This window comes from Pristiophorus japonicus, chromosome 26 (assembly GCF_044704955.1).
Source record: "Pristiophorus japonicus isolate sPriJap1 chromosome 26, sPriJap1.hap1, whole genome shotgun sequence".
In the NCBI taxonomy this organism is placed as follows: Eukaryota; Metazoa; Chordata; class Chondrichthyes; family Pristiophoridae; genus Pristiophorus; species Pristiophorus japonicus.
In genome coordinates, this window is record NC_092002.1 from 12,699,167 (window position 1) to 12,770,680 (window position 71,514).

Consider the following 71,514-nt stretch of genomic DNA (forward strand, 5'->3'; position numbering starts at 1 on the left):
TCCCTCAACTAACATAACAAAAACAGATTATCAGGTTATTATCACATTGCTGTTTGTGGGAGCTTGCTTTGCACGGCAGTGACGACACAGCAAATAGTAATGTACTTCATTGGCTGTGAAGCGCTTTGGGTCATCCAGAGGTTGTGAAAGGCGCTACATAAATGCAACTCTTTCATCCTTTTTAATAACTGGCTGCACACTTGGCCAATCTGCGACAGATTTCTTTTGCTCTGACGGCACTTACGCATTTTGCTTCCGGAGGTTCCAGTTTCGAAATGCCATGCTCCAGTTAAACAGGTTTTCAACGTCATAAAAGCGTTCATAAAGTTTCAGTAGGCCGCGCTGTGCCCAGTGAACCGGCGCTGGCTTCGAGGACGTACTGTACGCCTGGCAGCATCGAGGTAACAGGCGCTGCCACTCTCTCACCTGTAATTTAACACGACGGGGTCACTCTGCAGCATCACAACTGCCCATACCCCCCCAAACCTGCCCAGTGACACACCGACTGACCCCTGACCCCCACCGACACTGCCCAGTGACACACCGACTGACCCCTGACCCCCCGACACTGCCCAGTGACACACCGACTGACCCCCGACCCCCCCAAACCTGCCCAGTGACACACCGACTGACCCGACCCCCCAACACTGCCCAGTGACACACCGACTGACCCCTGACCCCCCAAACCTGCCCAGTGACACACCGACTGACCCCCGACCCCCCAAACCTGCCCAGTGACACACCGACTGACCCCCGACCCCCCAAACCTGCCCAGTGACACACCGACTGACCCCCGACCCCCCAACACTGCCCAGTGACACACCGACTGACCCCCGACCCCCCAAACCTGCCCAGTGACACACCGACTGACCCCTGACCCCCCGACACTGCCCAGTGACACACCGACTGACCCCTGACCCCCCCAAACCTGCCCAGTGACACACCGACTGACCCCTGACCCCCCAACACTGCCCAGTGACACACCGACTGACCCCCGACCCCCCCAAACCTGCCCAGTGACACACCGACTGACCCCTGACCCCCCAACACTGCCCAGTGACACACCGACTGACCCCCGACCCCCCAAACCTGCCCAGTGACACACCGACTGACCCCTGACCCCCCCAAACCTGCCCAGTGACACACCGACTGACCCCCGACCCCCCCAAACCTGCCCGGTGACACACCGACTGACCCCTGACCCCCCCCGACACTGCCCGGTGACACACCGACTGACCCCTGACCCCCCCCACACTGCCCAGTGACATAGGCGGGGCGAGGGGCGGGGCTATGTGGAGGGGGCGGGGCTAGGGTTGCAGCGTCAGTCCGCCGTGCGCCCCGCGCGGAAAGGCCGGGCCGGGAATTGGGTTCTCGGACAGCTCGGGGCCTGAGCTCTTCCCTTCCCCCGGGACCCGGCTCCCTCCCCTCGCCCCCCGCCCCCGGGACCGACCGGTCTTCCCGCCGCCGCCATCTCCCGCCGCGCCAAGGAGCCTGCTCCGCGCCGAGAGCGGCCCCACTCACCCTCCGGGGCAGCGCTGGGAGGAGCAGCGCCACCCGCAGGCGGGAGGAGTGAGGTGCAGCGCTCCCAATGAGGCTGAGAATGAACCCCAAGTCTCTGCTTAGAGCAGTCAGGGTCATTGGTGTCCTCCAGTAATTCTCCCGGACCCACCATCATCGGCAGTGCCTCGGAATCGAGGAAGACTTGCTTCCACTCTTAAAATGAGTCCTTAGGTGGCCGAACAGCCCAATCCAAGAGCCACAGTCTCTGTCACAGGTGGGACAGACAGTGGTTGAGGGAAAGGGAGGGTGGGACTGGTTTGCCGCACGCTCCTTCCGCTGCCTGCGCTTGGTTTCTGCATGCTCTCGGCGACAAGACTCGAGGTGCTCAGCGCCCTCCCGGATGCACTTCCTCCACTTAGGGCGGTCTTTGGCCAGGGACTCCAGTGGGGATGTTGCACTTTATCAAGGAGGCTTTGAGGATGGTCCTTGTCACGTTTCCTCTGCCCACCTGGGGCTCGCTTGCCGTGAAGGAGTTCCGAGTAGAGCGCTTGCTTGGGAAGTCTTGTGTCGGGCATGCGGACAATGTGGCCCTGCCCAGCGGAGCTGATCGAGTGTGGTCAGTGCTTCAATGCTGGGGATGTTGGCCTGGTCGAGGACGCTAATGTTGGTGCGTCTACCCTCCCAGGGGATTTGCAGGATCTTGCGGAGACATCGTTGGTGGTATTTCTCCAGCGATTTGAGGTGGTATTTCTCCAGCGATTTAAGGTGTATACCTATCAGTTGACAAATTAAATACATTTTCCGAGTGGAAGGAGGTTATCACTATGATTTGCATCGAAATAACACCTTTTACAATCTCAGGACTGTCCCAAACGCTTTACAGCCAATGAGGAACTATTTGGAGTGTAGCCACTGTTGTATTGTAGGAAACACAGAAGCAAATTTGCACACAGCAAGCTCCCTCAAACAGCACTGTGATAATGACAAGATAGTCTGATAAATAATGCCATGGGATCTTTTCCGTCTACCTGAAAAGGCAGTTGGATAAAGTAGCGTCTGATTGATTCTGACAGCTGTCAGTCCTGCTCTCCCAATTATCCCGAGTGTTGCTGCCTTTCGGATGAGACGTTAAACCGAGGCCCCGTCTGCTCTCCCAGGTGGATGTAAAAGATCCCAGGGCATTATCTCGAAGAGCAGCAGCGTTATCTCCGGTGTCCTGATCAATATTTATCCCTCAGTCAACGTAAAAACAGATGATCTGGTCATTATTACATTGCTGTTTGTGGGAGCTTGCTGTGCGCAAATTGGTCTGCCGTGTTCTCTACATTGCAACAGTGAACACACTTCAAAAGTTGTAAAGGGCTTTGGGACATTCTGCGGTTGTGAAAGGCGCTATATAAATGCAAGACTTTCTTTTCCTGGGTTGGGGTAGGAGTGAATCCGCCATCCGTCACGACACCTCTTCTCAGAAGGGGGTGAGCACAGATGCTGTTGAGGTACTTTCCCCGGGTGCCACAATCTCGGCTTGCACGGGAAGGTTGTCAACATCAGTGAGGTACCAGAGCACAATTAAAGAGCCCCCTCTCCAACCCCCCTGCAGAGGTCAGCGTCAGAAGAGAGAAAAAATTGTTATAGGCAAAATCCTGGTGACTGTTTTACAAGTAAATTCTGATGGAGCTGAAATGATGTTGCTACAGGTTTTAATTCTGGGTTGAGAGGTGGGGTTCTGAGCCAATCGAAAGCATCGAATTTGCCCAGCACTCTGACCTGAATGTCGTGGGGGGGGGGGGTGTCCTAACTCGCACCAAGTCCCGCTCACCCATCACCCCCTGTGCTCGCTGACCTATATTGGCTCCCGGTTAAGCAACGCCTCAATTTCAAAATTCTCATCCTTGTTTACAAATCCCTCCATGGCCCTCGCCCCTCCCTATCTCTGTAATCTCCACCAGCCCCACAACCCCCGAGATGTCTGCACTCCTCTAATTCTGCCCTCTTGAGCATCCCTGATTATATTCGCTCAACCATTGGTGGCCGTTACTTCAGCTGCCTGGGCCCCAAGCTCTGGAATGCCCTGCCTAAACCTCTCCGCCTCTCTTTCCTCCTTTAAGATGCGTCTTAAAACCTACCTCTTTGACCGAGCTTTTGGTCACCCAGTGTAATTTCTACTTATGCGGCTTGGTGTAAAATTTTTATCTCACAATACTCCTGTGAAGCGCCTTGGGATGTTTCACTACATTAAAGGCGCTATATAAATACAGGTGGTGTCAAGCTGCACTCCAGAAACTTGAGCCCATACGCCCAGTTAAACCGAGGCCCTGTCTTCCCTCTCAGGTGGGCGTAAAAGATCCCACGGCACTATTTCGAAGAAGAGCAGGGGAGTTCTCCCTGGGGTCAATATTTATCCCTCAATCAACATCACTAAAAACAGATGATCTGGGTCATTATGTCATTGCTGTTTGTGGGAGTTTGCTGTGCACAAATTGGCTGCTGCTTTTCCTACGTTACAACAGTGACTACACTCCAAAAGTACTTCATTGGCTGTGAAGCGCTTTGGGACGTCGTGAGGTCGTGTAAAGGCGCTATATAAATGCAAGCCTTCATCTCTAGAGAAGGATCAATGGTTACGTGATCGGGGTGTGCAATGCTTTGTGAAGTTGTGATTTTTGTATATTCGGTAAATCACAATGTTGAAAGTGGATTCTTTTCTTTCAATCTGTTTCAGCGAATACAGTGAGGCGAACACCAAAGAAGCTTATAACAAAGCAGTCTTGATTCTTTTATAACGGCCGGGACTTATCAGACAGAAGGAATGCTCTCTCGATAGAGCGCACCCACTTCCTACGGACAAGTGAAATTACATTGTAAAAGCACAACGGTTATACATTTCCGGTACAAGATAACAAGATACAATTAGAGTGACATCCTAGTTCAGCCTATCCCCTTTGATCCCTCCTTCCCTTTGTCCACTCATTAGCCGATACCTGGCCTTCTTTGCCCAATTAAACACAGGCAAGTGGTTACAGCAACTGTTTTTCACAAAGAACTTTCTCACACATTGCTTCTAAATGTTACAATTTTACTGGCGTGACTAGTAACTAAGACTGTGAGAAAGTCTGTTAATGGTGCTGATGTTGTAATATTTGCAGTCTGACATTCTTTTAGTTATTTTCCATTATCCCTTTGTTCACTTCACTGTCTCTATTGCTTATACATTTTCCCACATTCTCAACTTCAATGTCTCTATACATTTTCAAACATTCACATTCCCCCCTTTTATCATTCCATGATAACCCTGGTGACTATTCCAGGAGTATCGCATTCAGCCGTTCGCACACTCTTTCCTGATCCTCCTTGCCGAGTAGGACTTTAGGTTGCTGGATCATAACCCGGGAGCCCCTGGCCGCAAGAGGGTTTGCTAACCTTGCCATCATGACTTTACAACAAAGGTTAAAGCAACCAATAATCAAGCAACAGGTAATTATTACTACGATGAGAATAATCACTCCATGCATTAGATACGATCCCCAAGATCCACCTAACAGCCAATCAAACCAGCCTACTCCTCCTGCAGTGGTGGATAACTTCTTTACCTCCCTTCTTATGTGATCAGCGAGATTGGTTATGTTTTCTGAATTATCGGGGATGTAAGTGCAACATTCAGATCCTATCAGGGCACACGTTCCCCCTTTCTCAGCTAACAGATAATCGAGGGCCATTCGGTTTTGTAATGCCATGGCTATCATTTCGGCCGTGATGTCCTCCAGAGCTTCAGCAGTATGGTTAGCTATCTGTTCCAATACCCTCTCTAGGTTCTGTACTTTATCCATGATGCGTCCTATCCCGAATGGGAACATCATGACCCCAAAGAACCTTTCGGCGGGGGTGAGGGCTCGCCTGTGTCGGCTGGACGCTTGTACTTCCGCCAGGGTACGTGTTTGCCGCACAAATGGCACCACATATCCCAGATAGCAGGACCCTGTCCATCGCCTAGGCAACCAGGGATATGCCCTATGCCCGCACACAAAATACGTGCCGTTATACGCTGCCTTCTGATATATTGTGTCGGGGTCCCAAGACTGGGCCCACAGACCTCCACCTGTTTTATTCGGAAGGTGAGAGGATAGTGACTCGTGCACCTGTGGTGATGTTGAGACTGTGTGGGCAATCGCTGTACCCTATGATATGTCCCTTGCTACTGGTGTCATTTCGGGTTAAACATATGTTCCCAGTTGGCCTCCCGATCCCCGAGGTATTGGTCAGGGCTAAGAATGGGAGTTCCTTTTCACGGTCGTAGGGTGGTTGGTACCATCCCTGGAACGTCTGACTAATGGGGTCTCCAGCACTCTCCCACTTAGTGACGTCCCCGTGGTTGTCCACACGGTAACGGTATGATGCTCCTCCTGCCCTCCGTGATCCCTCTGACGATACCTGTTAGATTGCAATCTTTGAAAGCAAGAGGGATACGTGAGAAGCAAGTATCGTTATTATCTCTTTCACAGTTGGGGGAAAGCTCCGAAGGGCAGGCCGCCACGCAGCTGAAAGTCTGGTTGCTCCCAGACCAACATCTTGACCCGCCTTTCATCTTTCGTATTTGCATTGCCCCCCCCTCCTCTCAGGCTAGTCTGGCTCAGAAGCCACTTGACAGTCTCAGTTAGGGTCAGTGGAACGGGGCACAAAGGAATTCCCCCTTTGGAATGTATAGGGATATGTGAGCACACCCAGCAACTAGAAAAGTTCCCATTTCGCGCATAAACATAAGACATGTACAAAAAGGTGTTTACATGGAGCTCTCGCTTCAGTCTCCCCTCCCATGTGCCGCACTTGTCATACACCAACCCTATTATACAGACTGTGGCACACAGACACAGTTTCATGTTTCTTGTAGCGTCTCTATGGACAAGGATAAATAGTCTGAATATTTTGCTGATTAAAAGAGTTTGGTTTTCTCGTCTCTCTTCTCAGGTCACCGTCGGTGTAGCTGGTTGTCTATCACTACGGGTAGAAGTTCAAACTGGTCTCCTCGGGATCCACTCTTTTAATCAGGATGCCGCTAGAGAGGACCTTGTTCAGCTATGGAGAAGAGGAAGTCTGGAACAGAAACAGGAGTTAGAATAACCAGTAAAATAGGTTCGTTAGGGGGTGGTGAGCTTGCAGTGGTGCAGGTGAACCCAGGCACTTCTCCCCTCAACCTTAGCTGCGGTGGGGGTAGTAAGTAACACCTGAAAAGGCCCCTCCCATCGTGGCTCTAATCCCTTCCGAATCCATTTCATAATCAGGACATACTTCCCAAGTACCACGAGGGACGATTCGGGTAAAACTGGGAGGTCGAGGTGAGCCTCTCGAACCTGCTTGTGGGCTAGTCGCAGAGCCTGAGTCAGAGAAAGAACATAGGTGGTCATCAGTCGAGCTGGGATACCATATCTAGGAACAATTTCCCTCATTAACACCTTAACAACAGTTTGAGCCTTATTGTCCAGGGTAGGGTAGGCTTCGATCCATTTGCTAAACACATCTACTATTACTAACACATATTTGTAACACTGAACTCTTTGCAACTCAATGTAGTCCAACTGCAAGATCTCAAAGGGACCTTCGGGTAGGGACGTCTTACCCCAATCACAGGGTACTCCCTTCCCTGGATTATGCTGCTGGCAAACCAGGCAACGACTGCTGATGTTCTGGGCGAGCGCCTGGAGTCTAGGGTGCCACCAAGTAGCCAAAAGTGTGTCACTCGTGGTCCTTGCTCCACAATGAGTAGCAAAATGCATACATTCAATAACCCATAGAGCCAACTCGTCAGACATGCAAGTCTGTTCCGCGGGAGTGGTCCAGAGTTTAGAAACATTGTCATAAGTACATGCATAATATTTCCACAACAGTTTATCTTTTTCAGGAGCGTCCTCCTGTGTTTTTATAACATCTTGGATGGTTGGCATTGGTTTTTCCAAGGCTAACTTATCCTTCGCAGGATTTTTAGTCTGACGCATCATTCTGGGCACTACCATTTGTTTAGCCTCTTTGTCAGCACAGTGGTTCCCTATATCAACCGGGGATTTTCCGGTGGTGTGGGCGGTACATTTAACAATGGCAATGCGCTTGGGGAGCATGAGGGCTTGCAACAAGTCAGATACTAGTTGCCTATGGGATATCTCATTCCCCTGTGAGGTTAGGAATCCCCTATTTTTCCGAAATCATGGGCTACCCCAAAGGCATACCTAGAGTCGGTATAGATATTGACCTTGAGGTCTTTGGCCAAGATACAGGCTCGGGTGAGGGCGAATAGTTCAGCTTGTTGGGCAGAATAGGCGGTTTCAAAGGCGGCAGATTCCAAGACCTGATTCTCCTGGTTTACTTTGGCGTATCCTGAGATTTGTGTACCTTCTGGATCAATAGAAGAACTTCCATCTACATACATAATACAGTCTGGATCCTCCATCGGTACATCAACTAAATCTTCCCTGACCGAGGTGGCCTCTTGAATTAAAGATAAACAGTCATGACTGGGTTCTTCCTCATATTGAGGTGGCTCATTAAGAAAACAGGCCGGATTAATGGCAGTACAGTGCCGAAAGGTCAGCTTAGGATTATTTAGTAGGTAGATCTCATATCTGCTTTGCCTGGCCATATTTGAGTACATACAGGGTGCCGCAAGGCAACGGGGTCTATTTTGGAAGAGTAGTAGGCAACAGGCCTATACTTATCCCCGTGTTTCTGAGTTAAGACAGCGGTAGCACAGTCTTTCAGGATCGTACAATACAGTTGAAAGGGCCGGTCATAGAGGGGCCGGCCCAAAGCCAGAGCTTGCAGCAGGGCTGTCTTTAGTTCCTTAAAGGCTTGGACGTCTGCGGTTTCTATTTCAAAGCTGCCTTACTTATTTGTATACGGGGTGAGGTGCTTAGTCATCAGGGCAACATTAGGGATCCAGGATCTGCAGTAATTGATCATCCCCAAACACTGTCGCATTTGTTTAGCCGTGCTAGGGACTGGAAACTGGCAAATCGGTTCGTCATCCGGGGAGGTTCCCTGTACAATCAAGCTACGTAGTCAATACGAATAATCGGGGGACGGTTGGCCAAAGGGGTTGTCCTGGGAGAAGTTAGTGTAAGATCCCCATCCTCTCCCCCCTTGCCCCCCTCCTCTTCCTCTTTCGTGCCGACGGGAGGGACACTCTCTACTCCAATGTCCTTCTTGCCCACAATTAAAGCATCCATCTCATCTTCCCCAGCCCTGACCTCTTCCCATCTGCCCAATTCATATTATTTGTCCGGATAGCGTGAGCAACCGAATAGGGCAGGCACTGAAGTAGGATAGCGCAGAATTGAGGTGAATCCTCTCCTGCCCTGAAGGCATTATCTCCTGCTTGACCTCCGTATATTTCAATGAATCTTTCCATGAATTCGTCGGCAGTTTTGTCTTGTTTGGGTTTAGTTTCTAATGCTGCTGCCATACTGATGGGCTTCTGAAGGGTCGTGCCGAGGGCATTAAAGATAGCGTTTAGGCGGTCCTGGGCATTGTTAGGGTGAGCAGCCACCAATGCATCATGGGTTGCACGTCCTAGGTGAGTTAGAAATCGGACACGCTCAGTTGGGCTCAGGGGTTTGCTGTACCAGGGCCCACAGGTCCCTTGATTCTGCATTATAAACTGCAATCTTGGAAGGCGTTTCTGGGTCAGAGGGTGGTTCGGAGCTGTCTGACTGCGCAGCACCTCCACATCCCGATCAGCGGGAGGGTTTGTTTTGCCTTTCACGACTGGTAGTCTGACTCATCTTTTATCCACGCATGTCGAGGTCACTCCATGAAATCGGAGGTCAGGGTTAAGTTGGGTTTGTGGATCTCTTTCAGCTTATTTATCTTAGCCTTTTAACTCTTCAATTTGTTTTGTTTGAGTATCTATTTCTTTATTGTATCAGGCAAGTATTATTACATAAGCTAGTTCTGTTTTTATTTTTATTCTGACTATCGCACCATTTCCTCTGTTAGGTGAGTCTTTTTTCTATTAAGAAATCCAAATTAATAATGTTCAGTATGAAACGGCTGTCAATGGAAAGGGTTAACTCCTTTACAGGTTTGTAAGAAGACCTGATGTCATTACGTGACTTCACGTAACCATCTGAAAAAAAAAGTCTTTGTGCCTTCAAAACTTGCTAAGAAATTAGAAATCTGTTAAACAGCAGAAATCATTAGTAAAGCTGTCATAATAAAAGTCTTCTCATCAGGAAAGGCAGCATTTAGATTAAACTCCAATTTTTTTTAACTTCTAATTCAAGTACTTGCCAAAGATTTTTTTTTAATTGATTTAAAACGAGACCACACATTTTTAATAGCTATTTGTTTACTGAAATTCAATTTCGTCATCAGTCTCGGTCAATGCAAAGCCAACCATTTGACTACGTAGTCTATCGATACCTTTCTCAGAGGTCCCAGTGGAACTCTTAGTACGTTTCTCGTGCGCGCACTCTTTCTTTAAGACGTCTACGGTTTTAACATGTCCTCCTTCCATTAATGAGAGCTCTAATTTAGTGGAGTTCTCCTGCCAACTCGACAGAAGTGATGCATCTTTTCAAACTGCAGTGGAACTTTCTCATAATTTAAAATCTCAGAACATTTTTTTTTCCTTTCAGCACCTATTTAGTACATTACGTCTTTTTTTTTTAAAGATCTCCTTTCTTCAAATTAGGTTTTGTATTTTACACAGAGGGCTCGGGTCTCGGTAAATTTGTTAATTTAAAATCTCAGACAATCGAAGACACTTTTTCTTTTAAATTCGTTCAATTTGTTTTCTTTCAAGGTTGCGTCTTTTTTTTCGTCTTTTCCATAACTAGAGGGAAGTCTGGCACGTAGACTGAGGGCTGCTTTTCGTTATCTCAATTGTTCCAGCCTCAAAGTCGTGTTATACTGTCTCTTCTAAACTGCAGATTTAATATAATAATTTTTTTTGAATCCACCTCAGTATTTTGCTGTGCCTTCTCTGAATATCTCAAAATCCCAATTCAAACTTTGTAATTTCAATCTTTAGTTAAAACTTTTTTTTGAGCTTAGAAGCTTTTTTTTTTTAAAAGGCATTCTTTATCTCATTCCGAGACTAGATTTATGTCTTTCAACCCAATGTAATCAATCATTGCATGTTTTCTTTCGACAAGTAAGTGAGCGTGTCAAATAAATTCTTTTTTTTTCACCCACCGGGACCATGTATTTTTTTTTATCTTTTACTCAACAAACCTATCCTTTGTGCATTTCCTGGCTCCATAATTTATCATCCGAATATATGTAATTCAATAAGGTTCACACTCTTAAACTTCCCTCATACAGGACAACACTATGAAGGGTTAAAAAAAAAAAATTTCACTCTTTCCTATTAATTGTTTTGGCCGGCTCTATTTTTGGATCCATGACCTTTCAGGGAATTTGTAGTTTTATCTAAATTACCCATCCCCGCGTCGCCCCGCGTTGGATCAGGGTCCTAATTAGTCCCGATTGTCCCCACGTCGCCCCGTGGTGATTTAAGTTATCTTATCCAGAGCCTAGGCGGACCAAGTGATATACAAGATCGACGCCGTACATGAAATAACTACAATTTTAAATTTACACAGTCCCGCGTCGCCCCGCGGCTTAATTTTACGTAATTCCCTAACCTCCGCGTCTCCCACGATTCTCTATCCCTCCGTGTCGCCGCACGGTTTTCCTGTTCGCATCGCCGCGCGATAAGCCTTACGTAATTTGTTCCAGGTTCCAGATTTACCTATTCTAACCTATCCTTCCGAGTCGCCGCTCGGTTTGCGTCGCCGCGCGTTTTCCCTATTCTAAGTTTGAAAGGTATTCACCAGATTGTCCTGGATCTCTTTCAGACACTACCTGAGAACCAGCGAGTGGCTAAACTTTCCTCAGACTTTTGAAACCGGAGGAAATTGGAGCAGTATTGAAATTATACTCACTCCAGTGGCCACTTTCCTCTCGTCTCGTCCAAGGCTAGTCTGGCTCTTAATTCGCAAGTTTTCGGCAGTCGTCTGTTGAGATCCCACTTCTGACACCAAATGTTAAATGTGGATTCTTTTACCTCAATCTGATTCAGCGAATTCACGGAGTTGAATACCGTTACTGCTTATAACAAAGCAGGCTTTATTACCGGCCGGGACTTTATCAGACAGAAGGAATGCTCTCTCGATAGAGCGCACCCACTTCCTACGGACAAAGTGATGTTACATTGTAAAGGCACAATGGTTATACATTTTCGGTACAAGATACAATTAGAGTGAAATCCTAGTTCAGCCTATCCCCTTTGATCCCTCCTTCCCTTTGTCCACTCATTAGCCGATACCTGGCCGCCTTTGCCCAATTAAACACAGGCAAGTGGTTACAGCAACTGTTTTTCACAAAGAACTTTCTCACACATTGCTTCTAAATGTTACAATTTTACTGGCGTGACTAGTAACTAAGACTGTGAGAAAGTCTGTTAATGGTGCTGATGTTGTAATATTTGCAGTCCGACATTCTTTTAGTTATTTTCCATTATCCCTTTGTTCACTTCACTGTCTCTATTGCTTATACATTTTCCCACATTCTCAACTTCAATGTCTCTATACATTTTCAAACATTCACAACAATAGATGCCAAAGGTTTGTCCGGGGCATACGGGTCAATAACACACATTCAGGGCTGCTTCAATTGAGGTGCCTCAGGAGTGAGGATCGAGAGAGACAGGTGGTCGTGGGTTCAAGTCCCACTCCAGGAACTTGAGCACAAATCCAGGCCGACACTCCCAGTGCAGTACCTAGGGAGTGCTGCACTGTCGGAGGTGCCGTCTTTCGGATGAGACGTTAAACCGAGGCCCCGTCTGCTCTCTCAGGTGGATGTAAAAAAAATCCTATGGCACTATTTTGAAGAGCAGGGGAGTTATCCCCAGCACCTTGGCCAACAATTATCTCTCAAACAATATCATAAAACCAGATCATCGGATCATCAGATTGCTGTTTGTGGGAGCTTGCTGTGCATAACTTGGCTGCCGCTTTTCCCACATTACAACAGTGACTACACTCCAAAAGTACTTCATTGGCTGTAAAGTGGTTTGGCTGTCCTGAGGTGAAACATAGAAAATAGGTGCAGGAGTAGGCCATTCAGCCATTCGAGCCTTCACCACCATTCAATAAGATCATGGCTGATCATTCCCTCAGTACCCCTTTCCTGCTTTCTCTCCATACCCCTTGATCCCTTTAGCCGTAAGGGCCATATCTAACTCACTTGAATATATCCAATGAACTGGCATCAACAACACTCTGCCGGTCGGGAATTCCGCAGGTTAACAACTCTGAGTGAAGAAGTTTCTCCTTATCTCAGTCCTAAATGGCTTACCCCTTATCCTTAGACTGTGACCCCTGGTTCTGGACTTCCCCAACATCAGGAACATTCTTCCTGCATCTAACCTGTCCAATCCCGTCAGAATTTTATATGTTTCTATGAGATCCCCTCTCATTCTTCTAAACTCGTGAATACAGGCCCAGTCGATCCAGTCTCTCCTCACATGTAGAAATTAAAATTATTTATTTTCCTGTCGACAAACCTTCCTTCCCCCTCTCATCTTTGGTCACACTTGACACCTTTTCCCACCCTTCCACTGGAAATTACTTACACCTGCATTTCCTATACAATTTTCCTATGTCACCTTTCACTGTCATGGTTTGTCGATGCAAGATGCGGTTTCCAAAAAAAATGATCCACCATTTTTTCCTTTCAGTACCTGAAATTTCTAATGACCCGAAAAAGATGCTAGCGAGACAAGTTGTTTCAGATGATGGCTGTGGCAATGAATAAGGGAACTACACCGATCAGAATCGAATGCCAGGCTAAAAACTTGCCCCCACTCCATACTTTTGGCAGGAATGCCGAGGGTTAATGGACTCATGGTCTCATTAAGACCCCTCAGCATTATGAGCCGGTGTCAAACACACTCACATTTAGAAACGAGAGCCTCTTTCAAAGCAAACCGTCGAAATCAAAGAACATAAGAATTAGGAACAGGAGCCGGCCATTCGGCCCCTCGAGCCTGCTCCGCCATTCAATGAGATCATGGTTGATCTTCGACCTCAACTCCACTTTCCCGCCCGATCCCCATATCCCTCGCTTCCCTTAATGTTCAAAAATCTATCGATCTCTGTTGAATATACTCAACAACTTAGCCTCCACAGCCCGCTGGGGTAGAGAATTACAAAGATTCACCACCCTCTGAGTGAAGAAATTTCTCCTCATCTCAGTCCTAAATGGCCGACACTGTATTCTGAGACTGTGACCCCTGGTTCTCGACTCCTCAGCCCGGGGGAAACATCCTCCCTGCATCTACCCTGTCAAGCCCTGTAAGAATTTCGTGTTTCAATGAGATCACCTCTCATTCTTCTAAACGCTGGAGAATACAGGGCTAGTCTACTCAAACCCCAGAATAATTCCTATCTGTAATGTATTTGCTTCATGGGTTCTTTGATTAAGAATTCATCGCAACACATTGCTATTGAGAAATAGTTGGTTTATTAGCAAAGGCTTAACAATCACACTACACATTACCCGTTCATCCACCAGGCTCACAACCTCCTGCCCCATCGTGGATCCCCCGAACCCAACTGGCTGGGGTTTTATTGAGTCTTGTGAACATCACGTGACCTGCTAAGCCACTCCCAACTCAACAGCTCCACCAACCTGTGAGCACACTCACAGGGGCACACATTACACCATCAATGAAATAATTTCTTAAAATAAAACAAATTGCACCAAGATTTCAAACAATTTGATTTTATTCACTCCACACGTACAGAACTTAATCAGAATTGTAAAAAATGTCTGCAGATAGATTTTTGTAAAAATAGAATCTGATAAAAAAAATGGATGCATTTTTGAAAGCTGTGATCACGGAGGCTTCGTCTCCCCAATGGTCCGTGTCGGTACATCGGGGGCTGTGTCCTGGAGTCTCTCCCACCATCAGGAGGGACTGGAGTGTGTGTGCGGGAGTGAAAGTCACAATAATTTGAGTTAATCCCAAATCTACATCGAACGTCACTGCTCATCTCCCTCTCCTAAACAGGCACTCCCGCTTTGTTGGAAAGGTTTCTCTAAGGGAAAGGGGGTCTGATCAGAACATTCTTCACCAGGTTTCAGTGGCATTGAGAGCTGGGGTTAGAGGGGGGGGGGGGGATTGTGGTTAAAGTCACGGCTCAAGCCGCACACAGGGACTGGGATTTACTGAAAGCCGCCCATCTTCGTGCAGAGGAGAAACAGGTTCCATTGTCTCTCCATCGAAGGCAAGGCAACACAATCGACACACAGATACACAGATTGGGGGGGGGGGGGGGTGCGGGGAGGGAGAGAAAGGCGTGAGAGCAGAAGGGGGGGAGGGAGTGTGGGAGCGGGGGGCGAGAGCGGGGAGAGGGGGGGTGGGGGGAGGGGGATATTCCTGAGATTGCCCTCAGTGACTGGATAAAGTCAACGGACAGGTCAATGTAAAACACTTCTGCGAAAATTGGAGTGAGTGTGCACCCGTCGCCGAGAATAAGGCACACGTCTTCCTGTAACAGGAATTCTGGACCACGGTTACCACGGTTACAAGTGGTCAATGGCCAGCCAGATTCCAATCTGGTCATCAATTTTCTGTAAAAGAGAAAGGGGCGGAGTTAAACTCATTCAATAACCGTTTGCAGCCAAGATAAATAATCACCTGAGCAGTTCAGCCCAAGGTTTGATGGTCTCTCACTTCCCATTCCCAAAGCTGTTGTGACAAATTGGGACAATTTTTTGGTGAGGTGGGAATGCAGTGCTGAGGAACGGAATACTTTGCAATTTATGCACCCAGTGTCCCATCAAACACTCCCAGGGCAGGTACAGCACGGGGTTAGATACAGAGTAAAGCTCCCTCTACACTGTCCCATCAAACACTCCCAGGGCAGGTACAGCACGGGGTTAGATACAGAGTAAAGCTCCCTCTACACTGTCCCATCAAACACTCCCAGGGCAGGTACAGCACGGGTTAGATACAGAGTAAAGCTCCTCTACACTCTACTGTAAAGAGCCCCCCTGGCCTGGCCTACCCTGCGACCTATCTGCAGGATAGAGGGATCCATGCTCTGTGGCTCCCGTGCTGGAGTCCGATTGTTAGCGTCTCATTCGCAGGGAGGAGTCTTTCAATCCATCGCTGTTGAGCCGGGCTCAGGCGACCCTGGAGTGGAGGGGACGGACCCGGGGGGAGGCACGGCACCCACCCGCGTGGTGCCCCCATCGTCGATGCCAGTGGCAGGAGCCCATGGGCTCTGACACACACTCACGGGCAAAGTCGCTGCAGATCCCCAGCGACGCTGGGGTTTAATCTGCTCGAGGGCCATCGCCACTGCACAATGCCCCCTCCCCCAGACAGGGGGCCTGACAGGGTAGATGCAGAGAGGATGTTTCCCCTCGTGGAGGAATCTTGAACTTGGGGGCAGAATAAGTTTCAGAATAAGGGGTCGCCCATTTAAAACTGAGATGAGGAGGAATTTCTTCTCTCAGAGGGAATTCTCTGCCCCAGAGAGCTGTGGAAGCTGGGACATTGAATATATTTAAGGTGGGGATAGACAGTTTCTTAACCAATAAGGGGATAACGGGTTACGGGGAGTGGGCGGGAAAGTGGAGCTGAGTCCATGATCGGATCAGCCATGATATTAAATGGCGGAGCAGGCTCGAGGGGCCGTATGGCCGACTCCTGCTCCTATTTCTTTTGTTGTTATGAAAGGGGAGGAGGGGGTGTCTCTGGGCAGCGCACGCGCTGACTCTCACCTTTCTGGCCTGGCGGAGGGAGGGAGGGTCCTGTGCCTCAGGAGAACGCAGGTCGGCGCAGTGCGCGGTGCCGTTGATGACTATGGCCACCTCGGAGCTGGACTGGTTCTTCAGCACGCTCAGAGCATGCCATGGGTCAATGTCACCTTCGGAGAGAGAGAGAGAGAGATCAGAAACATCGCCAGCTGAGCAGCCCCGGGGAGGGGGGGCAGACTGGAGGGAACGCCCAGTGACCCACCCCCCGCCCCCAACCGCGCTCAAATCCAGCACTCTGAACATTTAATAAAATCCGAGTAAAGGAGCGAGCGGGAAGCTGGAACAGGGAGAGGGAGTAATTAGCGAGGGAGCGTGAAAGAGAGGGGAGGAGCCAGAGAGAGGAAGAGAGGGAAGGAGAGAGGGAGCACAAGACAGAAGGGGAAGGAGCAAGAGAGGGAGAAGGGGAAGGGAGAAGGGGAGTCAGGAGGGGGAGAGACAAGGGAGCAAGGGAGCGAGAGAGGGAGAGAGAAGTGGGAGGAGACAAAGAGAGAGAGAGAGAGAGAAAGGAGCAAGAGAAAGCAAGCGAGAGAAGAGGAGGGAGCAAGCCAGAGAGAGAGAGAGAGAAAGAGAAAGGAGCAAGAGAAAGCAAGCGAGAGAAGAGGAGGGAGCAAGCCAGAGAGAGAGAGAGAGAGAGAGAGGACTGGATTTGAGCCAAGAGGTCAGGTGGTGTGTTTGAGACAGGCCGGGCGACAGGCCGGCTAGGGAAGGGAGGGACAGACGATACATAGTTTGCACAGAAGTATTTAGAATTGTGAAAGGATGGTTCAGATTGCGTAGAATCAGACCGCTTCCGGCAATCGGGGGGGTTCAGAGGGAGGGGCCGTGGATACAAGATCGGAACAGAGAGTAGAGGCTGTGGACGTCACGTCCAGGGTTAGCGACTGAAGCAGGAACAATAACTTGCACTTACATAGAATTTATGTCAGCCGTGGCTCAGTGGGCAGCACTCTCACCTCGGAGTCAGCAGGTCGTGGGTTCAAGGCCCACTCCAGGGACTTGAGCACATAAATCCAGGCTGACTCTCCCAGTGCAGGGCTGAGGGAGTGCCGCGCTGTCGGAGGTGACGTCTTTCGGATGAGACGTTAAACCGAGGCCCCGTCTGCTCTCTCAGGTGGACGGAAAAGATCCCACGGCCACTATTTCGAAGAGGAGCAGGGGAGTTCTCCCCGGTGTCCTGGGGCCAATATTTATCCCTCAATCAACATATTATCTGATCATTATGATCTATGTGTCGCATTTCCTACATTACAACAGCGACTACACATCAAAAAGCACTTCATTGGCTGTAAAGCACTTTGGGACATTCTGTGGTCATGAATACGACACAGAAACAGGCCATTCGGCCCAACCAGTCCATGCCCGCGTTTATGCTCCACTCGAGCCTCCTCCCGTCTTTCCTCATCTAAATCTATCAGCATAACCCTCTATTCCCTTCTCCCTCATATGTTTCTCCAGCCTCCCCTTAAATACATCGATACTATTCGCCTCAACCCCTCCCTGTGGCAGCAAGTTCCACATTCTCACCACTCTCTGGGTAAAGAAGTTTCTCCTGAATTCCCGATTGGATTTCTTGGTGACTTATCTTATATTGATGGCCTCTAGTTATGCTCTTCCCCACACTTGTAACATAGTAAAACAGGAGTGTACATCAGCTAAAATTTGACACCGAGCCAAAAGGTCGGTTTTAAGGAGTATCTTAAAGGAGGAGAGAGGCGGAGAGGTTTTCGGGAGTTTGAGAGTGTTTAGGGCTCAGGCAGTTGTCAACATTCAATACTGCGGTGGCTGAAGGAATATGGGGTACAGGGCGGGTAAATGTGATCAGAACTATTTGCCCGTGTGGAGGGTAAATGATAACACGGACTGGTTGGGCCGAATGGCCGGAATTTCAGCGTGTTATATTCCTCAGCTCTGCCAAACACCATCAGCCATCGCTTTTCTTAGCATTGTCCTGTTGCAGTACTCAGTTCAACCACAGGGTGTCAGCAAGGCACCAGGGTCAGGACCTGGTCCCAAACTGCGGGGACCATCAGCAGGCCGGGGCCTTCGAACGAGCGAACCGCTTCAAGGTCGAGCGTGTGCTGGAGAGCGACGGTTGTGTGGAGGGTGACTGGATTGGACGTCACCATAATCCAGGTCGGTGATTGGAGCGTGGGCAGGTTAGGCAGGATGCGGCGAGGTCGAGGGCGAAGGAACGGCGCGAGATCGTGGAGTGATGTGACTGAGGCCCAGGAGCGGCGTGAGTTCAGGCCCAGGGGCAGCACGGGCCCAGCCCACACTGTGCGATATGTGCGCGCTCTAGGTCCGTGCAGCAGAGCTGGTCTCCAGTCGTCCTGGTTAATCCTTGCCACTGGGCCAAGACCTCGCTCTGTCAAGCCCCGTGTGGTGGCTGGTGTGCAACGGTCACCCCACGTTAAACAAATCCACGCACAGGCATCTTCCACCCTTCAGGATGTAGTTCGGGATCCGGAATATTAGGTCCTTCATTGAAACACCTGGGAACTCATCCCGTTTTGGTGCGGAAGCAAGTCATCCTCGATACGAGGGGCTGCCTATGATGATGAGGGTCAGGACCAGAAATCCCGCAATATTCTTTGATATATTCATTCACGGGATGTGGGCGTCGCTGGCAAGGCCGGCATTTATTGCCCATCCCTCATTGAGAAGGTGGTGGTGAGCCGCCTTCTTGAACTGCCGCAGTCCGTGTGGTGAAGGAGCTCCCACAGTGCTGTTAGGGAGGGAGTTCCAGGATTGTGACCCAGCGACGATGAAGGAACGGCCGATATATTTCCAAGTCGGGATGGTGTGTGACTCGGAGGGGAACGTGGAGGTGGTGGTGTTCCCATGCGCCTGCTGCCCTTGTCCTTCTAGGGGTTAGAGGTCGTGGGTTTGGGAGGTGCTGCCGAAGAAGCCTTGGCGAGCTGGTCAAGATGTGTTCACAATTTGAAGGGATTTTGAAAGATTTAATGAGGAGACACTGGTTCCCTTGGCAGGGAGGTTAATACCAACCCTCCCGCTGGGCCGCTGACCATGACAAGTGTCAGCCGTGGCTCAGTGGGCAGCACTCTTGTCTGTGAGTCAGGAGGTTATGGGTTCAAAGTCCCACTCCAGGGACCGGAGCACATAAATCTAGGCTGACCCTCCCAGTGCAGTGCTGAGGGAGTGCCGCCCTGTCGGAGGTGCCGTCTTTCAGATGAGACGTTAAACCGAGGCCCCGTCTGCCCTCTCAGGTGGGCGTAAAAGATCCCACGGCCACTATTTCGAAGAAGAGCAGGGGGAGTTATCGCCGGTGTCCCGGGCCAATATTTATCCCTCAATCAACATGACAGATTATCTGGTCATTGCTGTGTGTGGGAGCTTGCTGTGCGCAAATTGGCTGCCGTGTTTCCCCCATTACAACAGTGACTACACTCCAAAAGTACTTCATTGGCTGTAAAGCGCTTTGAGACATCCGGTGGTCGTGAAAGGCGCTATATAAATGCAAGTCTTTCTTTCCATTCACTATCCGCTCCCCTTCAATGTCAGTTCTGATGACAGGTTGCGAACCTGGGTAATCGTTCCTGAAACAGATGCTGTGAATTTGCGGAATTCTCGGGTTTTAGTTTCAGATTTCCCAAGTTGTTAAACTCTACCCCCTCACATCCCCCAACCAATCGGGTTCACGGACCCATCCTGCACCAGCGCCATCCTTTGACCCCCGACCCCGCTCTGTTCCTCACCGTTGACGAAGATAATGCGACTGGACGCCGGGCGGTCGGCCCCGTAATAGTCGTTGGTGAAGTCGATGGCGCTCTGCACGCGGCCCGGCAGGATCCCGAACACTCCGCCACAGATTCCCACCTGGGATCGCAGCGTCAGCCAGCGGGAGAGCGGGCAGCCCTCGTCCTCACACGTCTGGTCTGGGGGCACAACACAACGGAGACGGTCAGCTCTCCCGGCACGCAGTGCGCTGGGGGGGGGGGGGGGGAGGAGGGGGGGCCCGCGGGGGAGGGGGGGTGGCGGGCGCGGGGGCGGGCGCGGGGGGCCGTGGGGGAGTGGCGGGCGCGGGGGAGGGGGCGGGGGAGGGAGGGGCCGCGGGGGAGGGGGGGTGGCGGGCGCGGGAGCGGGCGCGGGGGGCCGTGGGGGAGTGGCGGGCGCGGGGGAGGGGGCGGGGGAGGGAGGGGCCGCGGGGGAGGGGGGGTGGCGGGCGCGGGGGGGCCACGGGGGAGAGGGGTGGCGGTGGCGGTGGAGGGGGGGCCCCGGGGGAGGGGGGTGGCGGGCGCGGGGTAGGGGGGCCGCGGGGGAGGGGGGGGTGGCGGGCGCGGGGGAGGGGGCGGGGAGGGGGGCCGCAGGGGAGGGGGGGTGGCGGGCGCGGGGGATGGGGCGTGGGAGGGGGGGGCCGCGGGGGGGAGGGGTGGGGGTGGCGGGTGCGGGGGCGGGGAGGGGGGGTGGCGGGCGCGGGGGAGGGGGGGCCGCGGGGGAGGCGGGCGCGGGGGAGGGGGGGTGGCGGGCGTGGGGAGGGGGGGCCGCGGGGGAGGGGGGGCCGCGGGGGAGGGGGGGCCGCGGGGGAGGGGGGGCCGCGGGGGCGGGGGGGACCGAGGGTGAAACTCACAGTAACCAAACTCGGAACAGGTCTGGTAGTACCACTGCCGCTCGCCCACTCCCTGTGGGTTCACCTGCGTGCTCCTGAGCTTCTCTAGCGTGCTCTGGTGAGAGTTGTCCACACACTGCAGCCCCATGCTCTGCATGTAGTTCTGGAAAGAGAAGCACGCTCGGGCTAGAAGTGTCCCTTCATCCTCCCTTTGTATTCCTGTCTGTTTGTGACCCTTTGCTGGTCTGTGCAACTCTCCCATTCACCGGGATCTGTGCTGTTTACTTTGTGTACGCTTTTTCCTCGAGTTTTATGCTGTCCTTTACCTCTTTCATCGTCCATGGCTGGGTTTTTTTTTAAGCATGTAGAGCCCCTCAGGAATAAACTGGTGCTGTACCACACAATTGCTCGCACTGATCTGTCGTATTTAGGTTTGCCCAGTTTACGTCTCATCGCATTGATTCGGCCCAAATCTACAATCTCAGCTGTTTCGCTTTTCTCCTGTTCAAACACTACGTTGTACTTGGTCCTGCTAAATCCCAGTGTGGGCCCACAGCCCAGGCTCCTGGTTCTATTCTCAGTCTGGGCCACCAAACGGGCGTGGGTGCAGATACTACAGTTAGCCTCAGTGCCCCTTTGATTGAATTGTGGGGGGGGGGCGGGGGGAGCGTGGGGGTGAGAAGTGTCCAGGTTCTCACTCCCGCTTGCTATGGAATTATACCGGCCTGAACAAAACTATCAAACGGTCCTCGTGTCTGACAGTGCGAGGAGCCGCTGCCCCTCCCCCTCACGACTCCCTCCTCCCGTTCCAACCCCCTCCCACTCCTCTCCACTGCCCCCCCCCCCCCCCCCCAACAGCCCTCTGTCCCCTCCTCACCCCCACTCCTCCTCGACCCCCCCCCATCTCCTCTGTCCCACCCCTCTCCTCTCCCCACCCCCGCCCGCTCCTCCCCCACACCCCCCCTCTCCTCCCCCACCCCACCCCGCGCCCCTCTCCTCACCTCCCCCCGCTCCTCCCCCACCCCCCCCCCCGCTCCGCCCCCACCCCCCCCCCCCCGGTTACCTTGTTGACCACAGTCAGTCTCTGGTAGGCAGAGCCCAGTTTTTGATTGGTCATCACCCGGCACAGGCTCGCGATGCTCATGCCCACCATCTCCTTGTTGTACTGCACAGTTCCCATGACGATATCGGCCAGGTTGCTGGCGAACTCCCTGCAGTCGTCGCTCTCGTTCAGCGTGCGGCACGAGCTGAAGTCGGCCTCCAGCCTGGAGGTGTTGCCGGTGTCCAGAATCTGGTCCAGCTGGGAGAACACTTGGGCCACGGCTTCCCGGCACTGTCGGGGGAAGGGGAAGAGAAAAGCAGAGTCAGCGAGAATCAGCCCTCAAACCCACCACAGCCTGATCGGGTAGGCCCCACTCCCAGCACAAGCCTAAACGGGTAGGCCCCACTCCCAGCACCAGCCTAAACGGGTAGGCCCCACTCCCAGCACCAGCCTAAACGGGTAGGCCCCACTCCCAGCACAAGCCTAAACGGGTAGGCCCCACTCCCAGCACAAGCCTAAACGGGTAGGCCCCACTCCCAGCACAAGCCTAAACGAGTAGGCCCCACTCCCAGCACCAGTTAAGCGTTTCCCTCGGACTGCACTGGCGCCTCTCCCCCCAATGGGGAGGCTCCAAGACACGGCCTGCAAGCTTCAATTGAGCCCCGGAGACCCCTCTGAGCAAAGTGACTGCGGCGGCCCTTTAAGGCTGCTGGAGGGCCAGGAAAGACTGCATTTGGTTCAGAATCCACCAATCAGGCCACAGCCTCCAATTCCAAGATGAAGTTTGGGTTTCCATGGATGGCGGAGGGGGAGGGACCTCACATTCTGGGTCAGGGGCCGGGGGGGCGGTGCGGGCCACTAACTGGTTTGACATGCACCGTACCTGCTGTAATCCTGAGCTCTTCACAACAGGTCCGGCCTTCAATTCCCAGCCGCTGCAGAGTCAACAGGAAAGAGGGAGAGGGGGAAGGGGAGGGGGAGCGCCGTGATGTGTTTGTATTAATTCGTACCTTCAAAGATCCCCCGACCCCCGGGTTTGACAGGCTCCGTGCCACCACCTGTAGAACAGAAACAATATAAACATCCCCAACACAGGAGCGAGAACCCCCCCGCGATTGGACCCCAACCCCTCGCACTGGGATAGCCCATCCTCTCCTCCCCCCCCCCCCCCACACCCTGTTTGTGCTGTACCTGTTCCAGGAGTGTTTGATGGGACAGTGTAGAGGGAGCTTTACTCTATATCTAACCCCGTGCTGTACCTGCCCTGGAGTGTTTGACGGGACAGTGGTAGAGGGAGCTTTACTCTGTATCTAACCCTCTTATTACGAGGCAAAATTGAAGAGCGAGGTGAAGACCCGGTCCGATCCCGCGCGGGGTGTGGAAGGTGACTGGGTGAAGGACCCGGGGGGGGGGGGGGGAGGTCGGGGGTCGGGTCTTACCTTGTTGTAACCAGTGAAAATCCAGTTCAGCTCGGACTGGAGCAGACGAGGCAAGAGCGGCGAAAACCAAGTGAGGGAACTATTGGAAAAGAAGGGAGAGCCTTGAGACACAAGCCTCTCAGAGTGGGCTACACGGTGTAACACAATGGGCCCAGCCCCGGCCTACTCTCCTTCGCAGCACCACACAAGCCACCCCCCTCGCGCGCCAGTGCTCCGTCTCGCCCGACCACTCGCTGCTGATACAGTCCAGTACCTCGCCCCAACTCGCAAGGCCAGATTGATTGATCGACACCAACAATGGGCCGTCTGCTCATTGGCCTCCTTGCTGTTTGTGGGACCTTGCTGTTTGTGGGACCTTGCTGTTTGTGGGACCTTGCTGTGCGCAAACCGGCTGCTGCCATTTCCCGACATTACTGCACTTCAGACGTAGCTCATTGGCTGTGAAGTGCTTGGAGACTCGGTACCTCAACTCAGTCAAGGCCTCAGGCTCCTTCATCGGGCTCTGTATGAACCCGTGACCCTTCAACTTTGGTCTCCATGGTGATCGCTGTGGCTTTCAGCCATTTATTTCCCCCTTTGATTTGGGGTACTTTCCCCCATCTAGCGTCTCCTTGAAACCCAATTTTTTCCCCCCACCTGATAACTGACGTCCCTCCTTCACCATTTCCAGCCACCATTGTGAGGTGGGGTGAAGAGAGCTGGGGGTCGCGGAACATTGATTGGTCGGAGACGGTGTAGAGAGAGCGTACCATGCGACACGGGGGGGGGGCGGGGGGGGGGCTTTACTGTAGCGTAATATCTTCCAGCCGCATAAAGTGACACCACCAGCTCCGCCCACATCGGAGCTGATTGGCTCATTTCCCCACCCCCCCCCGGGCCAATCACGCCGGGAGAGCGCACTGCTGTAAGTGACTGGGACTGATTTTACGCACGTCGTTTGTACTGTGTAACTACCCTCCAATCACTGCATTCTGCTGGAGCAATAATCCCGCTTGTATCGGGAGGCGTTGCTGTAGTTTGCAGAGACTCTCTTTAAAATAGACACTGTAGACTGTTTGGGGGGAGTGCGTCACTTAAACGGACTGTTTGCTGAGTAAATAGACTGCTTTCTGCCAGTCCTGCCCCAAGACTCACCCCGCCTCATTGGTTGACACAGTGGTGTCTGTAGACACTCCGACGTACCGAATGAGGCCAGAAATGAAAGCGGCAGGCAGCCGCGGGGCGGCGGGGGAAGAGCACCGCTGGCTCGCGGCCACACACCAATCCTTCCTTACCTTCAGCCGAAACCAGGCCGAGAGGGAGCCCGGGTAAGAGCCCCCGAAGCAGACCCAGCGGTGGATCCTGGTCAGGTTGTACTGTTGCTCAATGAAGGCGTGGAATGTCGCCAGGTCGGCCAGCCTATTCGGAGAAGCACACGGAATCAGGGACCGGACAGGAAAAACACACGGAATCAGGGACCTGCCAGGAAAAGCCCGGGTGAAGGGCCAAAGTCCGAAAAAGCTCAAGACATCGCCAAGATTGGAAACAACTGGCATTTATATAACGCCTTCCACGTCGCTTCACAGGAAGTGTCAATCAGACAAAATTTGACACCCGAGATATGGGGACAGGTGACCAAAAGCTGGGTCGAAGAGGGAAGTTTCAAGGAGGAGAGTGTGTCAAGCGGTGGGAGCGAAAGACCATATTTCCCCACTAGCTCGCTTCCGGCACACACGCTGGTTTAAAAGTCCAAGCAGCTTTTCTGACGAGCACAGATTTTAGTTTAGATCAAAGCAGAGGATGTCTCCACAGAAACAGACGGCAGAAGGTGTGAAGATTCAGCCATTCGAATGTGTCAAGTTGCTCACCTGTGTGTTATGTAATAAAATTCACGGCAAGAGTCGATTGTGGCAATAAACCAACTTCAGGAAGTCGAGTGGATGGTTGTTTGGGTTACATTGTCAGTTTGTTAGTATTTGCACGCACTTTTAATGTACCACCGTAGTCTGTATGGAATATAGAGTTCGAAGACCTGATTTGGCACAAGAGTTGTGAGCGAACAGTGTTTTAGCAGAGACACACTGGAAAATGGAATGTGAGAGTCACGAGAGCACTAGAATTGGAGTGTGTGTCTCTGGGTTTGTGAAGTGCAAGTCTCAGTAACTTTCAGACTGGTTTTTGTGTGTAGTGCGAAGTTTTAAATCAAGACCTGAGCCTGCCATTACTGCAACTGAGGGCGTGCGTAATCTGACGGTTAAAACGACGAAACGAAAGACAGCAGTCAGTCAAACACAAGAAGGGAATTCCAGAGCTTGGGGCCCAGGCAGCTAAAGGCACGGCCGCCAATGGTGGAGCGATGGGGGTGCGCGTACACAAGAGGCCAGAATTGGAGGAGCGCAGAGTTTGCGGGAGGGTTTTAGGGCCGGACAGAGCAAGAAACAAAACCAGGAAGCAATTAGACGACACTGCGTTTGGGTTTCAATAGCCCGTTGGGGAGGGAGAGCCAAAGACCAGAGGGGAATGGAGTATAAAAGCAGAGAGGTCCTGCTACAACTGTACAGGGTATTGGTGAGGCCACACCCGGAGTACTACGTACAGTTTTGGTCTCCGTATTTAAGGAAGGAATATACTTGCATTGGAGGCAGTTCAGAGAAGGTTCACTCGGTTGATTCCGGAGATGAGGGGGTTGACTTATGAGGATAGGTTGATTGGTTGGGCCTATATATATTGGAGTGCAGAAGAATGAGAGGTGATCTTATTGAAACTTATAGGATAACGAGGGGGCTCGACAAGGTGGATGCAGAGAGGATGTTTCCACTCATAGGGGAAACTAAAACTAGGGGACATAGTCTTAGAATAAGGGGCCGTCCATTTAAAACTGATGAGAAATTTCTTCTCTGAGGGTTGTAAATCTGTGGAATTCTCTGCCCCAGAGAGCTGTGGAGGCTGGGTCATTGAATATATTTAAGGCAGAGATAGACAGATTTTTGAGCGATAAGGGAGTAAAGGGTTATGGGGAGCGGGCAGGGAAGTGGAGCTGAGTCCATGATCAGATCAGCCATGATCTTATTGAATGGCGGAGCAGGCTCGAGGGGTCGAATGGCCTACTCCTGCTCCTATTTCTTATGTTCTTATGAGATGGCGAGAGAGTGCGGTGATTGAGAGATCCTGGTGAGATGGGTTGGAGCAGGCGACACGGGGCTCGATTTCACCGCAAGTGACGGGAGGAAGAATTGAAAGGTTGGCGCTTGGAGGGAGCGAGAAGGGGTAGCGGAGAGGTGGGAGGGACGGGCGAGGAACGCACTGGAGAGCGGACAGGTTCAGGTGGACCAATAGACGAGCTGAAGGGCCATCTTACGCTTGTTGACTGGTCAGAAACTGGATGTTCTCGTCGGTCAGCCCATCGGGGTTGATGCTGGCTCCGTAATACCGGTGCTCCAGCGAGACCAGCAGGGCCCTGTACTTGCGGGCCAGGTCCACATGCTCGCCTGCGGAAAGAGAGGCGCACAGCAAGAGGCAAATCAGTGCGGGATAACCTCAAATACCGACTGCCGCGAGGAACAGATACTGCCAACGCTTTCCTCCCACTCCCAAAACCAGAGGGTCCTGTGACAGAAAGAGCAGTGACTGGAGGCATGGGGCTCAGGACAGGCACCTAGAGGGGACGAGCCTTCACTGTGCAAGTGAACGGAAAGACCCCGAAACACCCCCACCCCTCCGCTAACGGGTTTCAGCAAGTGGAGGGCGGACATGATGAATCTTCGCGGGAATGGGAACACCTCTCACTAATAATTCAGCGAGGGGACACATTACCCAATCCACCCCCGGGACACACATCCATTACCCTTGGCTGGATTAAAAAGAGGGCCCTCCCCACTAAACATTCCTTCCTCCCCCACCCCCCCCATTCCTCCCTCTCTCCTCCCCCCAAACATTCTCCACGCCCTCTTCACTCCTCCTTCCCAGCTTCTTCCCCCCCCACACAACACCCTCTCCTCCACCCCCCCCCAGACACCCTCTCCTCCCCCTCCCCACACACACACCTCCTCCTCCTCCCCACACACACACAAACACCCTCTCCTACCCCCCCCAAGACACCCTCTCCTCCTCCTCCCCCTCCCCACACACACACCTCCTCCTCCTCCCCCTCCCCACACACACACACACACACACAAACACCCTCTCCTCCACCCCCCCCAGACACCCTCTCCTCCCCCTCCCCACACACACACCTCCTCCTCCTCCCCACACACACAAACACCCTCTCCTACCCCCCCCAAGACACCCTCTCCTCCTCCTCCCCCTCCCCACACACACACCTCCTCCTCCTCCCCCTCCCCACACACACACACACACACAAACACCCTCTCCTCCACCCCCCCCAGACACCCTCTCCTCCCCCTCCTCCCCCTCCCCACACACACACCTTCTCCTCCTCCTCCTCCCCCCCCTCCACACACACACACACACCCTCTCCTCCTCCCCCACCCCCACCCCACCAAGAGCAGTGACTATCACCGAGGAGCGGGTTCCACAGGCAGAGCTCCCGTATCGCGCCCTAGAGCGAACTTCGGCTGGCTATTTGACTGCGGAGGGCGTCACAGCCTAATCCCGCCCTCCAACAGCAGGTACACCGTCCAATGAGGATCACAGGACGGGCAGGAGCAGCGACCCCGCCTGGCTTCTTGTTGTTAACCCTCTCTCGCCCAGAGAGTACCGAGGCCCTTACTGTCTACCCAGTCAAGATCCACTAACAGGATATCAAGGGATAAAGAAAAAAGACTTGCATTTATATAGCGCCTTTCACGGCCACCGGGACATCTCAAAATGCTTTACAGCCAATGAAGTACTTTTGGAGTGTAGTCACTTTGGTAATGTGGGAAACACAGCAGCCAATTTGCGCACAGCAAGCTCCCACACACAGCAATGTGATAATGACCAGATCATGTGTTTTTGTGATGTTGATTGAGGGATAAATATTGGCCCCAGGACACCAGGGATAACTCCCCTGCTCTTCGAAATAGTGGCTGTGGGATCTTTTACGTCCACCTGAGAGAGCAGACGGGGCCTCGGTTTAACGTCTCATCCAAAAGACGGCACCTCCGACAGTGCGGTGCTCCCTCAGCACTGTCTGGAGTGTCGGCCTGGATTTATGTGCTCACGTCCCGGGAGTGGGACTTGAACCCACAACCTTCTGACTCAGAGGCGAGAGAGAGAGTGCTGCCCACTGAGCCACAGCTGACACCATGGGCTGCACAGACAACACAGTTAGGAAGAGGAGTGGGGGGGGGGGGGGGATGAGCGGTGGGGGTTGGGGGAGAGGGGGAAGAGAAGAGAGGAAGAGCGGGAGGCAATGGAGAATACAGAACCCAGTGCTGCCGCGATGTATTGTCCTTTCACAGTCCCGACCTGTTCCTGCGGTAACACAGTACATTACCTGACAACACAGAGAAGAGAGTGAGTGCCCCTTCACCACCGATGTACAGGAACACGGGGCCTTTCTGTTGATCCCACAGCTCAGTGTTCACCCAGTATCTCTGTGGAGCAAAGGCACGCCGGGTTAAAGGACGGGTTCCACGCACACCGACAATTGTACTGAGCCCCTCAGACCAGCGATGGAAGCACTGCAGGTGGTGCAGGAGAGATTTACTCTGAGGTTCTAAAGACTGATCAAGCTGGGCCTCTTTTCTCTAGAAAAGAATAGGTTGAAGGGCGGTCCTGATAGAGGTCTTCAACATTTCAACGGGGTCCTGCAAGGTCGAGAGAGAGATGTTGTTTCCAATTGTCGGAGAGTCCAAAAGTAGGGGCCATAAATATAAAATGGTCACTAATAAATCCAAGAGGGAATTTGATTCGCACCTAAAAAAAATAGAACAGAATACTTTCTAAATGGTGAAAAACTAGAAACAGTCCAAAGAGACTTGGGGATCTAGGTACATAAATCATGCAGGGACAGCAAGTGATCAGGAAGGCCAATGGCATCTTGGCCTTTATTGCAAAGGGGATAGGGAAGTCTTGCTACAGCTACATATGGTATTGGTGAGGCCACACCTGGAATACTGCGTGCAGTTTTGGTTTCCTTATTTACGAAAGGATGTACTTGCTTTGGAGGCAGTTCAGAGAAGGTTCACTAGGTTGATTCCGGGGATGAGGGGGTTGACTTATGAGGAAAGGTTGAGGAGGTTGGGCCTTTACTCGTTGGAATTCAGAGGAATGAGAGGCGATCTTATCGAAATGTATAAGATTATGAGGGGGCTTGACAAGGTGGATGCAGAGAGGATGTTTCCACTGATGGGGGAGATTAGAACTAGGGGGGCATAATCTTAGAATAAGGGGCCACCCATTTAAAACTGAGATGAGGAGAAACTTCTTCTCTCTGAGGGTTGTAAATCTGTGGAATTTGCTGCCTCAGAGAGCTGTGGAAGCTGGGACATTGAATAAATTTAAGACAGAAATAGACAATTTCTTAAACTATAAGGGGATAAGGGGTTATGGGGAGCGGGCAGGGAAGTGGAGCTGAGTCCATGATCGGATCAGCCATGATCTTATTGAATGGCGGAGCAGGCTCGAGGGGCCGTATGGCCTACTCCTGCTCCTATTTCTTATGTTCTTATGAAAATGTCAAGAACAGGTACAAAAAATAATAAAGGATAATGGAATGCTGGCCTTTATATCTAGAGGACGAGAATACAAGGGGGGGATAAGTTATGCTGCAGCTGTACAAAGCCCTGGTTAGACCCCACCTGGAGCACTGTGAGCCGTTCTGGGCCCCACACCTTAGGGAGGATATATTGACCTTGGAGGGAGTGCAGCGTGAGTTTACCAGAATGATACCCGGACTGCAAGGATTAAGTTACGATGAGAGATTACACAAACTAGGGCTGTATTCCCTAGAATTTACAAAGTTAAGGGGAGATTTGATCGAAGTTTTCAGGATATTAAGACAGATAGGGTAGAGAGAGAGAGAGAAAGTATTCCCGCTGGTTGGGGAGTCAAGGGGCGAAAAGTCTAAAAATTAAAGCCAGACCTTTCAGGAGTGAAATTATGAAACGATTCTACACACAAAGGATGGTAGAAGTTTGGAACGCTCTTCCAACAACGACAATTGATGCTCGGTCAATTGTTAATTTTAAATCGGACATTGATAGATTTTTGATTTGAGGGATATGGGGCAAAGGTGAATTCATGGAGTTAGGTCACAGATCAGCCATGATCCCACTGAATGACGGAATAGGCTCGAGGGGCTAAGAGAGTGGTGAACTCACGACCACATTAAGGGGAAGCTAGGAAATGAAAGTTCTCCTGATGGGGTGAGATGACGTAAGGTGGGAGGAGGCTCGTGTGGAGCATAAACACTGGCACAGACCAGTTGGGCCGAATGGCGAGGGGGGAGGGGGGGAGGGGCGAGAGGGGGGAAGAGGAGTGTGTGTGTGCTGACACTACATGGACTCACTCACCTGCTTGTACATGGCGGGATTGCGAGGGTTGAAGTGATCCAGCGGCTGTGGGAAGAACTCCTCGGTGGGCTCGGTCCACCCACCCTCGCCACCGGCTGGGACGGCCTTCCGGCGCTCCTGCACATGATTCCGGTCCCTTTGCTCCCGGGATCGCAGCACCTTCTCCTGGAGCAGCCACAGGTTCCGCCCTTGAAGCCAGAAGCAAAGGGTTAACGGGCCACAGTCCGAGCATCACACGAGAAACGTCACGTCGCAAATAGTTGATGAAAACAACCCGTCACTGCAGAAAATGCGGGCAAAAGGGCCTGTGGGAGTGGTGAAATACTCTCTATCTAACCCCCTGTACCTGCCCTGGGAGTGTTTGATGGGACAGTGTAGAGGGAGCTTTACTCTGTATCTAACCCCCTGTACCTGCCCTGGGAGTGTTTGATGGGACAGTGTAGAGGGAGCTTTACTCTGTATCTAACCCCCTATACCTGCCCTGGGAGTGTTTGATGGGACAGTGTAGAGGGAGCTTTACTCTGTATCTAGCCCCGTGCTGTACCTGCCCTGGGAGTGTTTGATGGGACAGTGTAGAGGGAGCTTTACTCTGTATCTAACCCCGTGCTGTACCTGCCCTGGGAGTGTTTGATGGGACAGTGTAGAGGGAGCTTTACTCTGTATCTAACGCCCGTGCTGTACCTGCCCGGAGAGGGTGGGGGGGGGAGGGGGAAAAGAGGGAAGGGGAGGTGAGTGATGGGGGAGGGGGGTTGGTGAACAGGTGAACAATGGCTGGGGGGAGGGGGGAAAGAAGAGAGAGGGAGGGGAGAGCGTGATTGGGGTGGGGGGTGTCGGGGAGGGTTAGAGCCCATTCCAGACTCTGACACTTTACAGTCCCACACAGACAAGCCAGAGATGGTGTTTGCAGCTGGATCAAGTCGAGACACATCACCGACTCCAGCTGACTGACTGCATGCTCGGCTGCCCAGCCCAGCCCCCAATATCACGCTCCCGGGAAATCAGGTTTCATCCTGTGCAGCTGGGGCGCTGCTCCATCTCCCCAGCACCACACCTCTCACACCGTCGGAGGGAGAGGACTTTTTGTGGGTTGGTGCGGAGCTGGGAGCTCAGCAGTCACGGCAATCCCCGAATCCATGGGCCTACACAACCCTCCTCAGATAAACACACCAGACACAGGTTGAACCTCCCTTACCCGGAACCCTCAGGACCTGGCCTGTTCTGGATAAGGGATGTTTCCGGATGAGGGGAGATCACGTTAAATTGGATGATACAGGTACTGAGCAAGGAGATATCGGGGCGAGCTGGCTTGGGGCGGGGAGTGCGACAGAGAGATCGTGGGGGGGGGGCGGTGGATCGTGGGGTCAGGCCAGCGATTGCGGGACTTCAATTTGTTCATGTCGGAGTTCTGCGCTTGCGCCACCCGGTGGCCGGGAATAGTTCTGGACGAGGGCTGGTTCCGGATAAGGGAGTTCTGGATAAGGGAGGTGCAACCTGTACTGTACGTGAAATTACTTCCCAACCAGAAAGGGTTTTAGGGGTGAGGAAGAGGATCGTGAAGCATTTTTCAACAGAAAAAAATGGCCAAGACTTGCATTTCTATAGCGCCTTTCACAACCTCAGGAAGTCTCAAAGCGCTTTACAGCCAATGAAGTACTTTTGGAGTGTAGTCACTGTTGTAATGTGCGCACAAGCTCCCACAAGCAGCAATGTGATAATGGCCAGATAATCTGTTTTGGTGATGTTAATTGAGGGATAATTATTGGCCCCAGGACACCGGGGAGAACTCCCCTGCTCTTCTTCGAAATAGTGCCGTGGGATCTTTCACATCCACCCGAGAGAGCACACGGGGCCTCGGTTTAACGTCTCACCCAAAAGACGGCACCTCCGACAGTGCGGCGCTCCCTCAGTACTGGCACTGGGAGTGTCAGCCTAGATTTATATGCTCAAATCTCTGGAATGGGACTCAAATCCACAACCTAACCACTTGGAATCGAAGCACGTCAGAAATGCTAACCAGTTTGACAGGTACAGTAGCGTTCCAACAACAACAACTTGTATTTAGCTAGCACCTTTAACGTGGTAAAATAAAACTAAACACAGAGCCACACAAGGAGACATTAGTGCAGGTGACCAAAGACTTGGTTAAAGATGTAGGTTTTAAAGAGCGTCTTAAAAGAAGGAGAGGTCGAGAGGCGGAGAGGTTTAGGCAGAGAGTTCCAGAGCTTGGGGCCCAGGCAGCTGAAGGCGAGGAAACCAATAGTTGAACAAATAAAATCGAGGATGCTCAAGAGGCCTAAATTAGAGGAGCGCAGATATCTCGGAGGGTTGTGGGGCTGGAATAGATTACAGAGATATGGAGGGCGATGCCATTTGAGAAGAAAGAAATCGAGGCGTTGCTTAACCAGGAGCCAATGTAGGTCAACGAGCACAGGGGTGATGGGTGAGCGGGGCTCGGTGAGAGTTCCAGACTGCCTGTCCAGCACAGAACCTCACGAGTTAAGCATTCAATCCATTTTCTAGTTAAACTGTAGACAATGCAAGTTTGTGATAACAGATCTCGCTGGTCTCATTTATCCACCAGCCCATGATACTCCAACAGCAGATTAAAGTTAGCCAGTTCCTACAGCTCACAGATTCGGAGTGCCTGCTCCGCAGTTCCACATTTAGAGTTTGAACATCCCAGAAAAACAGCAATGGTAAACAAAGTCAGGACCTTCAAACCCCAGCAATCACCGAGACACAGCAACAAACGGGACTCCTTCACGGGAACTAAACCTCACCACCCCCTCTCTGTCACACGCACACCCTCAATCTCTTTCTTCTCTCTGTCTCTCTGCCACACTCCCCACCCCCCCATCACTCTCACCCCCCCCGTCACTCTCAAACTTCCCCCCACTCCCCCACTATCACTGTAACTCTGCCACCCCTCACACTCACTCCCCCTCTCTCTCTCTCACACTCACTCCCCCTCTCTCTCTCTCTCTCTCTCTCTCACACACTCACTCCCCCCCCTCTCTCACTCACTCCCCCCCTCTCTCACTCACTCCCCCCCCCTCTCTCACTCACTCCACCCCCTCTCTCACTCACTCCACCCCCTCTCTCACTCACTCCACCCCCTCTCTCACTCACTCCACCCCCTCTCTCACTCACTCCACCCCCTCTCTCACTCACTCCCCCCTCTCTCACTCACTCCCCCCCCTCTCTCACTCACTCCCCCCCCTCTCTCACTCACTCCCCCCCTCTCTCACTCACTCCCCCCCCTCTCTCACTCACTCCCCCCCCTCTCTCACTCACTCCCCCCCCTCTCTCACTCACTCCCCCCCCTCTCTCACTCACTCCCCCCCCTCTCACTCACTCCCCCCCTCTCTCACTCACTCCCCCCCTCTCACTCACTCCCCCCCTCTCTCACTCACTCCCCCCCTCTCTCACTCACTCCCCCCCTCTCTCACTCACTCCCCCCCTCTCTCACTCACTCACTCCCCCCCTCTCTCACACACTCACTCCCCCCCTCTCACACACACTCACTCCCCCCCTCTCACACACACTCACTCCCCCCCTCTCACACACACTCACTCCCCCCCTCTCACACACACTCACTCCCCCCCTCTCACACACACTCACTCCCCCCCTCTCACACACTCACTCCCCCCCCTCTCTCACACACACTCCCCCCCCTCTCTCACACACACTCACTCCCCCCCTCTCTCACACACACTCACTCCCCCCCCTCTCTCACACACACTCACTCCCCCCCCTCTCTCACACACACTCACTCCCCCCTCTTTCTCTCTCTCACTCACTCACTCCCCCCCTCTCTCTCTCTCTCTCACTCCCCCTCTCTCTCTCCCTCCCTCTCCCTCTCTCTCACTTCCTCCCTCTCCCTCTCTCTCACTCACTCCCCCCCTCTCACTCACTCCCCCCCTCTCTCACTCACTCCCCCCCTCTCTCACTCACTCCCCCCCTCTCTCACTCACTCCCCCCCTCTCTCACTCACTCACTCACTCCCCCCCTCTCTCACACAATCACTCCCCCCCTCTCTCTCACACACAATCACTCCCCCCCCTCTCTCTCACACAATCACTCCCCCCCCTCTCTCTCACACACTCACCTCCCCCCCTCTCTCTCTCTCTCTCTCTCTCTCTCTCTCACTCCCCCTCTCTCTCTCCCTCACTCCCTCCCCCTCCCTCTCTCTCACTTCCTCATTCTCCCTCCCAGGGTCTCCAGCAGATTCCCAGTGGGTCAGCCTAGTGCCCCCGGGTGCAGTGCCAGCCTCTTACCCCCGAGTCCCAGACACAGTGCGGATTGCAGTCCCAGCAGCAGCACAGTCAGTGAGAGCAGCATTGTCAGGCAGCGCTCCGCGGGACACTGAGCCACGATCCCAGCGCCCGCCCCCGACCGACCCGGCGTCACCTGATCCCCGGGGATTTCCCAGGTCCTGCCCCTGCGCTCCTCCCATTGGCTTTCCTCCCTGTCAATCCCCAGCGCTCCCTAATTTCTGATTGGTTGATTGTTGCTGGGCAGATTATTGAAGCTCTTTATTGTCATTGGGCATCAAGGAGTTAACAATACACTATAAATTATTATTAAATTAGAGGAAAATTAACAGATTAAATCAATATATTGTTCCTCATGACAACTACACCCACCGGTCGCGGAAGGCTTAAAGAAGAAAAAGACTTGCATTTATATAGCGCCTTTCGCGATCACCGGACGTCTCAAAGCGCTTTGCAGCCAATGAAGTACTTTTGGAGTGTAGTCACTGTTGTAATGTAGGAAACACGGCAACCAACTTGCGCACAGCAAGCTCCCACAAACAGCAATGTGATAGTGACCAGAAAATCTGTTTTTGTTATGTTGGTTGAGGGATAAATATTGGCCCAGGACACTGGGGAGAACTCCCCTGCTCTTCTTCAAAATAGGATCCTTTATGTCCACCCGAGAGAGCAGATGGGGCCTCGGTTTAACGTCTCATCCGAAAGACAGCACCTCCAACAGTACAGTACTCCCTCAGCACTGCACTGGGAGTGTCAGCCTGGATTTTTGTGCTCAAGTCCCTGGAGTGGGACTTGAACCCACAACCTTCTGACTCAGAGGTGAGTGTGTTACCCACTGAGCCACAGCTGGCAGCTCAAGCATGCCGACGGGCACCGCGTGCTCCCTTGCCAGGGATACCTGGACGTGGACATACCCGCGCGCAAAGAGGCGGCTGCATCAATGGCCACCTCGGCCAAGCCGAAGAGCAGTCCCATGAGGAGGTCCTCCGACTTGCCCGCTTCCCCTCTGCACTGGCTGGCCAAAGATCAAGAGCGTGGAAAAGGGGCTGCATCCTCTCCCACTCCACATATATACGAAACACCGACTTCTTGGCCTTTATTACAAGAGGATTTCAGTATAAGTAAAGACGTCTTCCTGTAATTATATAGGGCCCTAGTGAGACCACACCTGGAGTATTATGTGCAGTTTTTGTCTCCTTACCTAAAGAAGGATATACCTGCCATAGAGGGAATGCAACGAAGGTTCACCAGACTGACTCCTGGGACGGGGGGATTGTCCTATGAGGAGAGATTGAGTAGACTAGGTCTATATTCTCTAGCGTTTAGAAGAATGAGAGGTGATCTTATTGCAACATACAAATTCTTACAGGGCTTGACAGTAGATGCAGGGAGGATGTTTCCTTTGGCTGAGGAGTCTAAAACCAGGGGTCACAACCTCAGATTCAGGGTTAGGCTGGGATACTGGGTTTGATTGACAGCTATGTCTGAGACCTATAAGATGGGACAGGGCCATTGATTGGCTGCAGGCTTTGTTGACGGATAAATTGATGGCCTTAGGGTCTCTTATGTCGGGCTTTATTGTGAGCAGTCTGCAGTGAGTTGCAGTTCTGCAGTCAGCCACCAGAGGCAATATGTTTAACACTGGAACAGGTGAGATGGATCTCAAATGGTAGCCTGTTCAATGGTGTCGGAAATATGTCTCTGTCTTAGAATCCATTGTGGGGATTTTAGCTCACTCTGCCTTGCAATATGAAACTTAAGATCAAAGCAATGTATTATCATTTGTAAAATATGCACCTGTGAGGATGCTCACAGGTTTAAAGAGTTGTTGAGTCTGGAAGAGTCCGTGTTCCACGTGTATGTACAGTGTGCGAGGTTGCAGCCCCCCTTCAATATTTAAAGGGGCTGCTCCTCAAATTCTGATTGCCCTTCAGTTCCACACTCGTGATCTTTGGGCACCCAGTGCGGAGGGGAGCGGGCATGTCGGAAGGCCTGCTCCTGGGCCTGGCCAAGGGGGCCATCAGCCGGTCCAGGCAGCGGGCGGCCGAGGGGGTCGTTCAGCCCGACTGCCTGCCTCTCTTCCGCGGTTACATCCGAGCCAGGGTGTCCCTGGAGATGGAGCACACGGTGTCCACCGGTACGCTCGTGGCCTTCCGCGAGAGATGGGCGCCAGAGGGACTGGAGTGCATCATCACCCCCGGCAACCAAATTTTAATTTAGAACATTATTGTTAAAAGTACATTCGTTTATTTGTCAGTTTTAGTGCCCCTTTAATAAGGGGCCACTGGATCTTTTGTTTTACTAAAATAGTTGTGGAGCTGTTGAGTTGGGAGTGGCTCAGCCAGTCACGTGATGTTCACACGACTCAATAAAACCCCAGCCAGTTGGGTTTGGGGGATCCACGATGAGGCAGGTGGTTGTGAGCCAGGTGGATGAACTGGTAATGTGTCGTGCGATTGCTAAATCTTTGCTAATAAACCAACTAGTTCTTAGTAGCAATGTGTTGCTCTGAATTCTTAAGCAAAGAACCCAAGAAGCAAATACATTACACCATTCTTATTCAGCCCTGCCACTATTTGAAATATGGGCAGCTGGGACACGCTCCTGACGCGTCTGAGGGAATTACAACAACAACAACAACTTGTATTTATATAGTGCCTTTAATGTAGTGAAACTTTCAAAGGCGCTTCACAGGAGTATTATGCAATAAAAATTTGACACCGAGCTGCATAAGTAGAAATTAGCGCAGGTGACCAAAAGCTTGGTCAAAGAAGTAGGTTTTGCGGTTTTAAGCATCTTGAAGGAGGAAAGAGAGGTAGAGAGGCAGAGATCCATAGAGATTTGCATCACAGAAACAGGCCATGTGGCCCAACGGGTCCGTGTTGGTGTTTATGCTCCACACGAGCCTCCTCCCACCTTACTTCATCTCACCCCATCAGCATAACCTTCTATTCCTTTCTCCCCCATGTGTTTATCCAGCTTCCCTTTAAATGCATCGATACTATTCACCTCAACCACTCCATGCCTACTGATGGGGTATGGCAGCATGGTGGTTGTGTTACTGGACCAGTAATCCAGAGGCTGAATGATCCAGAGACGTGAGTTCAAAGCCCACCCTGGCAGCTGGGCAATTTAAATTCAGTTGATTCAATAAATCTGTAATAAAAAGTTAGTATCGGTAATGGTGACTGATACGTCCTTACTATACAGTATAAATGCACACGAGGCCCATGCTTGAGAGAAGGTCAGTCTGTGACATGTCCTTTATTTCATAGCACTCAAGTGATGGAAGTGGGTGGAGCTTCCCCTTTTATATCTGAAGGTCTAGGTTAGGTGTGTCTCCCACAAGTTCACCACCTAGTGGTCATTGTTCTCACAGTGTACAACTTAGGTTAGATTATCCATGGATTACAATGCTGGTTGAATACATGACATCACCTCCCCCCCAAAGTCTTATTGGGATCACAGGTTAAGTCTCTCTGGTGGTTTACACTCCCTTGTAGAGCGCCTGAGTTGGGGCTCCAGTTGTTGGGCGCTGGCCTGAGTGTCTGCTGTTTGCGGTGCCTCAGGCCTGTCCGGACTGCCCACAGTGACTGGGCTCTCCTCCCTTTGGTTCCTGTGTTCGGTCACCTGTGGTGGAGTGAACTCTACATCGTGTTCTTCCTCTGCTTCTTCTATGGGGTTGCTGAACCTCCTTTTAGTTTGATCCACATGTTTGCGGCAGATTTGTCCATTGGTAAGTTTAACTACCAGAATCCTATTTCCCTCTTTGGCAACCACAGTGCCTGCGAGCCATTTGGGCCCTGCAGCGTAGTTGAGGACAAAAACAGGGTCATTTACATCAATACATCGCGCCCTCGCATTCCTGTCATGGTAGTGATATTGTGACTGGCGCCTGCTCTCGACAATTTCTTTCATGGTGGGATGTATAAGGGATAACCGGGTTTTGAGGCGTCCTTTTCATTAGCAGCTCTGCGGGTGGGACCCCTGTGAGCGAGTGTGGTGGGGATCTGTAGGCCAGCAGGAGGCGTGATAAGCGGCATTGTAGGGAACCCCCTTGGATTCTGAGCATCCCCTGTTTGATTATCTGCACTGCTCGTTCTGCCTGGCCGTTTGAGGCCGGCTTGAACGGTGCTGTTCTAACATGGTTAATTCCATTGCCTGCCATGAAGTCCTGGAATTCAGTGTTTGTGAAGCACAGGCCATTGTCGCTGACCAGGATGTTCGGTAGACCGTGGGCGGCGAACATTGCCCATAGACTTTCTATTGTGGCAGAGGATGTGCTTGAATTTAAAATGTCACACTCGATCCATTTGGAGTAGGTGTCTACTACACCCAAAAACATTTTCCCCATGAAAGGACCTGCGTAGTCCACATGGATGCATGACCAAGGCTTGGCGGGCCATGGCCAGGGGCTAAGGGGGGCTTCCCTGGGCGCATTGCCCAGCTGGGCACACGTGTTGCACCTGCGAACACAAAGTTCCAGATCTGCCTAGCACCTCCTCCAGGTTGTGGAGGTGTTCTTCAGTATCGTAACCCGTAATGAGGATGTCGTCCTGAAAAACCACCGTCCCTGGAATCGACGTGAGGAGGCTTTCCATATTTCGTTGGAAGATCGCGGCGGCCGAGCGAATCCCGAATGGGCATCTGTTGTACTCAAACAACCCCTTGTGTGTCGTGATGGTGGTCAGCTTCTTTGACTCACTCGCCAGCTCCTGGGTCATGTAAGCTGAGGTCAGGTCCAATTTTGAAAAAAGTTTGCCACCGGATAGCGTCGCAAAGAGGTCCTCCGCTCTCGGTAGCGGGTACTGGTCTTGGAGTGACACCCGATTGATGGTGGCCTTGTAATCGCCATATATCCTGACCGACCCATCCGCCTTGAGCACCGGCACAATCGGGCTCGCCCAGTCACTGAATTCGACTGGCGAGATGATGCCTTCCCTCAACAGGTGGTCCAATTCGCCTTCTATCTTTTCCCGCATCACGTACGACACCGCTCTGGCCTGTGGTGTACTGGCCTGGTGTCCGGGTTTATGTGAATCACTATCTTGGTCCCCATGAAAGTGCCAATGCCGGGTTGAAATAATGAGTCAAATTTATCCAGGATCTGTGAGCATGATACTCGCTCCGCAGAGGAAATTGCATTGACATCGCCCCATTTCCAATTCATGACAGCAAACCAACTTCTCCCCAGTAGTGCGGGACCGTCCCCTGGGACAATCCAGAGTGGCAGTCTGTTCTCCGAATCTTTGTGGGTCACGACTACCGTGGCGCTGCCTAGCACCGGAATGATCTGCTTTGTTTATGTCCGTAGCTGTGCTTCAATCGCCGATAATTTTGGCCTCCTGGCCTTGGACGCCCACAACTTTTCGAACTATTTGATACCCATCAGGGACTGGCTGGCCCCTGTGTCTAGCTCCATTGATACTGGGATGCCATCGAGGAGCACTTTCATCATTATCGGTGGCGGTCCTGGTGTATGAACTGTATACGTGCTCCACATGAACTCGCTGAACTTCAGCTTCCAACGATTTCCCCCAGCGTTCATTTCTGCAATTTCTGCAGGTATTTTGCTCACCTCTGCAAACTCTGGCTGAGTGTGTGCCTCCATGCCTCCAGCATGAAACAAGAGGTCCCTTGCCAGTTGATCGTCCCTGACTGCTCCTGTTATTGTCCTTGAGTGCGCCATTAACAGGTGTTGATGGCCCCATTACCGGCCGCTCACCACCACCTTCTCAAAGGGCAATTAGGGATGGGCAATAAATGCTGGCCTTGCCAGCTACGTCCACATCCTGTGAATCATAAAATGGTTACAGTACAGAAGGAGGCCATTTGGCCCATCGAATCCGTGCCGGCTCTCTGCAAGAGCACTTCAGCTAGTCCCACTCCCCCGCCCTTTCCCCGTAGCTCTGCAAATTTATTTTCCTTCAGCTACTTATCCAATTCCCTTTTGAAAGTGGAGTTTGCTTTTCAGGCAGCGCATTCCAGATCCTAACCACTCACTGGGTAAAAATGTTTTTCCTCGTGTCACCTTTGGTTCTTTGGCCAATCACCACTCATAGCGGAACTAAAATTAGGGGATATAGTCTTAGTTCAGAGAAGGTTCACTTGGTTGATTCCAGAGATGAGGGGGTTGACTTATGAGGAAAGGTTGAGTAGGTTGGGCCTCTACTCATTGGAATTCAGAAGAATGAGAGGTGATCTTATCGAAACGTATACGATAATGAGGGGGCTTGACAAAGTGGATGCAGAGAGGATGTTTCCACTGATAGGGGAGACTAGAACGAGGGGGCATAATCTTAGAATAAGGGGCCACACATTTAAAACTGAGATGAGGAGGAATTTCTTCTATCAGTGGGTTGTAAATCTGTGGAATTCGCTGCCTCAGAGAGCTGTGGAAGCTGGGACATTGAATAAATGTAAGACAGAGATAGACAGTTTCTTAACCGATAAGGGAATAAGGAGTTATGGGGAGCTGGCAGGGAAGTGGACCTGAGTCCATGATCAGATCAGCCATGATCGTATTAAATGGCGGAGCAGGCTCGAGGGACCGTATGGCCAACTCCTACTCCTATTTCTTATGTTCTTATGTAATAAGGGGGCCGCCCATTTAAAACTGAGATGAGGAGAAATTTCTTCTCTCAGAGGGTTGTAAATCTATGCAATTCTCTGCCCCAGAGAGCTGTGGAGGCTGGGCCATTGAATATATTTAAGATGGAGATAGACAGATTTTTGAACGACAAGGGAGTGAAGGATTATGGGGAGCGGGCAGGGAAGTGGGGTTGAGTCCATGATCAGATCAGCCATGATCTTATTAAATGGTAGAGCAGCTCGAGGGGCCAAATGGCCTACTCCTGCTCTTATTTCATATGTTCTTGAAAGTGAATACATTTTTAAAAATGTGGCGGTGAATTCCACATTTTCACCGCTCTCTGAGCAAAGACGTTTCTCCTGAATTCCCTATTGGATTTATTAATGACTAGTGTAGCTTTTTTATCTGTCAAGATAAATGATAATATGTCAAGAAAGATTGATTTGTCCTCAACTGAGATTTTATTCATTATTAACCTCACATCTTCATTGTCCCTGAAGTTGGCACTTTTGAAGCTCTTGATCCAAGGAATTAGTCGGTTTGGGCTATTGGTTTATCCCAGATCACACCACGTTTAATCCTCTCCTGATCCAGTATTGCCTCTACTTCCATTCCCAGTGGCAGGCTGAGATGTGAGGTAGCTCTCATCTTATCCCTCATGCTCTGGGTCAAGAAGCAATCATACACTGTGTTCGTTAACTCAGGTTGGACATTCCCACTTCATTCCTGGCTGGGAAGTCTAGAACCAGGGCTCACACAGTCTCAGGATAAGGGGTCGGCCATTTAGGACTGAGATGAGGAGAAATTTCTTCACTCAGGGGGTGGTGAATATTTGGAATCATCTGCCCCAGAGGGCTGTGGAGGCTCAGTCGTTGAGTATATTCAAGACAGGGAGCAAGATTTTTGGATATTAAGGGAATCAAGGGATATGGGGATACCCAAAGTTGGGTATATGGAGTTAGGTCGCAGATCAGTCATGATCACATTGAATGGTGGAAGAGGCTCGAGGGGCTGAATGGCCTCCTCCTGTTCCTATGTTCCAAACTGACATAAGAACATCAGAAATAGGAGCAGGAGTAAGTCATTCGGCCCCTCGAGCCTGCTCTACCATTCAATAAGATCATGGCTGATCTTCTACCTCAACCCCACTATTAAGGATATTAATCAGGCAATTAATCAGAAATATTAATAGTTGAGTTGAGGTAGAAGACTTTTACCACCCTTTGTGTGTAGAAACGTTTCCTAATTTTACTCCTGAAAGATCTGGCTCTAATTTTCAGACTATGTCCCCTAGTCCTCGAATCCCCAACCAGCAGAAATAGTTTCTCTCTATCTACCCTATCTGTTCCCCTTAATACCTTTAATAATGGAGTTGAGGTAGCAGATCAGCCATGATCTTATTGAATGGTAGAGCAGTCTCGAGGGGCCGAATGGCCGACTCCTGTTCCTATTTCTTATGTTCTTATGTCAGGTTGCAACATCGGAACAGGAGGAGGCCATTCAGCCCCTCGAGCCTGTTCCGCCATTCACTGAGATCGTGGCTGATCTGCTATCTAACTCCATATACCCACCGTTGCCCCATATTCCTTAATACCTTTGGTTAACAGAAAGCTATCAATCTCCGATTTAAAATTAACAATTGATCGAGCATCAATTGCCATTTGCGGAAGAGAGTTCCAAACTTCTACCACTCTTTGTGTGTAGAAGTGTTTCCTAATTTCACTCCTGAAAGGTCAGTCTCTAATTTTCAGACTCTTCCCCCTAGTCCTAGACTCCCCAACCAGCGGACATAGTTTCTCTCTATCTACCCTATCTGTTCCCCTTAATATCCTGAAAACTTCGATCAGATCACCCCTTAACCGTCTAAATTCCAGGGAATACAGCCCTAGTTTGTGTAATCACTCCCCGTTTTGCAACCTTTCGCTTTACTTTTTGTTATTATTTAGGATGTTGGTGACACTGAGAAGGTAACAATTATCGCCCTGGATGCCTTGAGGGCATTGAGCTTCAAGCAAATGGTGTGGACTGGAGTCACGAGTAGGCCCAACTGGCTTGGTGAGGATAGTTCCCTTCTCCAAAGGACATTAGAGAACTGGCTGTGTTGTCACCACAATCTGGGAGCTCCCATGGTCATTTTCGGGTGTTAGGCTCAGATTGACTGAATTCCATGGGATGGAGTGACAGACCCGAGTTGCAGGCTGGGCTGAGGTGATGGTTTGAAAAATGAAAAAAAGACTTGCATTTATATAGTGCCACCGGACGTCTCAAAGCGCTTTACGGCCAGTGAAGTATTTTTTGAAGTATAGTCACTGTTGTAATGTGGGGAACGCAGCAGCCAGTTTGCGCACAGCAAGCTCCCACAAACACCAATGACCAGATAAACTGTTTTTGTTATGTTGATTGAGGGATAAATATTGGCCCAGGACACCGGGGATAATTCCCCTGCTCCTCTTCAAAATAGTGCAATGGGATCTTTTATGTCCACCTGAGAGAGCAGACGGGGCCTCGGTTTAACGTCCCATCTGAAAGACGGCACCTCCGACAGTGCAGTACTCCCTCAGCACTGCACTGGAGTGTCAGCCTAGATTTATGTGCTCAAGTCTCTGGTGTGGGACTTGAACCCACAACCTTCTGACTCAGAGACAGGGGTGCTACCTTAGCTGGCATCCCAGGATTGGGGTCTAGGATGGGATGAGATAATGGGATGGAGTGAGAGACCCGGGATTGGGGTCTGGGATAGGATGAGATAACGGGATGGAGTGAGAGACTCAGGATTGGGGTCTGGGATGGGATGTGATAATGGGATGGAGTGACAGCCCTGGGATTGTGGGCTGGGATGGGATGATGGGATGGAGTGGCAGACCTGTGATTGAGGGCTGGGATGGGATGAGATAATGGGATGGAGTGAGAGACCCGGGATTGGGGTCTGGGATAGGATGAGATAACGGGATGGAGTGAGAGACCCAGGATTGGGGTCTGGGATGGGATGAGATAATGGGATGGAGTGACAGCCCTGGGATTGTGGGCTGGGATGATAGGATGGAGTGACAGACCTGTGATGGGATGAGATAATGGGATGGAGTGAGAGGCCCAGGATTGGGGTCTGGGATGGGATAATGGGATGGAGTGACAGCCCTGGGATTGTGGGCTGGGATGATGGGATGGAGTGACAGCCCCGGGATTGTGGGATGGGATATTGAGTCCTCTGTGCGATGAGACTCCGCCTCTCATTGAAAGCAGAGAGACAGGAGGGATTGGCATCAACCACAGACCGAGTGGGTAAGTCTGAACTAAATGTCCTAACACATTCGGATTCCAGGTAATCCAGGGAGCCTTTGAAACACTCAAAGTCTCGCCTCCCTCCGCTCTTGCGGGGACATTGCATTGTCAGTTTCAATTCAAATCGACGGATGCTGACGCTGTGTAAACGCCCCGCATTCATTTCAGAATCTCCAGCAGATTTCTGCTCAACATGTATCCTTGCAAACAGCCCACAAACAGCAGGCAAGCGGGGTTTTTGCGGGCAATATTTATCCCCCGGTTGCTTTCTGTGCTTGCTGACTGGATCGGTTCCTGTGTGTTTTGTAGTGTGTGTGTTTTTGTGGCCTGATCACGTCGCTAAAACGAGCCTGTGCTGATCCGGTCACCAAGGGATTGAATTAAATAACATTGGGCGAGGGCCACCGAGCGGCGGCTCTGTCCTAGAGATTGGGTGAATCTGGGAACCAACAAAAATGACACACACAAGAGGGATGGGTTTGACTCCAAAGGTACCCAGGTGCTGAATGAGAGAGAACGTATTTAAAACCAGAATGAGATTGAAAAAAAGCCCTCCCACCTCCATTAATCTCCCGTACGCCTGATAAACAAGGCACAGGCTGTATTGTGTATTGTTGCAGGTTACAGGTATCTCTGAGATATTCAACTTTACTGCCAAAACAGGCTGTATTGTGTCAGAGACGCGCTGACATTGTCTTTAAGGGCAGCCTGTTGAAAATTTAATTTTTTTTTAGGCAATCAGATTGTGCTTTATTCAAGGGCTGGACTGATTCTGTTCCAGAATCTGACTGCACCGAGTATATGATTTAAAAAATCCAGAAAATGCTGTGAAATACTCAGCGGGCCAGGCAGCACTTGTGGAGAGAGAAACAGAGTTAACGTTTCGGGTCGATGACCTTTGGTTACCAAGTACACGACTGAGCGAGCTCGCTGGTTGAGGGGAAACTATCCAAATGGGAGCCAAGATAGGGTATTTTGCGTGTGCGTGTGTTGTACGCATGTGTGGGTGTGCATGCATGTGCATATATGTGCTTGTATGTACATGCGAGTGTACATGTGGGTGCATGAGTGTGTATGTGTGTGTGCCTGCATGTGTGGGCGGATGAGCTTGTATGTACATGTGTGTGTGTACATGAGCATGTGTGTACGTGTGGGTGCACGAGCTTGTGTGTATGTGTGGGCACATGAGCATGTGTACATGTGTTTTGCGTGTGCGTGTGGGCGCATGAGCTTGTATGTACATGCATGTGTACGCCTGGGTGCATGAGTGTGTATGTGTGTGCGCGCATGTGTGGGTGCACAAACATGTGTACATGTGTGTGCGTGCATGAGCGTCCATGCACATGTTTGTGTGTGGCGTGTATATGTGTGGATGCATGGGTGTGTATGCACGTGTGTAGGTGCACATGTGTGTATACCTGCTTGTGCACATATTATTATTCACTAATGAAAAAGAATGGACAGGTTTACAGGTGATAGCAAGGGAGATTATGGTGAATAATGAGGATCAATGTGACAAAATGCAGGAGAAAGTGGATAAATGGCAATGGCGGATTGACATGGATAAATGTAAACTGGTTAGTGAGCTCTGAAGAATCCAAACAATGTGTGTGTTAAATTGAACAGTGGGACAGTGTGCTGATAAGGAGAGTTAGGGGTTATAGTGCGTGTTCAAATGGTCAGTGTGCTGCTCAGAGAGAGATCGAGAAGTTCACTTCTGGGTCAGAAGGTCATGGGTTCAAGTCTCACCCTAGAGATTTGATGACATAATCTAGGCTGACAATATTGAGCGAGTGCTGCAGTATCAGAGGTGTGAGGCGTTTAGGATGAGACGTTAAACCGAGGCTCCGTCAGGCAAGTGTGAGGAGCTCATGGACTTCTTTCCCTCTAAGATTATGACCATCCAATCAGCTGCCTCTGCCGCTTCCCTCCCTTCCCCTAGCCCACCGGGCCAAACTTCCTCCAAGGTTCCCCTTGACCTAGCCCCGAACTCGCATCTTGCCCCAGTTTCTCTCCAATCTCCAGTAATGCCCTCTCCGAGCTCAGCTTGTCCATGAGACCCACTTCCTGCTCCCTTGACCCTATTCCCACTAAACTGCTGACCGCCCAACTTCCCTTTCTGGCTCCCATGTTAGCCGACATTGTTAATGGTTCCCTCTCCTTCAAATCTGCCGTCATCTCCCCTCTCAAAAAACGCACCCTTGACCCCTCCGCCCTCGCAAACTACCACCCCATCTCCAACCTCCCTTTCCTCCCCAAAGTCTTTGAACGTGTTGTTGCCTCCAAAATCCGTGCACATCTTTCCCATGCCCCCAAGTTGGAGTCCCTCCAATCCGGTTTGCTCTCCTGCTGCAGTACCGAAACACGACCTATCGAAGTCACAAATGACATCTTATGTGACTATGACCATGGTAAATTATTACTCCTTATCCTTCTCGACCTGTTTGCAGTCTTTGACAGGGTTGACCACACCATCCTCTTCCAACGTCGCTCCACCATCGTCCACCTGGAAAGTAATGGCTTCTCTCCTGATCCTGCACTGTTACCACTGGTGGCCCCCAAGGATCTATCCTTGGCCGCCTCCTATTTCTCATCTACATGCTGCTCCTTAGCGACATCCCCAAAAAACACAATGTCAGGTTCCACATGTACGCTTATGACAACAACAAGGTGTATGCACATGGCGCCTATAATGTCCCAAGGCGCTTCACAGGAGCGCTGTAAAACAAAATTTGACACCGAGCCACATACGGGGAAATTAGGGCAGCTGAGCAAAGGCAAGGTCAAAGAGGTAGATTTTAAGGAATATCTTTAAGGAGGAAAGGTGAAGAGGGTTAGGGAGGGAGTTCCAGAGCTTAGCGCCTTAGCAGCTGAAGGCACGGCTGCCGATGGTGGAGCGATTAAAATTGGTTATGCTCAAGTGGCCAGAATTAGAGGAACGCAGATTGTGGGTCTGGAGGAGATTGCAGAGATAGGGAGGGGCGAGGCCATGGAGGGATTTGATTGGGGAGCGGGACTCGGTGCAGTCGAGTTTTGGATCACCTCAAGTTTACGTAGGGTGGAATGTGGAAAGCCGGCCAGGAGTGCGTTGGAATAGTCAAGTCAAAAGGAAACATTGAGTCTCTGCTTCAGTTCTGGGAGGGTGGTCAGGCGCTGGTGTGCATTCTGTGCCAGGCTGTGACTTTCCGCCTTCAGACCCTGCAGAAGATCCTCCAAGTGTGCTCTGCACAGCTGCACAGCCTGAACTTCAGCACACAGCTCCTGTGGGGGCGTCCGTGGGTCTTTGCAGGAGCTGCCTGTCTTGTAGGTTAGCGAGCACCGAGCTGACAGGCAATATTTCCTCTAATTTTGCTTTGGGTGTGCTGTCCCTTTAAGTGGCTCCACGGCCTATTCAAATTTTCGCGCAGGCCCGTTTATTTCCACGTAAAAGCCGGTGAGCAGCCTGCACGGGACCTCCAGACCCCTGCATGGCTGCACAGCTTAGCAGAAATGTTGGTTCCATCTCCTATTCACTATCAAGTGACCCTTGTTAGCTACAACTGTTTTGTTGTTGAAACAATAATCAAGTGCCCCTTGACTAAAGGGGCACTAAAGCCGACATTTTAAACAAATTAAACTTTTAACAGTAAATGGATCAAATTAAAATTTGGTTGCCGGGGGTGATGATGCACTCCAGTCCCTCCGGTGCCCACCTCTCGCGGAAGGCCGCGAGCGTACCTGTGGACACCGCGAGCTCCATCTCCAGGGACACCCTGGCTCGGATGTAACCGCAGAAGAGAGGCAGGCAGTCGGACTGAACGACCCCCTCGACCGCCTGGACCGGTTGATGGCCACCTTGGCCGTGCCCAGGAGAAGTCCTACGAAGAGGCCGTCCGACCTGCCCGCTCCCCTCCGCACAGGGTGCCAAAGATCAGGAGTGTGGGACTGAAGTGCAACCAGAATTTGAGGAACAGCCCCTTCAAATACTGGAAGAGGGGCTGCAACCTCACACATAGAACATAGACGTGGAACATGGACTCCCCTTGTTAGCTACGACCCTCCGTGACCTCTGCGCTCCTCCGATTCTGGCCTCTTGCGCATCCCCAATTTCCTTCGCCCCACAATTGGGCCTTCAGCTACTGAGGCTCTAAGCTCTGGAATTCCATCCCTAAGCCTCTCCGCCTATTTGACCAAGCTTTTGGTCAGCTCTGCTAATATCGCCTCGTGTGGCTCGGTGTCAAATTCTGTCTGATAATCGCTCCTGCGAACCGCCTTGGCTCGTTCTACTGCCTGCTACATGCAAATTTGTTGCGTTAGTCTGTCTGAGTGCATTGAGTGAGGACAGTCAAGCTTGACATCAAAGTCTCTCAGTACTCTCTGTCTAGGAGCACAGATGAAGTGGCCATTTGGGATAGGCATTGGAGTCTATGTAACCGGAACGTTGGGAAGGGTCAGAATGGGCTGGAGGAAATGGAAATGCAGCATCTTCCATTTTTATTCCATTAACTAGATTGGCAACAGGCACATGCACAAGACTTGCATTTATATAGCGCCTTTCATGATCACCAAATGTCTCAACACGCTTTACAGCCAATTACGTTTTTTTTTTGGAGTGTAGTCACTGTTGTAATGTGGGAAACGCAGCAGCCAATTTGTGCACAGCAAGCTCCCACAAACAGCAATGTGATAATGACCAAATAATCTGTTTTTGGTGATGCTGATTGAGGGATAAATATTGGCCCCAGGACACCGGGGATAACTACCCTACTCTTCTTTGAAATAGTGCCGTGGGATCTTTTACGCCCACCTGAGAAGGCAGACAGGGCCTCGGTTTAACGTTTCATCCGAAAGACGGCACCTCTGATAGTGTGGCACTCCCTCAGCTTTGCACTGGGAGTTTCAGCCTGGATTTTTGTGCTCAACTCCCTGGAGTGGGACTTGAATCCACAACCTTCTGACTCGGAGGCGAGGGTGCTGACACATTCATTACACTGTGTCTCATTAGCATGCATCAGTTCCCGTGCACCTCGCTGTGCGATTAGCAAGGAAAAATGCAAATGCTGCAAATTCAAAATGGAAACAGAAAATGCTGGAAACGTTCAGCAGGTCTTTCAGTGTGGGAAAGAGAATAGACAGCATTCTGGAGTGACGGGTCCTGACAGAGGCCTCCAGCTGAACCGGCAAACTTTGCGTCTCTCCTAAAGGCCCAAAGCACTTCGCTTGCAGATAAACCTCGCCCTCTCTTTCAGATGCTGAGCGACCTCCCGTGCACTCCCAGCCGTTTCTATGTCTATCTCCGCTTGACATAAGAAATAGGAGCAGGAGTCGGCCATTCGGCCCCTCGAACCTGCTCCACCATTCAATGAGACCATGGCTGATCTGATCTCGGCCTCAACTCAACTTCCCTGCCCGCTCCCCATAACTCTTGACTCCCTTATCATTCAAAAATCTGTCTATCTCCACCTTAAATATATTCAATGACCCAGCCTCCACAGCTCTCTGGGGCAAAGAATTCCAAAGTTTCATGACCCTCTGAGAGAAGAAATTCCTCCTCATCTCTGTCTTAAATGGGTGGCCCCTTATTCTGAAACCCCCTAGTTCCAGATTCTCCCACGAGGGGAAACATCCTCTCTGCATCTACCCTGCCAAGCCCCCTCAGAATCTTATACGTTTCAATAAGATCACCTCTCATTCTTCTAAACTCCAATGAGTACAGGCCCAACCTGCTCAACCTTTCTTCATATGACAACCCCTTCATCTCAGGAATCAACCTAGTGAACCTTCTCTGAACTGCCTCCAATGTAAGTACATCCCTCCTTAAAAAAGGAGACCAAAACTGCACGCAGTACTCCAGGTGTGGTCTCACCACTGTGCAGTTGTAGCAGGACTTCCCTACTTTTATACTCCAACCTCTTGCAATAAAGGCCAACATTCCATTTGCCTTCCTAATTACTTGCTGTACCTGCCTGCTACCTCATTATGCATACCTCAGCACATCTGAAACTCTACTGCCCGTATTCCGTCATTCACCAAGTGCCGCTCACCCATCGCCCCTGTCCTCAATGGGCCCCTGGTCTGCTAGAGTCTCAAATTTAAAACATGTCATCCTCATGTTTAAGTCCATCCATGGCCTCGACCCTCTCTACAACTCTCCAAGAGAGAGGGCCAACCCAGACTCTCCACGGTACGGGAGCTAGCCAGAGCCTCCTGGAAATGTCTCACAGCCAGCGAACCAATGTGCAGGAGAACGAGATGCTTGGGACTCACTATTCACTGGGAATCCAAGTATCCCGATGTCTCTCTCTGTCTGTAACCTCCTCCAGCCCTGCAAACCTCCAAGATCTCTGCACTCCTCCAATTCCTGATTGAACATCCCCAATTTTAATCGCTCCACCATTGGCAGCCGTGTTTTCAGCTGCCTGGGCCCCAAGCTCTGGAATTCCCTGTCTAAACCTCTCCGCCTCTCTCTTCTTTAAGACGCTCCTTAAAACTTACCTTTTTGACCAAGGTCACCTGTCCTAATATCTCCTTATGTGGCTCGGTGTCAAATTATGTTTGATAATGCTCCTGTGAACGTTTTACTACATTAAAGGTGCCAAATAAAATGCATGTTGTAGTTGTTGTAACAAAACATTATATTTGGTGTCGTATTATGATTCAGTTTCCTACCTGGGAATTCTAGAAGAAACAGGACTTTATTAAATCAGGGCAATAAAGATCATGCAAATGTATGTAAATTATTAATCAAAGCGTATATTTATTGGTGGGGATCCCCTCACTCCCTCCATCCCTTAACAACAACAATCTGTATTTATATAGCGCCTTTAACGTAGTGAAACATCCCAAGGCGATTCACAGGAGTGTTATGAGATAAAAAATTTGACACCGAGCCGCATAAGAAGAAATTAGCGCAGGTGACCAAAAGCTTGGTCAAAGAGGTAGGTTTTAAGGAGCGTCTTGAAGGAGCAAAGAGAGGTAGAGAGGTGGAGAGGTTCAGGGAGGGAGTTCCAGAGCTTGCGGCCCAGGCAACTGAAGGCACGGCCACCGATGGTTGAGCAATTATAATCAGGGATGCTCAAGAGGGCAGAATTAGAGGAGTGCAAACATCTCGGGGCGTTGTGTGGCTGGAGGGAAGGGCGAGGCCATGGAGGCATTTGTAATCCAGGATGAGAATGTTGAAATTGTGATGATACTTAACCGGGAGTCAATGTAAGTCAGTGAGCACAGGGGGCGATGGGTGAGCGGGACTTGGTGCGAATTAGGACATGGGGCAGCCGAGTTTTGGATCACCTCTCATTTACGTAGGGTAGAATGTGAGAGGCCAGCCAGGAGTGCGTTGGAATAGTCAAGCCTAGAGGTAACAAAGGCATGGATGAGGGCTTCAGCAGCGGATAAGCTGAGGCAGGGGGCGGAGACAAGCGATGTTACGAAGGTGGAAATAGGCGGACTTAATTATGCTGCGGATATGTGGTCGGAAGCTCACTTCAGGAGTGTTATGAGATAAAAAATTTGACACCGAGCCGCATAAGAAGAAATTAGCGCAGGTGACCAAAAGCTTGGTCAAAGAGGTAGGTTTTAAGGAGCGTCTTGAAGGAGGAAGGAGAGGTAGAGAGGTGGAGAGGTTCAGGCAGAGAGTTCCAGAGCTCTGAGGGCACGGCCACCGATGGTTGAGCAATTATAATCAGGGATGCTCAAGAGGGCAGAATTAGAGGAGCGCAGAGATCTCGGGGCGTTGTGTGGCTGGAGGGAAGGGCGAGGCCATGGAGGCATTGGAGAAAATTTCTGCTCATCCAGAACTGGATGTAGGTCAAGCAGTCTGCCAAGAGACCGTGGAGCTGAGCATCTCCTCCCCCACACCCGTCCATCCTCTGAGCTTCTCCACACCCTTCACTTCCTCCATTATGAAAGCCGCTATATAAAGGGATGTTCTTTTTAAAGAAAGGTTGGATTGCTGGGGCTCCGAGTGTTGCCTGTAACCCGGCACAGATACGATGGGCTGGATTTTACCAACCTGGACGGATCTGGCGCGGGTGACTTCCTTGCTGAGTCTCGACCCTGCAGCTGTGTTGATCCTGGGCCTCCGATATGATCTTATGATGATTGGGCTTGTTAAGCCGCCCTGCAAGCTTCCCGGCCAATTAAAAGGAAGGGGTTCTGATGACGTCATCTGATGATGCGTCATCAGCCAGTTTCCTTAAAGGGACCATGCCCACATACATTTTGACATTTGCGCTGTCCGTGTTCTGCAGCATTGAGGTGCTGAAAACAGAGAAGCACTCCACAGAGATGCACTGCTGCATCCGAGGCTCTCCCATGATCCCTCCAGACGCTTATGGAGGAAGTCACAGCATGTAGGGAGGTTCTCTTCCCAGGAGATCAACGCAGCCTGGTTGAACATTGCCCAGGAGGGCACAAGCAGGGATGTCATCAGGAGGACCAGGCTGCAATGGCACAAACCCTTCAATGATCTCAATGGATCACGAAACGTTACTGCAAAGCCATACTCAACCTCATCCTGCTGTGCCACTCATCACATCCCCATCGCTCTGCCTTCCCTACCCTACTTCTGCACATCCTTACTCACACCAACTGACCTTGCACCTCCACCCATCCCTCTCTAACTATATTATCACATCCCCATCTCACTAGCCACCCTCACACTCACCCGCATCCTTGTCCAATCATACTAACTAACAACACACAAGGGTAGGCACTTGGATGTTATCGTCAATGATGATGTAAAGTTTCTGCTAATGTGTTATCAAACATTAAAAGTTTTATTTTCAACACTTTGCCTTCTTGGACAGATCTGTGTGCACCTTTGGAAATGGCTTAGTGAGTAGCAGTGAATGGTAAGACATAACGGTACCCCCACCCCTCCCTAATGGTGATGAGTGTGAAAGGAATGGCTTGGGTACTCTAGGGATGCTTTATGATGTTGGTGTAGGGTGGTGCCAACCTGGGGCATCATGTAGCAGCCATATGGGTGTACAGCGTCAAGTGAAGTAAATGTAGCCGTGGTGAGGCCATCCCTTGCAGCAATGTGGTCGGGTGCTGATGCCCTGTGTCCTGTGCAGCACAGGTAATTGCGGAAAAGGTTGGTGTTGTTGGTGGTGACGCTGGTGTGTTTAGTGATGTTGGTGTTGCGGCTGATCGTGGTGGGATTCTGAGGACCAAGGTGAGAATTTTTCAAGGGCACCGATGCTGCTGGAATAGATGGCAGGTGAGGTTGAGGTGACAGAAGCGATCTGTCAGTGGTGAGAGAGAGGTTGCTCCAAGGAGGTGATACTGGATAGAGAGTTCACTGCAAACGCTTCAAACCTGCATAAAGCTGAAACGCGTATTCCAAATCCTCCAGCTTCTTTGATTGGAAAGTGAACAGCTGGGAAATGGTAGCTTTATACCACTTCTGCAGCTGTCGACTCAAACCAATCCAGAGTTGTTGAGAACCCGACACACTTACCTGTCATGATCCCCGAAGGACAGGACCTCGTAAAGATCTTGGAAAAATCTCTTGGACCTGGTAAAATGCTGCCTAAATAGCTTTAAGCAGCTTGTTAACTAGCACAAGGAGGCGAGTTCAGAGCAGACTTCCGCCCCGCTGTCAATCATGGCCATTTTGACAGTGGGCCTGCCTCCAAACTCGCACTCGCAGGACTGGTAAGATTCCGGCCCGTGGGTCGAATGGCCTCCTTCTGTGCCGCAAATTTCTATGATTCTATGATTGTATCGGCACCAATTTTCGACCCTACACAAAGGTGAATGAAACTCACCACTCCCCGATTGGGAGGGTGCCTGGTGTAGTACTGAGCCCCACAGAGTAGGAAAGTCCGATCCCAGGTCCTTGCCGAGTTAGCTGACCTCAGACTGGGCAGGCGTGGGAGTACGAGTAGTGACATAGGAAGCCTCCTGCTGCTGGCTATTATCCTGTGACCCTGGATGAGGACAGGGTCAGGCGTGGCTGTGATGCCCTTCATAGTCAAGTACCTTCTCTCCTTCAAATCTGCCCTCATCACCCCTCTCCTCAAAAAAAACAACCCTTGACCCCACTGTGCTTGCTAGCTACCGCCCCATCTCCAACCTCCCTTTCCTCTCCAAAGTCCTTGAATGTGCTGCCGCCTCCCAAATCCGTGCCCATCTTTCCCACTATCCCATGTTTGAATCCCTCCAATCCGGTTTCCGCGCCTGCCACAGTACAGAAACGGCTCTCATCAAAGTCACAAATGACATCCTTTGTGACTGTGACAAAGGTAAACTATCCCTCCTCGTCCTTCTGGACCTGTCTGCAACCTTTGACATGGTTGACCGTTCCATCCTCCTCCAACTCCTCTCCACCATCGTCCAGCTGGGTGGGACTGCACTCGCCTGGGTTCCATTCTATCTATCTAATTGTAGCCAGAGAATCACCTGCAACGGCTTCTCTTCCCACTCCCGCATCGTTATCCCTGGTGTCCCCCAAGGATCTACCCTTGGCCCCCTCCTATTCCCCATCTACAGGCTGCCCCTTGGCGACATCATCCGAAAACACAGCGTCAGTTTCCACATGTACCACCACTTCTCTCGACCCCTCCACGGTCTCTAAAATGTCAGACTGCTTGTACTGGATTTTCTCCAATTACATATTAGGAAGACCGAAGCGATTGTCTTTGGTCCCCACCACAAACTGGTCCAAAGGTTGTGGAAGCCGCTGTATAACTACAAGCCTTTCACTCTTTTGTGTGTGATGGTGGGGGTGAGGGGTGGGTAGATATTCAGGGTTGAGTTAACGTGCTGGATATACAAGGTATACTGAGGTCGATTGTAACCCTGCCTTTCGCTGTTTCTCCGTACAGCTTCGTGCCTCGATTCCCCTGTGCCGCACGGAACACGATCTCGCGCCTGGCTCCAGTTACAAGCTATCTGGGTCAGAAGGGATGGATGAACTTTTCTCCGCACCCTGCAGACTCTGAATTGAAGGAGGAGTGGATGAAAGCGGTGAAGCTTCTGAACAAATTGTCCCTTTGTCCTGGAGCTGGGGGGCTGAGGTGGCCCCACCATAAATGGTTTGAGGGGCGGGATCCCTTAGAGACTGGAAGGGTGGGGGGAAGAGACTGTAATTGTTCAGTTTGTCCCTTCCTCCTTTTTTGAACAACCTTTGAAGATTGGCCACATTATATATTAAAGCAAGGCTTTGAAGAGTTGTTGCCGTGGGTGCCAGGGGACGGGGGAGAAAGCTGAGCATTTCAGTGGGTGCTAGGCGACGGGCCTACACAGGGGATGGGCTCTCAGGGCCCGGCCTACATTTAAATGGAGCACGGTTCCCAGTGCCGCCCAGGGCAATGATGCTGTCGGGCAGCCCGCTGTACGGTGCCGGCTGCCTGGGCCCGGGCTCTGGGGACTTGGTCAACAAGCTTCCTCCTCAGGCCACGGCCGCCCTCGGCCTCCCGCTCTCCCCGGCCGGCCACGGAGCTCGGGCCAGCGGGTGCTGCTGGAGGCGAGCCCCTCTCCACCCGCCTCAGGACCAGGCCTCTGTCTGGGGAGGCCGCCCGGCGGGCCGTCTCTCTGGGGAGCGGCCGGAGGGAGGAGGAGGAGGCGGCGGCGGCGGGGATGCCAAGAGGCCGACACTGCTGGGCGGAGATCCTGCCAACGCTGGTCCCATGGTGGAGGCAGAGGGCGGGTCCTGTCATGGAGGTGGTCCCACGACGGAGGCAGAGGGTGGGCCCTGTCATGGAGCTGGTCCCAAAGCAATGGCAGAGGGTGGGCCCTGTCAAGGAGGTGGTCCCGCGGTGGACGCAGAGGGTGGGGCCTGTTGTGGAGGTGGTCCCATGGCGGAGGCAGAGGGTGGGCCCTGTCATGAGAGTGGTCCCACAACAGAGGCAGAGGGTGGGCCCTGTCATGGGAGTGGTCCCACAGCAGAGGCAGAGGGTGGGCCCTGTTATGGAGGTGGTCCCACGGTGGAGGCAGAGGGTAGGCCCTGTTGTGGAGGTGGTCCCACGGTGGAGGCAGAGGGTGGGCCTTCTCTTGGAGCTGGTCCCAAAGCAGAGGCAGAGGGTGGGCCCTGTCATGGAAGTGTTCCCACGGCGGAGGCAGAGGGCGGGCCCTGTCATGGAGCTGGTCCCACAGCAGAGGGCAGGCCCTGCCATGGAACTGGTCCCACAGCAGAGGGCGAGCCCTGTCATGGAGCTGGTCACAAAGCAGAGGTAGAGGATGGGCCCTCTCATGGAGCTGGTAAAACTGCAGAGGCAGAGGGTGGGCCCTGTCATAGAGGTAGTCCCTCAGTGGAGGCAGAGGATGGGTGCTGTCACGGAGTTGGTCACACAGTGGACGCAGAGGGTGAGCCGTATCATGGAGCTGGTTCCACAGCGGAGGCAGAGGGTGAGCCGCATCACAGAGCTGGTCAGAGGCAGGGTGGGAGCTCAGAGGACAATGAGATACGTGCTCGCAAAGATGGTGCATTTAAAGAGCTGACAGAACCTCAGAAACAGCAATGCAGGTGCCAGAACATCCAGGCTGGCAAAGGGAGGCCTACCACAGTGACTGACTTGTCAGAAACTCACCCACGTCCTGCCTGGGAGCGCACCGAACCCCCTTCCACTGTTGGGCTGCTGCCTGCCGGCCCGGTAACCATGACGACGGCCGCAGTGGGAGTGCAGGCCCAGACAGGGGAGAACGTTGGCGCGAGCGACCGCGGGGAGCCCCAGGAAGCCGAGGAACAGGACGAGGAGTTTGGGATTTTCGAGAAGGCGGGGAACCCGATACAGTGGGCCGAATTCACAGGCCCTCTCTGGCCGGAGGGCGAGGACCTGTACGGTCGGAGCGGGTCCACAGCGGGCCGGAGTCCAGAGGCAGGCGAGGACGTGGCTGCCGAGCCGGACTCGGGCGGAACCGTGCAGCGAAGAGCAAGCCTTCACGGTAAACAGTGAGCATCGGGCCTTCGTGGTGGCCCGGTCTGAAGCCTCGCGAGTGGGATTCTGTGGAGGCCAGTTGATCACGCCCCATTGGCGTGCCTGGTCTATCACTTTAAGAACATAAGAAATAGGAGCAGGAATCGGCCATTCGGCCCCTCGAGCCTGTTTCGCCATTCAATAAGATCATGGCTGATCTGATCTTGGCCTCAACTCCACTTCCCCGCCCGCTCCCCATAACCCTTGACTTTCTTTGCACTTTAACTCTCTCTCGTGAGATTTTTATTTTTAAATAAAAGGATTGCATAAAAGGAGAAGGATTTCCACCCCCTCTGTTTATCTCAGCTGTGGCTCAGTGGGCAGCACACTTGCCTTGGCGTCAGAGGGTTGTGGGTTCAAGACCCACTCCAAAGACTCAAGCCCACAAATCTAGGCTGATACTCCCAGTACAGTGCTGAGGATGTGCCGCATTGTCGGAGGTGCCGTCTTTCAGATGAGACGTTAAACCAAGGCCCCGTCTGCTCTCTCAGGTGGATGTAAAAGATCCCATTCACTATTTTGAAGAAGAGCAGGGGAGGTGTCCTGGGCCAATATTTATCCCTCAATCAACATAACTAAAACAGATTATCTGGTTATTATCATATTGCTGTTTGTGGGAGCTTGCTGTGCGCAAATTGGCTGGCACATTTCCCACATTACAACAGTGACTACACTCCAAAAGTACTTCATTGGCTGTAAAGCACTGTGGAATGTCTGGTGGTCGTGAAAGGTGCTATATAAATGCAAGTCTTTCCTTTGGCCCATCATGTCTGTGCCGGCTCTTTGAAAGACCCATCCAATTAGTCCAACTCCTCTGCTCTTTCCATGTAGCCCGGCAAATTTTTCCTTTACACGTACATATCTAATTGCCGTTTGAAATTTGCTACTGAATCTGCTTCCAACACCCTTCCAGGCAATTGCAGCCTCTCCCCCTCCAAACATTGCCTTGGTGGTTGAAGAACTATTAAGGGTTCTTTAACCAGACATATCAATAGGTAGCAGTCAGTATGGTTTGTGCAATAGATCAGATTTAATAAGCTTACAACAATAGTATACTTAGCAAAAAGCGATAGTTGTATGAAAGCTCGCAGGTCCCTGTTTACTTCCAGACACAGCCGATGTTGTCCTAAATCTGTCCGCTGCTATCCCAGGTATTCTTTGAGTATCGACCAATTTCTTATCAAAGGTTCATTGGCTCGTGTCCATATATGGTCGTTAACAAAATCACTTTGGTTCTAATGGTCAAAATACCATTGTCACTCAGACCCGAGCTAGTATCCTGGCCATTCCTGCCGCCAGTAATTTTCCATCAAAGCTACTTGTCCATGTTATCTTGTTTACAGATTCCTTCATCTCCTCGGAATTTGCCTTATTTATACTTCTGTGTTCTAACTGTTAGGTTTGATTGGACTGACTCCAATTTCTACTCTGTTATTATAATAATGTGACTTTGGCTCGCAGCTCGTGGCTGCTTGTTATTTTTGACTGATTCCGCATACATTTGAGGAGCTTCTAACATTTCCATGCCCACAGAGAATCATGGGTAAGATTAGTTTGATCAATGACTGCAAATTGAATATATATCTGAATCTCTAAAACCAGTCTTTCTTACACAGTGATGAGCAGAGATTAAACTTGGGGCTTCCTAGTCTTTGCATTTCCTAGTCTTTAAATTCTGAGGACAACTTGCATAATTTTGGTTTGTATTCTCTTGAGTTTAGAAGGTTGAGGGGTGATCCAATAGAGGTCTTTGAAATGGTAAATGGATTGGATAGAATCAGAGAACGGTCACAGCATAGAAGGAGGCCATTCAGCCGTGCTGGCTCTCTGCAAGAGCACCTCAGCCAGTCCCACTCCCCTGTCCTTTCCCCGTAGTTCTGCACATTTTTTCCTTCAGCTACTTAGCCAACTCCCGTTTGAAAGCCGCGATTGAGTCTGCTTCCACCACCCAGAGAAACTATTTCCTCTGGTGGGAAGCAAGAGGCGATAATCTTAAAATTAAAGCCAGGCTGTTCAGGAGTGAAATCAGGAGAGGTGATCTTATTGAAACGTATAAGATACTGAGGGGGCTGGACAAGGTGGATGCAGAGAGGATGTTTCCCCCTTGTGGGGGAATCTAGAACTAGGGGGTGTAGTTTCATAATAAGGGGCCGCCCATTTAAAACTGAGATGAGGAGGAATTTCTTCTCTGAGGGTTGTAAATCTGTGGAATTCTTTACCCCAGAGAGCTGTGGAAGCTGGGACATTGAACATATTTAAGATGAAGATTGACAGATTTTTGAGCGATAAGGGAGTCAAGGGTTATGGGGAGCGGGCAGGGAAGTGGAGTTGAGCCCAAGATCAGATCAGCCATGATTTTATTAAATGGAGGAGCAGGCTCGAGGAGCCAAATGGCTGACTCCTGCTCCTATTTCTTATGTTCGTATGTTCTAGGAAGCATTTCATCATTGAAATTTCAAAAGCTCGTGGATACTGGAGATCAATTGAAACTTTCAAGAATGAGATCAATAGATTTTTGTTAGGTAAGGGCATTGTAATGTATTTGCTTCCTGGGTTCTTTGCTTAAGAATTCATAGCAACACATTGCTATTAAGAACTAGTTGGTTTATTAGCAAAAGTTTAACAATCATACCACACATTACCAGTTCATCCATCAGGCTCACAACCACCTGCCTCATCGTGGATCCCCCGAACCCAACTGGCTGGGGTTTTATTGAGTCTTGTGAACATCATATGACTGGTTAAGCCACTCCTAACTCAACAGCTCTACAACTATTTAAAATTTATCGATAAAGCCGAGTGCCCCCTTATTAAAGGGAGGGGGCACTAAAACCGACACATTAAACAAATTAAACTTTTGACGGTAATCTTAAATCAAATTAAAATTTGGTTGCCGGGGGTGATGATACACGCCAGTCCCTCTGGTGCCCATCTCTCGCGGAAGGCCGCGAGCGTACCGGTGGACACTGCGTGCTCCATCTCCAGGGACACCTTGGCTCGGATGTAACCGCGGAAGAGAGGCAGGCAGTCAGGCTGAACGTCCCCCTCGACCGCCCACTGACTGGACCGACTGATGGCCACCTTGGCCACTGTGACAGCTTTACAAAGTTGTGAGCATGCATTACAAGCATCAAGGAAGGTATATGGAGCAAAAATGGGGTTGAGGGCAGATCAGCCATGATTTGGTTGAATGGCGGAACAGTAACGAGGGGCTGAGTGGCCTCCTCCTGTTCCTCCCACAACTATTATCCACCGAGTGATCAGAGAAGCCCCCCATTGCTGCTTTTCTTTGACAGATGTGTCAAGGCTCATCTTGTGCCAGATGTTCATAGCTGCCAATTTCATCCTCCAGGCTCGTCGAGCAGAGCAGTGGGAAGCCGGGAGAGTGAGAGCCCGCTCGTTGGTGCCACTCTCAGCCACGCCCTTACCGCCGACGGAGGCGGGAGGCCCTTCCGCACTGCAGACAGCCAATCCCAGGGGAGCACCTTCGATGCTTTCTCATTGAACCAGCGGGAAACGGCGCGGCGGGCAGTCGGAGGGGTGTGGTGGTCCACTGGAGCACTGGAACATCACACATCACCGTCAGGAGCTTCACTGGACAATGTAAGTGTCCTGGACAACGTATATTGAAGCCTGTTACATCGAATTTACAGCATAGAAACTATGCAAGCCTTCTCCCACCCCTCTTCATCGAACCCTATCAGCATATCCCTCTATTCCTGTCTCCCGCATGTGCTTATCTAGATTCGCCTCGAATGGTGGGGCCAGGGAGTCTGCAGCCATTCAGATTGGCTGGTACTGACTCCGCCTCCTGAGTGTTCGTCCAATGCTCATGCGACTTTGGTAATCAGTAAACCAGCCCATAATGTCAACAGATGAAAAATTGGTCTTGGTAAGCGCGAAAAAACATCCGGGTGGTGTCAGAAGTGCTCGCGGGATGGAAGAGCGGCGATGTCACTCAGCACGACGCAGACGTGCCGTGTCATGGACGCGTCACAACATCCCTCCCCTTCTCTTAATGGGGAGGGCCACTGCGAACTCTGCAGCCGCTTCCGTGGCGCCTGCTGGGCCAGCAGGGAGGGTTTCTGCCGCACTGGCCAAGAGGGAGTGACGAGCTGCCTGTCGGCAGCCCGGCCAAACCAGCGGTCACCACTGCGGTCACCATTGTTGTGCCGTCTGCAGTCGGCCGAGAAAAAAAAAAGATGGCGGCCGTGGCGGTGCGCCCTCCCCTTTAAGGGTGGACAGACAGGGGGACCCGCGAAGCTGGCGGTGGCATCGCCCCGCGCCAGTCTCGGGCCTGGGGGGCAATTTCCCCAGAGGGGCATAAAGGAGTCACGCATGGCGATAAAGGGTCGGCATGCACGTTGATGACAGAACTGGAAGAACGCAGAGCTCTTGGAGGGTTGGAGGAGATTACAGAGATAGGGAGGGACGAGGCCGTGGAGGGATTTGAAAACAAGGGTGAGAATTTTGAAATCGAGGCGTTGCTTAACCGGGAGCCAGTGTAGGTCAGCGAGCACAGGGGTGATGGGTGAGCGGGACTTGGTGCGAGTTAGGACACGGGCAGTTGAGTTTTGATGGACGTTTATGGAGGGTGGAAGGTGGGATACTCTTCCCATGCGATACACAGTGAGCCGAGAGTCTAAGGATAGAAGCAGAGAAGGTTCCCTAATCCGATGGCCCAGGTGAGGATGGCCTTACTTGTACCAGTGCCAGCTGTGGCTCAGTGGGTAGCATACTCGCCTCGGAGTCACGAAGGTTGTGGATTCAAGTTCCACTCCGGAGACTTGAGCACAAAAATCTAGGCTTACACTCCCAGTGCAGCGCTGAGGGAGTCCCGCACTGTCAGAGGTGCCGTCTTGTGGATGAGCCGTTAAACTGAAGCCCCATCTGTTCTCGCAAGTGGATGTAAAAGATCCCATAACACTATTTCAAAGAAGAGCAGGGGAGTTATCCCTGATGTCCTGGGACCAATATTTATCCCTCAATCAACATAACAAAAAAACAGATGATCTGGTCATTATCACATTGCTGTTTGTGGGAGCTTGCTGTGCGCAAATTGGCTGCCGCGTTTCCCACATTACAACAGTGACTACACTCCAAAATTACTTCATTGGCTGTAAAGCGCTTTGAGACGTGCGGTGGTCGCGAAAGGCGCTATATAAATGCAAGTCTTTTACCGTGATTGCCGCCGGGTGTGTCTGTACTGAGTCGCCTGTGTCTGCTTTGCAGGGTGAGCTGCAGTCGGTGTTCCGCTCCTGTTTCCCCGCCGTCTCTCCCGCCGGCTCGAGCCGCGCCATCCCGCCCCTGGGGCAGCTGCTGGGCCGGAGCAAGGAGAAAGGGGGCGAAGGTTTCCTGAGGTACGGCCGACGTGTCTGCTCGACGTTCCACGCACCACGCAGCACTGCAGCTCGGCACGGCTGTGTGCTGGGCATCTACTGTACATACTACATCGAGTGACATAGCGTGCACGGCACAGAGACAGGCCATTCAACAACAACAATAACTGTTATTTATATAGCGCCTTTAACATAGTGCAACGTCCCAGGAGTATTATGAGATAAAAATTTGATCCTGAGCCGCAGAGTTCTTGGAGGGTTGTAGGGCTGAAGGCGATTACATAGATAAGGAGGGGCGCAAAGTTAGCGTAGGTGACCAAAAGCTTGGTCGAAGAGGTCGGTTTTAAGGAGCGTCTTGAAGGAGGAAAGAGAGGTAGCGCGGCAGTGAGGTTTAGGGAGGGAGTTCCAGAGCTTGGGACCCAGGCAACAGAAGGCACGGTCACCGATGGTGGAGCGATTATAATCAGGGATGCTCCAGAGGGCAGAATTAGAGGAGTGCAGACATCTCGGGGGGGGTGGGGGGGAAGGGGGGTTGTTGGGCTGAGGGAGATTACCGAGATAGGGAGGGGTGAGGGATTTGAAAATAAGGATGAAAATTTTGAAATTGCTTAACCGGGAACCAATGTAGGTCAGCGAGCACAGCGGGTGAGTTAGGACACGGGCAACCGAGTTTTGGATCACCTCTAGTTTATGTAGGGTAGAATGTGGGAGGCCGGCCAGGAGTGTGTTGGAATAGTCAAGTCTAGAGGTAACAAAGGCAGGGATGAGGGCTTCAGCAGTGGATGAGCTGAGGCAGCACGGAGATGGTCCAGGTCCGTGCCGGTGCTTATGCTCCACACGAGTCTCCTCCCACCCTACTTCATCTCACTCTATCAGCACATCCTTCTATCCCTTTCCCCCTCATCTACTTATCTAGCTTTACGTTAAAGTCAGCCGTGGCTCAGTGGACAGCACTCTCGCATCGGAGTCAGGTCGTTGTGTGTTCAGCTCCCATTCCAGAAACTTGAGCACAACAATCTAGGCTGACACTCCCAGTGCAGTGCTGAGGGAGTGCCGCACTGTCGGAGGTACCGTCTTTCAGACGAAACATTAAACCGAGGCCCCATCTGCTCCCTCAGGCGGACACAAAAGATCCTATGGCATAATTTTGAAGAAGAGTTACCCCGGTGTCCTGGCCAATATTTATCCCTCAATCAACATCACTAAAAGCAGATTATCTGGTCTTTATCACATTGCTGTTTGTGGAAGCTTGCTGCCGCGTTTCCCACATGACAACAGTGACAACACTTCAAAAAAAGTACTTCATTGGCTGTAAAGCGCTTTGGGACGTCCGGTGATCGTGAAAGGTGTTATATAAATACAAGTCTTTTTTTCTTTTCATGAGAAGTGTGCAAGTGTCTGTTGCCAATCCAATTAAGGGAATGGAAATAGAAATAGGGTGGGAGCTGGACTGGGGGAGACAGGGGCCTGGCTATAGGGTGAGAGCTGGACTGGAGGAGACAGGGGCCTGGTTATAGGGTGGGAGCTGGACTGGGGGAGACAGGGGCCTGGTTATAGGGTGGGAGCTGGACTGGGGGAGACAGGGGCCTGGCTATAGGGTGGGAGCTGGACTGGGGGAGACAGGAGCCTGGCTATAGGGTGACAGCTATACTGGGGGAGACAGGGGCCTGGTTATAGGGTGACAGCTATACTGGGGGAGACAGGGGCCTGGCTATAGGGTGACAGCTATACTGGGGGAGACAGGGGCCTGGTTATAGGGTGGCAGCTGCACTGGGGAAGACAGGGGCCTGGTTATAGGGTGGGAGCTGGACTGGGGGAGACAGGGGCCTGGTTATAGGGCGAGAGCTGGACTGGGGGAGACAGGGGCCTGGTTATAGGGTGAGAGCTGTACTGGAGGGAGACAGGGGCCTGGTTATAGGGTGGCAGCTGCACTGGGGAAGACAGGGGCCTGGTTATAGGGTGGGAGCTGGACTTGGGGAGTTAAGGATGTGGCCACACAGAGAGAGATTGAGTAGGTTAGGCCTGTACTCTTTGGAATTTGGAATCTCATCGAAACATTCTGAGGGGTATTGAGGGAGATGCTGAGAGATTGCTTTCCCCCGGGCTGGAGAGTTTAGAACCAAGGGTCACAGTCTCAGGATAAGGGGTTGGCCATTTACGACTGAGATGAGGAGGAATTTCTTCATTCAGAGGGTGGTGAATCTTTGGAATTCTCTGCCCCAGAGAGCTGCGGATGCTCAGTCATTGAGTATATCCAAGGTTGAGACTCTAGGGGAATGACGGGATATGGGGATCGGGCGGTAAAGTGGCGTTGAGGTCGAAGATCAGCCATGATCTCATTGAAAGGCGGAGCAGGCTCAAGGGGCTGAATGGCCGGCTCCTGCTCCTATTTCTTATGTTGTTACGAGTTTGGCCGGGGGAAGTAGAGGTTATGTCAGAGAGGCAGGCAGCTCCCTGTCGTGGCTGTATTCTTGGCAAGAAAGGGTGAGGGGAGAGTCGGGGCTACAGCTCGCGTCGGCAGTGCCGACTCCTGGTGGGAATTGCTGTGTTGTTGTGTTGATGATTTGTTGTGTTGATGATTCCCCCGTGCTGTTGTGTTGATGATTCCCCTGTGTTGTTGTGTCGATGATTCCCCTGTGTTGTTGTGTTGATGATTCCCCCGTGCTGTTGTGTTGATGATTCCCCTGTGTTGTTGTGTCGATGATTCCCCTGTGTTGTTGTGTCGATGATTCCCCTGTGTTGTTGTGTCGATGATTCCCCTGTGTTGTTGTGTTGATGATTTGTTGTGTCGATGATTCCCCTGTGTTGTTGTGTTGATGATTCCCCCGTGTTGTTGTGTTGATGATTCCCCTGTGTTGTTGTGTCGATGATTCCCCTGTGTTGTTGTGTCGATGATTCCCCCGTGCTGTTGTGTTGATGATTCCCCTGTGTTGTTGTGTTGATGATTCCCCTGTGCTGTTGTGTTGATGATTCCCCTGTGTTGTTGTGTTGATGATTCCCCTGTGCTGTTGTGTTGATGATTCCCCTGTGTTGTTGTGTTGATGATTCCCCTGTGTTGTTGTGTTGATGATTCCCCTGTGCTGTTGTGTTGATGATTCCCCTGTGTTGTTGTGTTGATGATTTGTTGTGTTGATGATTCCCCCGTGTTGTTGTGTTGTCCCCTGTGTTGTTGTGTCGATGATTCCCCTGTGCTGTTGTGTTGATGATTTGTTGTGTTGATGATTCCCCCGTGTTGTTGTGTTGTCCCCTGTGTTGTTGTGTCGATGATTCCCCTGTGCTGTTGTGTTGATGATTCCCCCGTGTTGTTGTGTTGTCCCCTGTGTTGTTGTGTCGATGATTCCCCTGTGTTGTTGTGTCAATGATTCCCCTGTGTTGTTGTGTTGATGATTCCCCCGTGTTGTTGTGTCGATGATTCCCCTGTGCTGTTGTGTCGATGATTCCCCTGTGCTGTCGTGTCGATGATTCCCCTGTGTTGTTGTGTTGATGATTCCCCTGTGTTGTTGTGTTGATGATTCCCCTGTGTTGTTGTGTTGATGATTCCCCTGTGTTGTTGTGTTGATGATTCCCCTGTGTTGTTGTGTTGATGATTCCCCTGTGCTGTTGTGTTGATGATTTGTTGTGTTGATGATTCCCCTGTGTTGATGATTTGTTGTGTTGATGATTCCCCTGTGTTGTTGTGTTGATGATTTGTTGTGTTGATGATTCCCCTGTGTTGTTGTGTTGATGATTCCCCTGTGTTGTTGTGTTGATGATTTGTTGTGTTGATGATTTGTTGTGTTGATGATTCCCCTGTGTTGTTGTGTTGATGATTTGTTGTGTTGATGATTCCCCTGTGTTGTTGTGTTGATGATTTGTTGTGTTGTGTTTAGAGACCGCATGGATGAATTACAACAATTGTACATTCCTGTCTGGCGTAAAAATAAAAAAGGGAAGGTGGCTCAACCGTGGCTATCTAGGGAAATCAAGGATAGTATTAAAGCCAAGGAAGTGGCATACAAATTAGCCAGAAATAGCAGCGAACCTGGGGACTGGGAGAAATTTAGAACTCAGCAGAGGAGGACAAAGGGTTTGATTAGGGCAGGGAAAATGGAGTACGAGAAGAAGCTTGCAGGGAACATTAAGGCGGATTGCAAAAGTTTCTATAGGTATGTAAAGAGAAAAAGGTTAGTAAAGACAAACGTAGGTCCCCTGCAGTCAGAATCAGGGGAAGTCATAACGGGGAACAAAGAAATGGCAGACCAATTGAACAAGTACTTTGGTTCAGTATTCACTAAGGAGGACACAAACAACCTTCTGGATATAAAAGGGGTCAGAGGGTCTAGTACGGAGGAGGAACTGAGGGAAATCTTTATTAGTCGGGAAATTGTGTTGGGGAAATTGATGGGATTGAAGGCCGATAAATTCCCAGGGCCTGATGGACTGCATCCCAGAGTACTTAAGGAGGTGGCCTTGGAAATAGCGGATGCATTGACAGTCATTTTCCAACATTCCATTGACTCTGGATCAGTTCCTATCGAGTGGAGGGTAGCCAATGTAACCCCACTTTTTAAAAAAGGAGGGAGAGAGAAAATGGAATTATAGACCGGTCAGCCTGACCTCAGTAGTGGGTAAAATGATGGAATCAACTATTAAGGATGTCATAGCAGCGCATTTGGAAAATGGTGACATGATAGGTCCAAGTCAGCATGGGTTTGTGAAGGGGAAATCATGCTTGACAAATCTTCTGGAATTTTTTGAGGATGTTTCCAGTAAAGTGGACAAAGAAGAACCAGTTGATATGGTATATTTGGACTTTCAGAAGGCTTTCGACAAGGTCCCACACAAGAGATTAATGTGCAAAGTTAAAGCACATGGGATTGGGGGTAGTGTGCTGACGTGGATTGAGAACTGGTTGTCAGACAGGAAGCAAAGAGTAGGAGTAAATGGGTACTTTTCAGAATGGCAGGCAGTGACTAGTGGGGTACCGCAAGGTTCTGTGCTGGGGCCCCAGCTATTTACATTGTACATTAATGATTTAGACGAGGGGATTAAATGTAGTATCTCCAAATTTGCGGATGACACTAAGTTGGGTGGCAGTGTGAGCTGCGAGGTGGATGCTATGAGGCTGCAGAGTGACATGGATAGGTTAGGTGAGTGGGCAAATGCATGGCAGATGAAGTATAATGTGGATAAATGTGAGGTTATCCACTTTGGTGGTAAAAACAGAGAGACAGACTATTGTCTGAATGGTGACAGATTAGGAAAAGGGAAGGTGCAACGAGACCTGGGTGTCATGGTACATCAGTCATTGAAGGTTGGCATGCAGGTACAGCAGGCGGTTAAGAAAGCAAATGGCATGTTGGCCTTCATAGCGAGGGGATTTGAGTACAGGGGCAAGGAGGTGTTGCTACAGTTGTACAGGGCCTTGGTGAGGCCACACCTGGAGTATTGTGTACAGTTTTGGTCTCCTAACTTGAGGAAGGACATTCTTGCTATTGAGGGAGTGCAGCGAAGATTCACCAGACTGATTCCCGGGATGGTGGGACTGACCTATCAAGAAAGACTGGATCAACTGGGCTTGTATTCACTGGAGTTCAGAAGAATGAGAGGAGACCTCATAGAAACGTTTAAAATTCTGACGGGTTTAGACAGGTTAGATGCAGGAATGTTGGGGAAGTCCAGAATGTTGGGGAAGTCCAGAACCAGGGGTCACAGTCTAAGGATAAGGGGTAAGCCATTTAGGACCGAGATGAGGAGAGACTTCTTCACCCAGAGAGTGGTGAACCTGTGGAATTCTCTGCCACAGAAGGTGGTTGGGGCCAATTCACTAAATATATTCAAAAGGGAGTTAGATGAAGTCCTTACTACTCGGGAGATCAAGGGGTATGGCGAGAAAGCAGGAAGTAGGTACTGAAGTTTCATGTTCAGCCATGAACTCATTGAATGGCGGTGCAGGCTAGAAGGGCTGAATGGCCTGCTCCTGCACCTATTTTCTATGTTTCTATGATGATTCCCCTGTGTTGTTGTGTTGATGATTCCCGTGTTGTTGTGTTGATGATTTGTTGTGTCGATGATTCCCCTGTGTTGTTGTGTCGCTGATTCCCCTGTGTTGTTGTGTTGATGATTTGTTGTGTCGATGATTCCCCTGTGTTGTTGTGTCGATGATTCCCCTGTGTTGTTGTGTCGATGATTCCCCTGTGTTGATGATTTGTTGTGTCGATGATTCCCCTGTGTTGTTGTGTCGATGATTCCCCTGTGTTGTGGTGTCGATGATTCCCCTGTGTTGATGATTTGTTGTGTTGATGATTCCCCTGTGTTGATGATTTGTTGTGTCGATGATTCCCCTGTGTTGTTGTGTCGATGATTCCCCTGTGTTGTTGTGTCGATGATTCCCCTGTGTTGATGATTTGTTGTGTTGATGATTCCCCTGTGTTGTTGTGTCGATGATTCCCCTGTGTTGTTGTGTCGATGATTCCCCTGTGTTGTGGTGTCGATGATTCCCCTGTGTTGTTGTGTTGTCTCCTGTGTTGTTGTGTTGATGATTTCCCTGTGTTGTGTCGATGATTCCCCTGTGTTGTTGTGTTGATGATTCCCCTGTGTTGTTGTGTCGATGATTCCCCTGTGTTGTTGTGTTGATGATTCACCTGTGTTGTTGTGTTGATGATTCCCCTGTGTTGTTGTGTTGATGATTCCCCTGTGCTGTTGTGTCGATGATTCCCCTGTGTTGTTGTGTCGATGATTCCCCTGTGCTGTTGTGTTGTCCCGTGTTGTTGTGTTGATGATTCCCCTGTGTTGTTGTGTTGTCCCGTGTTGTTGTGTTGATGATTCCCCTGTGTTGTTGTGTTGATGATTCCCCTGTGTTGTTGTGTTGATGATTCACCTGTGCTGTTGTGTTGATGATTCCCCTGTGTTGTTGTGTCGATGATTCCCCTGTGTTGTTGTGTTGTCTCCTGTGTTGCTGTGTCGATGATTCCCCTGTGTTGTTGTGTTGTCCCCTGTGTTGTTGTGTTGTCTCCTGTGTTGCTGTGTTGATGATTCCCCTGTGTTGTTGTGTTGTCCCCTGTGTTGTTGTGTCGATGATTCCCCTGTGTTGTTGTGTTGATGATTCACCTGTGCTGTTGTGTTGATGATTCCCCTGTGTTGTTGTGTCGATGATTCCCCTGTGTTGTTGTGTTGTCTCCTGTGTTGCTGTGTCGATGATTCCCCTGTGTTGTTGTGTTGATGATTCACCTGTGCTGTTGTGTTGATGATTCCCCTGTGTTGTTGTGTCGATGATTCCCCTGTGTTGTTGTGTTGTCTCCTGTGTTGCTGTGTCGATGATTCCCCTGTGTTGTTGTGTCGATGATTCCCCTGTGTTGTGGTGTCGATGATTCCCCTGTGTTGTTGTGTTGTCCCCTGTGTTGTTGTATTGATGATTCCCCTGTGTTGTTGTGTTGATGATTCCCCTGTGCTGTTGTATTGATGATTCCCCTGTGTTGTTGTGTTGATGATTCCCCTGTGCTGTTGTATTGATGATTCCCCTGTGTTGTTGTGTTGATGATTTGTTGTGTTGATGATTCACCTGTGTTGTTGTGTCGATGATTCCCCTGTGTTGTTGTGTTGATGATTCCCCTGTGTTGTTGTGTCGATGATTCCCCTGTGCTGTTGTGTTGTCCCCTGTGTTGTTGTGTCGATGATTCCCCTGTGCTGTTGTGTTGATGATTCCCCTGTGTTGTTGTGTTGATGATTCCCCCGTGCTGTTGTGTTGATGATTCCCCTGTGTTGTTGTGTCGATGATTCCCCTGTGTTGTTGTGTTGATGATTCACCTGTGTTGTTGTGTTGATGATTCCCCTGTGTTGTTGTGTCGATGATTCCCCTGTGTTGTTGTGTTGATGATTCACCTGTGTTGTTGTGTTGATGATTCCCCTGTGCTGTTGTGTTGATGATTCCCCTGTGTTGTTGTGTCGATGATTCCCCTGTGTTGTTGTGTTGTCTCCTGTGTTGCTGTGTCGATGATTCCCCTGTGTTGTTGTGTCGATGATTCCCCTGTGTTGTGGTGTCGATGATTCCCCTGTGTTGATGATTTGTTGTGTTGATGATTCACCTGTGTTGTTGTGTCGATGATTCCCCTGTGTTGTTGTGTCGATGATTCCCCTGTGTTGTTGTGTTGTCTCCTGTGTTGTTGTGTTGATGATTTCCCTGTGTTGTGTCGATGATTCCCCTGTGTTGTTGTGTTGTCTCCTGTGTTGCTGTGTTGATGATTCCCCTGTGTTGTTGTGTCGATGATTCCCCTGTGTTGTTGTGTCGATGATTCCCCTGTGTTGTTGTGTTGATGATTTGTGGTGTCGATGATTCCCCTGTGTTG

The 71,514-nt window shown here is 51.0% G+C and overlaps 2 protein-coding genes across 2 annotated transcripts in view; both read right to left on the reverse strand.

The window, feature by feature from the left end:
• Window positions 1–1,508, reverse strand: part of dmac2 (distal membrane arm assembly component 2) — a 15,531-nt gene extending 14,023 nt beyond the window's left edge. The window contains exons 1-2 of the mRNA XM_070867834.1: window positions 1,451–1,508; window positions 245–426 (exon numbers count right to left, since the gene is read on the reverse strand). Coding sequence (XP_070723935.1) covers window positions 245–426; window positions 1,451–1,471 — 203 coding nt within the window. The 5' untranslated portion in view covers window positions 1,472–1,508. The remainder of the gene's footprint in view (window positions 1–244; window positions 427–1,450) is intronic.
• Window positions 1,509–14,258: 12,750 nt separating this feature from the next.
• On the reverse strand, window positions 14,259–35,194 carry prss16 (serine protease 16). The gene is given in 13 exon segments (XM_070867836.1): window positions 14,259–15,126; window positions 16,285–16,430; window positions 20,037–20,216; window positions 20,909–21,050; window positions 21,951–22,220; window positions 22,940–22,987; window positions 23,369–23,386; window positions 23,388–23,447; window positions 24,643–24,766; window positions 26,706–26,835; window positions 28,785–28,884; window positions 30,805–30,992; window positions 35,082–35,194. Coding segments are annotated over 13 exon segments (1,518 nt in total). The 5' UTR covers window positions 35,146–35,194; the 3' UTR covers window positions 14,259–15,078.
• Window positions 35,195–71,514: the final 36,320 nt, after the last annotated feature.